At 46.2% G+C, this 71,746-nt stretch overlaps 2 protein-coding genes across 12 annotated transcripts; both read left to right on the top strand.

The window, feature by feature from the left end:
* Positions 1-24,946: 24,946 nt before the first annotated feature.
* On the top strand, positions 24,947-28,051 carry LOC144096062 (uncharacterized). The gene is made up of 2 exons (XM_077629374.1): positions 24,947-24,995; positions 26,082-28,051. The coding sequence occupies exon 2, from the start codon at positions 26,117-26,119 to the stop codon at positions 27,401-27,403; it is 1,287 nt and encodes a 428-aa protein (XP_077485500.1). The 5' UTR covers positions 24,947-24,995; positions 26,082-26,116; the 3' UTR covers positions 27,404-28,051.
* A 3,241-nt stretch (positions 28,052-31,292) lies between these two features.
* LOC144114850 (uncharacterized) lies at positions 31,293-61,376 on the top strand. Of its 11 annotated transcripts, none has more exons than XM_077648849.1 (6): positions 31,293-31,888; positions 33,140-33,416; positions 35,752-35,843; positions 39,866-40,114; positions 59,462-59,522; positions 61,053-61,352. In XM_077648849.1, the coding sequence occupies exons 3-6, from the start codon at positions 35,772-35,774 to the stop codon at positions 61,088-61,090; spliced, it is 420 nt and encodes a 139-aa protein (XP_077504975.1). In that variant the 5' UTR covers positions 31,293-31,888; positions 33,140-33,416; positions 35,752-35,771; the 3' UTR covers positions 61,091-61,352. The 11 variants fall into 11 exon arrangements, 2 of the variants coding, with proteins under 2 accessions (XP_077504975.1, XP_077504976.1); XR_013311142.1 differs by lacking the exon at positions 35,752-35,843 and adding an exon at positions 60,236-60,387 and having other exon boundaries at positions 31,301-31,888; positions 59,462-59,609; positions 61,053-61,344; XR_013311144.1 differs by lacking the exon at positions 35,752-35,843 and adding an exon at positions 60,268-60,387 and having other exon boundaries at positions 31,302-31,888; positions 59,462-59,609; positions 61,053-61,344.
* The last annotated feature ends 10,370 nt before the right edge of the window (positions 61,377-71,746 follow it).

Genomic DNA, 71,746 nt, shown 5'->3' with positions numbered 1-71,746 from the left:
CGTTATGTCCTGGTATACAGTGAAGGCACACTCTTTAACATGAGGTGCAATGAATAATCTTGAGGAACGGCCCTGAAAAGCGTCAGAAAGGACACAAAGGCTGTCATCAAGTATGACCTCCCTAACGTTGCAAGGAACCTCATGTACGGCCAAATGAATAGCTAGAAATTCAGCAGCCAATATATGCGCATAATCAGGGGCCCAAAAGGAATAACTCCAGTCAGGAGCCCGGGAATAAATGCCAACAGCTGCCATTTACTTTTGCTGAGAAGCATCTGTGAAAGTTGCAGTACGAGTTGGAAATGTACCCAGATAGTCTTCTATAAACACATTTAAACATTTGCAGGCAAATTCTGTGAATTTCTTGGGATGACGTAGTCACAGTGAATACTAGCATCGGCCGGCAGGTTGTGAACCTTTACCACAGAACTGATTATGACTGAAATTTTTTACAACAGAGAATTTGTGAACACAATCTGAGGAAGATTATACCTAGGCCAAATAATACAGGAGAACAGAGTCTAGGAGGTCGTAAATAGGGGGCTAGTGAATCCTGGAAAAGGATCTATATTTCTAAGGAAAGTTCGGACAGTGAGAAGTTGAAACTGTGAGTTTAAATCAGTTATTGGCGCCTTCAAGAGCAGCACAGCATTGGCGACAGTTTTTGATAGTCCAACGCAAGGACACAGAGCACGTCTCTCCGAAAGAATCAAAGGTTAAAGCTAGCACCTTAGACAACTAGAAAAAAGAACGCAGCCAAATTCAAGTAGTGGCCTTAGATAAGATTTATAAAGAGAGAGCAAAGTGTCACGGCGCATGCAGATTTTTTTTTGGCGTATTATCACCAACCGGCCAAGGGCGCGCTCGCCTTTAAACACATTTCTTTGAAGTTGTAGTCGCCAGTCTAACTTCGAATGGTAGGTAATACCTAGGTGTTTTACGGTATCAACTTGGGGGGTTGGGGTATTTCGACACAGCAAGGAGATGTAAAGAGCGAATTCCACGGGGAAAACAAACAGGACACTTTTATTAACATTCAAAACTAACCTTAGGCTGTCCAGCCAGGCTTCCAGAGCGTTGAAGTACGCTTGCAACATCTGGTAAAAAGTGTGGACATCCTTCGCAGAACCGAAGAGTACAATGTCGTGTGTGCTGACAACCGGGTGGACAGGAATATCTCTCACGATTATATTAAACAGTAATGGTAAGAGTACTGAACCTTGAGGCATGCCCCTCGACTGAGGGTATGTGTTGGGATTGTAATGGTGTATCAGTGCAAAAAAATGCCTATCGTTTAAGAACTCTTTTATCCATGCAAGGAGGTAGGGAGGAGGTTTCAGATCAACTAGTTTATCAAGCAGAATACTGAGCTCAACACTGTCGTATGCTGTTGCAATATCCCCACATAATAAGAACTGCCACCTCCTACTGCCCCACTGCAACCTTAATTCGGCTCTCCAAATCTATGTGTGCGGACCAAATCGAATACCCACGGCTAAAACCAACCTGAGCCTCACTGAGGGCACGTAGAATGGATACGTGATTCGTAAGGCGGCTACATACCACCTGTTCCACAGGTTCGATCAAATTTGAAGTGAAAGAACAGGGCCGGATATTGTCAACATCAAATCTTTTTCCCGGGTCTTTTAGCAATAAAAATATTTTCGCTCTTTTCCAATCTAATGGAATCCACGATTTTTCCAGAGGCCAATTCAAAATGTGTAGGATATCTTGGGTAAAGTTTTGAGCTAATATCTTCGGCATGCCAACTGTGACTCCGTCAACACCAGGGGCGGCAGACAGCAGACCATTGACTATAGGCATTAAGTATGATTGAAAGACTGCAATTAGGTCTGCACGCGGATGCGGTAAGATAAAAAAACCATGCTGCGTGCATGAAAACGCGCGGCGAGGCCCTGACCTATGCCATTCAGATTGCCTAATTCTTGTTGGAAGGGGGAGGGGGGGGATAGAACTGTAGCACATTGTCAGCATTTTTGCTAACAGCGCAACAAGAACGGGACACGAGACGAAAGACTAGCACAAACGAGAGCCTTGCTGAACATTGTCAGCAAGTGATGTGATGAATGAAAAAATAAAAAAAGGAAAAAAGGAAAAACCAGCAGAAAAACCAGTGCATCACCGCATACCATTCTGTTTTCTTTAAGCTCGTTTGTTTTCTTTATGTGCTTCTTGGAACTTCTTATTATCTGAAGATGATAAATACAAATAATATACCCTACTTTTGTTTGCGGTCACTGTTAAGCTGCGCGAAAAGTTAGACATCTTAGTTTAAGCATGAGTACGGCATCGGCATGAGGCAAAAAAAAAAATTAACCGCCCACTCCAAAGTAGCCATCGACAAATACAAACAGTTTATTCGAGTTTGTTCTCGAATTTACAGTTAGCGTCAAATTTACATTTTCAACAGTATGCGTCTTTTCATGGTACTAACTGTCCACGCTCGGCACTCACGCACTTTGTTTTTTCTGATAACCGTATTATTTGTTTTAATTTATGCAAGTGACGCGGGATTGTGGGCATGGGGTCATATCTAGGCCTGAGCTGAAGCGTCCAAAACACGTTTACTTGAAAGCTGGCCCCCGTGTAGGATGCTTTCTCGATTTTTGTCATATGTGTTTGGTCTGAGCACTTTTCTTGATGCATGCCAAAGCACTTACAGGTAAATGAAAATCCTTTTGGGCCTGTTAGGTACTGACTTTTCTTCAAACGCATTTTATAGGCATTTTTTCTAACCTTCAAGTGTGACAAGAAACGATATGGAAGTGACGAACGCCCAGACATCAAACGCAATTTTCCAAGTCGAAAACAGGGTGTACACAGCAACATTCGTGCACGAGCGAAATGGCAAGTGCAATTGTCGTCGCCCCTCCGAAGATTCCAGGAGTGCTACTAAACAGTCCCGCATGGGTCGGAATCGAACGCCGTAGGCTGTGCACAGCTTAAATCTGGGTAGCCACTTTCGTGGGAGCTAACACTGCAGATAAATAGACGGCACTGCTGGCTGTTCCTTGAAGAGGAGATTTCTGGAAGTGTCTTGAATCATGAACATCTGTTTTTTTTTTAAACTCACGTCTAGCACGCAAAAGGAGTGCGTAGACATAAGCCACAAGGCATTCGCCATTTTGTTTTCTGCGGAGCATTGCGAAGACCACTGGCATGCCTAAACGTATCACGCAGTGTTAGAAAATTGTCGGCGCGTATAGAGGGGCCCTAACTACCCCCCCCCCTTCCCTAATTTGTTCTTTCGCACTGATGAAACTACAGTGCTGCACTGTTGGAGCTACGGATTGGGCCAGAAAATGGTACTCACGACGAATTGAGCTGTTTCTAAAAGGACGCGCATTCCCTTCTAGAAGCGTTTCTATCCACGTGGGAGAAGTCGGTCGTACTTCCGTTTTCCATAGTTGCAGACTAAAAACTGCGTGCTGATTTTTTTTACGTTTTTTTTCGAAATTAATATTAGCATACTGTTTAACACGTCCTTTAGGCTGACCACGTAACTGCTATTAGCGCAAAATAAAAAAAATGTGTCGGCGAGGAGCTCTCGACGACGACAGCGACGAGCTCAAGCTGTTTTCCTAATGTATACGACACACTTTCAGCGACATCGAAACAAGCTTGCTGTTGAATAGTTTTCTGTGTGCAATTAGTTGACGGCTCGTTCAAATGCTGCTGAGAATGGCCTCCCGTATTCTGAAATCGGGAAACTTCGCAATGGCGATCACAATAAATGCGTTTTCATCAGTTTGCACATTTTTTTGCTGCAATAACTTTAGCGTAAATAAGACTTGTGGCAGCGCCTATCGGTCAGTCTACTTGTAGCAGGGACGGAAAGTGTACTGTTGAGATCCGAGGCCCCGACAGCGGGAACAGAAAGCCCGGCAGGCGCCATCGAACTATGTTTGACCAAAGGTGCTGTCGTCCTGAGAAGAGGATTAGGAACGGCGCCTGGCGACGGTGAGCTGTGACGAAAGGCCTCTCATCCCTTCGTCCGGAGTATGGAATGCGGCATTTCTCCCGAACTGCGCCCTCACGTGGACCGGCAGAAAGACCCGAACAAAGGCGCCGGACCCGCCTCGCTCGCTTGCACTTGCGCGGCCAGACAAAGCGGGGGAGGACACGGCTGATTCATCTTACCCTCTGGAATGCCCGGGGCCGTCAGGACGCATCTTTCCACGGAGGGGATCACCGCCTACAAAGCCAACGACCTTATGCACATGGTCAACCCGTCGGAAACCACATTCCAGGACGCCTCTTTCCCACGGAGGGGATCACCGCCTGCTAAGCCAACGACCTTACGCACCTGGTCAACCGGTCGGAAACAGCAAGGCGCCAGGATTCCTTATCGCCTGTGCACGTGTTTGTGGGGGCTTAGCGGTCACGGGGTTAGGGAAGAGACTATGAAGAGTGTGTCTGCCCATTGGACGCTTGATCAGCCACCGGTTTCCCTAGCTAGGTGCCTAGGGAATATCCACTGTATTTAAGCCGCGATTTGGCTGGTTTCACAGCACTTCATCTCTGACTTTTGGTCCCCCTGCTTCTCTTGTAAATATGTAAATAAACCTTCAAGTTTACCAACCCTCCTGAAGGCTTCCCTCCGTCGTCTGCAGAGTTCATCGTCATGGGGTGAAGACCTCGGTCCCGATACCCAAGCATATCAACTGGTTGGCAGCGGTGGGATGGTCTGCGCCTGGTCCTGACTCTGGTATGGTAAGTGCGCGGTCTTTCTCTTGGAGCATTGCCAGGTTTTACAACTTTGGAAAATTGTTAGCCTAGGTAATCGAAGGTTGGTATAAGAAGCAGCCGGGGCTCCTCTGACCACGTGAGTAGAGACTTGCCGTGGCTTAAATAGTCATGGACTGGAAGAAGCTGCGCAAACCAGACCTAGTTCTCGTATGCGGGGAATTGGGCATTGATTGTGGGTCGATCCGTAGAAAACCTGAATTGATTAGGGCAATTGAGGATTTCGGTGCGGACGAGGAGGAGATAGTAGAATGTTGGGAGCTAATTAAGGAGGAGTTGGAGAAGGAAAAGGAACAAAGGAAGCGCGAAGAGCAGGAAAGAGAGCATGAAAGAGAGATCGAGAAAAAACGGCTCGATCTACAGATAGCTCAGGCCGCACAGGCAGAACGCACTAGGCTAGAGGTGCCGAACACAGTGGCAAGCCAGGCAGCATCAAAAATAAAAATAAAGGACCTCTTGCAACCGTACAAACTTGGAGAGGACATAGGTCTCTTTCTCGTGAACTTTGAGCGGGCATGTGAAAGTTGCGAGTTCCCGACCGAGTCTTGGCCGCAGAAACTTCTGACCATTCTTCCATGTGAGGCGGCCCAAGTACTCGCTCGTCTGGCAAAAGAAGAGGCGGCAGACTACACTAAAGTAAAGGCAGCACTCCTAAAAAAGTATCGCCTGTCCGCAGAGGCCTTTCGGCGCCGCTTCAGGGAAGCCAGAAAACAGCCTAATCAGTCATTTCCGGATTTTGCGTATAACCTTAAGACAGACCTGAAGGAATGGCTAAAGGGAGAACAGGCTTACGGAACTCACGATAAAGTAATAGAGGTGATCTGCCTGCAGCAGTTTTTTGGCTCTTTGGGGGAAGAAATGCGCGTGTGGGTGCAGGACAGACCGGGAAATAAAACCCTAGAAAGTGCAGCAGAGCTGGCCGAAGAGTTCTATGCCAAGCGCATAGTAGAGGGTGCGCGTGCCCCCGTAAGCCCCAAAGTAGAAAAAAAATTTCCACGGATCCAGACAGCAGGGGCAGCAAGCCGCAACTGGGAGCGGAACGAGGGCCACAAAGCAGAATCAAGCAACCCCACAAAGGGGGCGACCGAAAAAGAGAGGGATAAGGCTTTTGAAGCCAGAAAGAAACCAGTGTGTTTCCGTTGTCACGAGCCCGGTCACTTCGCCCACGCGTGCAGGAAGCAGGAAACCGTTCTCTCCTTGGTGGAGGCGGGCGATAAGAACATGCGCCTGCTAGAGCCATACCTGAAAGACATGCAGGTTAATGAAAAAGCGTGCCGGGTTCGGAGGGACTCCGCGGCCACCATGGACGTAATCCACCCCACGTACGTGAACGCAGCTGATTTTACTGGGGAATGTGCAGGGATTAGGCAGGTGGCCGAAGAGAATAGCGCGTGCTTGCCGATCGCACGAGTTAGAATAGAGGGCCCGTTTGGCGTTCTGGAAACGGAGGCAGCGGTATCCCCGAATCTGCCGGAAAATTTTCTGTACCTTTTTCAAATCGGTCGGAGCAGATGCTCCAAGAAGAGGGTCGTAGTTTCGGCGATCGAACCGTCCAGGCGCTCACTCGTGCGAAGGCTCGCGAGATTGCAGTTGAAGTAAATCGCAGGAATAACGAAGGCTCTCCCACGACGGGTCAGGCAGGGGCAAACCCTGGAGGCGATGCTTCTGAGACGAGCGGAGAGGCTCGCGGCAGAAACAGATACAACGCCGAGTACAAGGACTCAAAGGGGGTCCAGTTCGATCAGCTCGTGGTGCCGCAGAAATACCGCGCAGGCATCCTTAAATTGTGCCATGGTGGGGTTGGTCTTGCCACCTTGGAGTGAAGAAAACTAAAGCTAGGCTTCTACAGGAGTTTCATTGGCCTGGCTGCTTCAGGGATGTCGAGCAGTTTGTAAAGTCCTGCGACACCTGTCAGCGTGTCGGAAAGCCAGGGGATTTAAGGAAGGCTCCGATGAAGCTTGTGCCCGTGATTAGCGAACCCTTCCGTCGTATGGTGGCGGACGTAGTCGGTCCTCTACCAGTGACTCAGTCGGGCTACCGCTACCGAAAAAGGCGGGAAAACGGGAATGCCGACGGTCTCAGTCGTAGCTTTCCTGCATAATCTGGCGTAAAATGCCCTAATGCCCGAGAAAAGCTACCGTATCATTTTCGGTTTTTGTTTTTTTTTTCTTGCTTCTCCGTACCTACCTAGTTGAGTTTCCTTTTCCGGTGGCGATGAGAGGAAAATACTTGATGATGAAATCCGGGTTTCTTGATGACCCGGTGGTTCTACTCGCAAATATTCACATTACTCAAGGAAAGGAGGAGGTTAACTATTTATTTACAACATAGGTAAAAAAACGAGAAGCAACAAAGCAAGGAAAAACTATTTACATGACTAAATCGTGGATCAGACGAATTCAGCCTCCGCTCAACCCAGAGCGCTTGATTTTAAACCCTCTGAGCAACCAATAAGATAACAAACGACCCATCTCGCCAATCAGTGGTCAGGGAAAGGAAAATAAGGATTTCCGCCAACTAATCACAGATTGGGGAAGGAGTGCTGATTAAACATTTGGGAAAAGAGAGGTTGCAATCAAATAGACAAACAGCACAAACGCGACCACCCTCTCCCACGGCACCCACGGCCCAGCCGTTACCAATTTCCTATCTCGTTCGCACACGCGACAAAACGATCCCTAAAGTGTTTACAGAATACACCGCACGAGACGAACACAGTCGTTACGGGAATAGTGGGTTTCCGGTCACTCGGCTAATACTCAGCCGTATCTCGTGCGCCCCCGAAACCTCGTCAACCCCTTAACAACCACATGTCGACAGCTGTACATGGTTAGCGTTTTTCCGGGCGGGTCATCCCCGTGACGGCGCGGCGTAAACGAGGACGTCCGCCGCACGAAGGGGAGGCAGGGACGGGACGGGCCCCTTTGTTGGGGACTTCCGACCCCACTGGAGCGGCCTTCCTTGCGAACACAAGACCAACGAGTTCGCGGAATGGTCAGCGAACTCCACATACCTCATTGCCAAAAAAAAAGTTTCTTACCAAATTTCAGACGCATGTCTTTTGCGAAAAAAGGAAAAACAAAGAGGAACTAGTTTTGGTTCAGCAGACTTCCGGGCGTGAGCTGTTGGCGAGGGTTAAGTCATCCAAAATTTGCAGCCATATTGCTCTGTATTAAAGACCTGGCAATTTTCTGAGGCTGGCCGCGTGCTGCCTAGCCGGAGGTAGGGGCTGAGCTCAGATCTGATCGCTAATGCTCCGTTGAGGACACTTGCCAGCTGTGCAGGTCAAGTGGACTGACTACTACGAGGCCGACTGGGACTCTGACGCCCATTCGTGGTGCACCGACAAGCTGCAACCACTTCGTGGCGTCTTCTTGGCGGCGGACGGATTGCTGTGATCGGAGGCCCCGACAGCGGGAACAGACGAGCCCGGCAGGCGCCATCGAACTGTGTTTGACCAAAGGTGCTGTCGTCCTGAGAAGAGGATTAGGAACGGCTCCTGGCTGCGGTGAGCTGTGACGAAAGGCCTCTCATCCCTTCGTCCGGAGTATGGAATGCGGCATTTCTCCCGAACTGCGCCCTCACGTGGACCGGCAGAAAGACCCGAACAAAGGCGCCGGACCCGCCTCGCTCGCTTGCACTTGCGCGGCCAGACAAAGCGGGGGCGGACACGGCTGATTCATCTTACCCTCTGGAATGCCCGGGACCGTCAGGACGCATCTTTCCACGGAGGGGATCACCGCCTACAAAGCCAACGACCTTACGCACATGGTCAACCCGTCGGAAACCACATTCCAGGACGCCTCTTTCCCCCGGAGGGGATCACCGCCTGCTAAGCCAACGACCTTATGCACCTGGTCAACCGGTCGGAAACAGCATTCCAGGACCTCAAGGCACCAGGATTCCTTATCGCCTGTGCACGTGTTTTTGGGGGCGGAGCGGTAACGGGGTTAAGGAAGAGACTATGAAGAGTGTGTCTGCCTATTGGACGCTTGATCAGCCACCGGTTTCCCTAGCTAGGTGCCTAGGGAATACCCACCGTATTTAAGCCGCGATTTGGCTGGTTTCACAGCACTTCATCTCTGACTTTTGATCTCCCTGCTTCTCTTGTAAATATGTAAATAAACCTTCAAATTTACCAACCCTCCTGAAGGCTTCCCTCCGTCGTCTGCAGAGTTCATCGTCATGCGGTGAAGACCTCGGTCCCGATACCCAAGCATATCAGTACGCTCTCCGAAGACGACGCTAAAGACATATGCCATTATTCTTTTTATTATTCACACTATTGTTGTGGTTGTCATCAAGAGGATAATGCTCCTCGAACGCGCTCGCCCAGACGACCCTGTAAACATAAAAATTAAAACGAAAGACTCTAAACAAAAAATAATATGCGCGAAAGGTGACACCGCAACGGAAAAACGCATGCGTGCCATTAAACTGTCTGCCGTACGTGGTACTCGGCGGCGGCTAAAAACCTAATTACGGCAGCGAGCTGTAATCCTGCTCAGACTAAAGTCAATTCGAAACATGCCGATGTGCTTGTTCTGAGACTGTAGAGGTAAAAAGTAATGTGCGCGAAAGAGTTGATGCAGCTAATATAGCAATAGAAAAACACATTTGTAAACCATTACGCCAGCCGCCTTAACGCCGGCTAAGAACTCAACGACAGCGACGAATTTCAATTAATAAAATGGAGCACTAAGAGCTGGCATCGTCAGAATATAAACAGACCATGTAAACAGACCTACCGCGTCCGATGCTGTAGCAAATCTCTCAACTGCACGATTCTCTCCTGCGTGAATCACTGCTAGAAAACGCACGTCTACGAAGACTGCTTAATTAACCACTAGTTTGCGTACCAATTAACTTAAAGGAATAGCCCACACTTGAAGGACGGTGCCTATCCATACCCGACTACAGTCCGACGCCCGCAAAGAGCACGACTCGCTCCGCGTACGTCAGCTCCTCCAGCTTTAGACAGGAAGTTAGCCTGCATCGATGTTGACTTCGGCGAAGCAATCATCTTGGACTGACTGCTTCTTGAGAAACGGAACGCGTCCAAAGATGGCGGCTGTCCGGCTAGACGTCTAAAGCCCCAACTCGATGGACACATCCTACGCGTACCAGCGGAGCGCCTACGCGCACGGGCGTACGCTGGATCCTGTCTGCGCATGCGCAAAGCGCGACGCGCGCGCAGGCGCGAGCAGGGGCAGATATCTGTCCATGTCAGATATCCGCGCCTGAGCGCGCGCGCTTGCGCGCGCGTCGGAAGCGGGGTCCGGTTTACAACAATAGGAGGACAGCGGGGGCTCTCGGGGACTCTTTTCTTTATGGCTTGAACCTATCCCAGGTTCCTGGAACGTTTCTTCGCGGTTTAAGTTGTCCTCTCAGCGCCCCCCAAATCCTCTTACTTCACGCTTGAAATTCCTTCGGTCGGCTCGAGAGGGAGAACGCCCCAGCAGAGGGAGCATGGAGGTGTATGACTTTTTTCGACGCTTGGCACGGCGCGGCGCTGGGCGCGTAGGCGCTCCGCCGTACGCCTAGGATGTGTGCATCGAGTTGGGGCTTAAGCCTCCCTCACCTACCCACGTTGCGCAGTGTCCTTGCCTTGCGAGGGGTCCGCGACCTTGTCGACAATGCCGACTACCCGGGAAGGGGGCTCCTTGCATACTTTCTCGGAACGTCGCGCCTCCTTTTCTTCTCGGAACACAGTGTAGGCCCCTCAGCCTTGCAGCCCCTCCCCCCCCCCCCCCCTTCCTGTTTTTCCAGAAAGCCTGCCGTGCCCTCAGGTCTCTCACCGCAGCCCTGCCTGGTGTGGAGATATTCACACGCCACTCACACGGGTATGCGAGCTCCTCGCAGTGCGAGAAGCAACACCGCAAAAATTGACAAGGAGCGGGCAGGCGCGGTGGCGAGACCCGAGGCATTCATCTCTCCCTGCGCAGGTGCGCGACTTTGGCTGGCTGCGAGGCTGGCGGGTTTTACCCACGGCTGACCCCATCGCAGCATGGGGCGTGGCACCCTCATCCCGTTGCCCGCAGTGCGGTCTAGTCGAAACATTAGAGTATGCAATGTTCAAATGCGTAGTAGCCAGAATCCTCTGGCGGCTCATGTCACGCATGTTTGGGGCTCATCTCGGCTCCAACACAAGATCGCGTGAGCCATTCGTCCGCATGCTACCTTGCGTCGGCGCATTTGTACTATGGCGGCAGAGAGGAGCTGCGGCCTTGCGCGGCCGACCACAAAGGGCCATGTACCCCCTACTGCAGCGTGTACGTGCACGCATGCTAGAGCAAGCATGCGAAGACCTTGTGACGCTGGAGGAACACAAATTCCTTCGGCGGTGGTCCACCCGCTTTATCGGTGTGCGTCGCGGCCGTGTGTCTGTGCTGACTCTGCCGTTCTAGCCACCGGCAGAATTGTGTGCGCGTGGTTCTGCTGTGTGCCGTGGACTACAAGTGATACAAGTGCGCGGCAAACTTCACGACGTGAAATTCTGCTACATCGCTCAAGAACTTTTTCAGTGCACTCTTGTCATGTGCATTCTTGTCATATGCGTTTTTTTGTCATGTGCATTTTTGTCATGTGCATTTTTGTCATGCGCGGTTTATTTGTACCACCGAGGACTTAGGTCATTTATGCATCACTGTTTGTTTGAGGGACGAGAGTCCCTGCTTGTTCTCAGTCCAATAAATTTCTCTTGAATCCTCGAGACCACCTGTACCACCAAGGGCGCTCTAAGCATAATGAGGCGGAGAGCTACCGACTGCAGAACTACAACTTTTGGCCAAAAATATTTATTATGCATTAAAAATTTATTATGCATTAAAAATATACTAAAATACACAATTACTACGTTAAAGATATACTAAAAATACACATTTAATACATTAAAAATATACTAAAAGTATACAATTAATACATTGAATATGCTAAAAATATGCATTAAATACATTAAAAGTATACCTAAAACCATATATTAAATACATTACACTACATTAAAAATACACAAATAATACAGTACAAGTACATTCACTTCGGCTCGGCTTGCGAAAGGTGGGCTAGTTGGATTCACCGGAAAATGCTGATCAGTGTTGTCAACAGCAGAAGTAATGACTGACCTGAATATAAGCATCAGGAGACAGACCATCCCATTTAAAACGCGTTGTAATCAAGAGGTTTGTGCCAATGCAAGGTCACGTGACGGGACCTGAATGTGAAAGATGTCACAACGTAGGAAATGCCGATGGAAAGTGACGTCTGCAAACACGAACTCCTCCGACAAGCCTAACACTTGGCTCCCCTCGTGAGGGGACACATTATCCAGACCGGTGAGGCGGTTTTCGCGCAAAGACTGACGGTCCCCAAATTGTCGCACAAGCATCAGAGTGGAACGTTCGAATCAGCGGTCTATCTAGAACCGAACTGTTAGTCGTAACTTGCGTCCAGCATTGGTCACGTCAGGAGTCGAACTGTCAACCAACAAATACATGAGCGTCTATGGCAGCTGGTCGGCCTTGCCAGTCGGGGTCCTTTTCGGTGACATGCTCGGGCCCGGAGGTGCGCATGGCGCCCTTGTCGGTACAGTGCTTTAACGCTGTCCGCACGTAATTTAAATAAGTGGTGATTGCCTTTCTGCTGGAAGTTCACATCAACGAATGGACGAAAAGGGAGGGTTCACTGCTCCCGGAAGCGTGATTTCGAGCACTAGGTTGTTCCACGGCAGCTTGAAGTGTGCTGCAAATATTCTGACGCGGAGTACCCATTTGTTAGAGTGGAAGTATACCACGCACGAATTAATTTCATATTTACGAAAGTACAGTTTAAATGCATTTCCAACATTCATTTCCAGAAATGACATTACGAGCGCTAACTGTTCAACGGCAGCTTGAAGTGTGCTGAAAATACGTTTACGCGGAGAGCTCATTCGCTAGAAATTAAGTGTGCTTTGGAGGAATTAATGCTGTATTTGCGAAAGTACACTTTCAATACAATGCAAACATGCAAAGGCCATTTCGCACAACGGCAGCTAAAAGTGTGCTTCAAATATGTTTAAAAGGACTGCCCGTTTGTTAAAACTGAAGCATACTTGCGACGAATTAATTTCGTATTTACGAAAGTACACATTTAATATATGGGATGCTAAGACCGCAAACATGTTTGTTCACATGTTTGAAACGTGCTCGAAACACGCTTTAAGTGACGTGTACTTCGAATGCATTAATTTCATATTTACGGAAATACACATTTAATATCTTGACAAGATGCTATAACCACATTCATATTTTTCACATATTTGAAATGTGCTCGAAACATTATTTAGTGACGTATTTTTGGAAAATTTTAAGAATATATTTCGAATACTAAGCATAAAATTTCAGGAACCTATTTCCGGAACATTTTTAGTGCATTCATTAATACAAAATATATTTAAAATACATTATAAATATCCCGAAGTATATTCCAAACGTATTAGTTTTCGCTAAAAGAGCTGGCTCATATATCTCGGTGGCCACCCGAAACGCGCCGTAAGGGAAGGAAAATGAGAATTGGTTTTAAGGGAAAGGAAGTGGCGCCTGTCTCACATATAACTCGGTGGACACCCGCTCCGACAGGCGGTGCCAACTATACTACTACTACGACGCCGACGGGTTTTCGACCGAAGGTGCTGTAAGGCTGTCGCGTAAAAAGCAAAAAGAAACACAAAATTGCAGGAAAAAAGAAAAATGGAGGGAGAAAGCGGACACGGAAATTCTTTCGCATTTCCGCTCATAAGCAGACTTAAGTGGAATCCTGTAATTTTTGGTCAGCGCTAATGCCTGCAGCCCATATCTTTGTCACCACCACGACGTACCTGAAAGCGCGACTGAGGCCTTCACTGTCCCAGGGAGCCAGGTATGCGCCTTCCGTTCCTCAAAATCATCCAAGTCTAGAACGTTGTCGACGCTAACGCCAATGAACACAAAGAACGCCGACGGTCTATGGCTTCAGTGCCGCGTTTCTGCTACAACGTTGTGAATGCCAAACTACTTGAACTGGGCGGGGTTCTGTGGAGCAACGAAGTGGCCCACTCTCCTGCTCGAGCGTACGTCAACCGAACAGGGCACGCCGTAGACCGGAGTAGCGCTAGGGACCGGCTCGTCACCTATCATGAAATAACCCTCCATTACAGGGAGCAAAGACTCGTCTATCCCCCACCACACATCTCCCTCTCGAAATAACAACTACCTGGAGACAGCTCCAGGCTCGCACATCCCCTTCACCGGCTTTGTTAGCCCTTATCCACCCAGGCCAATACAGACCCGAATGCTCTCTTTGTGGGGCTCTGAGAGCCAACTTTGACCACATTTTATATCTATGCCGAGAATTCCAACCGCCACCTCGCTGGAACCTCACGGACAAAGAGGGTTGGGAGATCGCGGTCTCCAGCTCCGAACCGGCCTCACAAAGGCGGCTGGTAGAGTGGGCTGGACAGGTCGCCGCACGTCATGGACTGTTAGCCACCACCCGATATCAAGAGCCAGACAAACCCCGTAGGCAGTAACTCATCCATAAGGCTCATCAATGAACTTTTCACATACGTATACCTTGTCAATGCCAAAGCATGCAGCGGACATCTGTCGCTATGGCCACGTAAACCTTAAAGCGAAACTGAGGTGTGCACTGTCTTAGGGGGGCAGTTATGCGCCTTTACTTTGCTTTCGAAGAAAATTGAAGACTGATTTTTAAAACTAGTTTTGAGGAACGGAAATGGCTCAGTACCTGTCTCACATATTACGGTGGGCACCCGAACCGGTTTTGAGGAAAGGAAATGGCGCAGTAAATGTCTTACTTATATCGGTGGACCTCCGAACCGCGCTGTAAGGAAGAGATAAACGTGGTTGGGCTGAAGGTCGGCTGAAGGTCAAACACCGGCGTACGCGAAACGCGTCGCAGCTAGCCCAGTGAAGCTCTCGCATCAAAAACATGCAAAAGCTATCGCGCTACGGCAGAGCTATATCAGGATCTCAAGATACGCTTCTCAGAGAAAAAATCCCCTTTCCTCCGAGGCCCTGTCCCCGACGGTGCTTTGCGCATTCAGTGGGCGAGAGATATACGCCAGCAGCTATCACGTGGTAGTTTATGTATTTCGCAGGCTTTTTTTAAGACCGGTAAATAAAGCTGCGTAAATGGTACCGTGATTATTAATAATAATAATTGGTTTTGGGGGAAAGGAAATGGCGCAGTATCTGTCTCATATATTGTTGGACACCTGAACCGCGCCGTAAGGGAAGGGTAGAGGAGGGAGTGAAAGAAGAAAGGAAGAGAGAGGTGCCGTAGTGGAGTGCTCCGGAATAATTTCGACCACCTGGGGATCTTTAACGTGCACTGACATCGCACAGCACACGGGCGCCTTCAGCCAGCTGTTTTCAAAATGATCTACAACTGAAATGACACTTTATTCTTGAAACCAATGTTTAAAATTTGGCTAATTAGTATTTACTAGTTTATTCCCTTTGGGGAAAGAAAACTGTGCTGCAGATCAGGCCACGCGACTTACAACATTACTCGGTTGGTTTCACTTGGCTAGAGCACCCCGCCTTTTTTTACAACTTTTCCTACTTTCAGCTCGCGCACCCAGCATATTTCTGCATTGGCGTATTTGTTGTATATATTTCTCTGCCATGGCCTTTATTTTTTGAGAGTGAGTCACGTGTCTTATTAATGCGATCGCATCTAGGTTGTCGTCATCCTGTTTCCGATTTCTCCGTAACAAAATTCCTTGTTTGGTCGAGAGAAGTCACGTACCTTGTGACGTCATAACAACCTGCCCTCATGGCCCATCTTTATTTGAACATCAGTGTAAATTCAAAACTATAGGAACTGCTCCATTCGACCAGTAGGGTTGGATGCTTTCGGAACTCGTGCGCCCCATGGAGCGGCATCGCATGAAACACGTGGCGGAAGCCTGTCGAACATTCGGTTTCTTGATATGACCATTTGCGAGCTTGTCGACTGCCACATTGGAAATGGGCGTGAATTGACGCCTTGAGCTTTGCGAGAAACGCAGTGCTGACTCGGAGATATTCGGATTTTGCGCTAACGAATGCTATGGCCTAGACCGGAAAACTTCACCCGTCGACGGCGGCGAGAATGGCATATCAAGGAATGTGCTGCGAGTCACGTGGTCTGCAAGAACACGGGCGTGAGGCCTCAGCTTATGGCGGGGCGGGGCTTGGTGTGCCGGTGACCAGTGTGGCGTGATACTTTTATTTGTCGACCTTGCCCAGGGGGAAGGGAGAGGTGTGAAGTCATCACAATCTGCCCTGATGGGCCAGCCTGATTGGTCGAGAGAGGCCACGTGACTTTGTGACGTCATCTATACTAGCCGCCATTGCAAGTAGACCCCCAAAATTTGGAAGTTGGCCCACCCCCGAAATCTTGGAAATAAGTCCACCCCAGAAAATAGATTAAGGTGGATTAATGGGTCGTATTAGTAAAGTCCCATATGATAATCCAATAAAAAGGTACTCGAACATTCTCGAAGCTGATGACTCATGCATGTCATATAAGGGCAATAAAACTGGTCGTGCCCGGAGTTTAGGCGGGAAATCACAAGAACATTACACTCATTGCAGACAGCATAGAAGGTTACCTAAAGGCTATCACATTTTCTTCTCCAAGAAAGTGGTTAAGAAGGCTCACAAGTATTTATTAATTTTGCTTTATGCGCTGCGTATGCCGACTCCTTGAAAATATTTTCCCCGAACCCTGCTAGTGTGATTAGCTGGTACGCAAGTGTCTATGCAAAATGATTATTATGTGAAACTGTCTCAGGGGCAAGAGCCGTCGTCTTTCTATTTTCTACGGCGATGGTTCGAATCCCACCCTTGGAGGAAGTTTTTCCTAAAGATGTTTTTTTTTCTGCTAGGATAAGGTTTTTCTTGAAGGTGAAGTTTTGTTCTGCTGGATACCTTTGTCATGGCGACGATACGACGCTCTAGTTGGCTTCCATCTGGCCGCTATGGGAGAAATTGGCGCTAACATCTGTATTCGCTGGGCAGTGGCGTATATTGAAGTTTTCTACCCCTGGATGGGCGCCTCGTGCCGAACAAGAATGCAAGAAATGGGTACGATATTAAAACTAGCAATTTTAATGTGGCAGGTATCCCAGCGCATGTATATCAAGTGTCATCTGATGTCGACGCAGATTGAATCGCGTGTCCGTTCTCTATGCCTGAGATGCTGGCTGCAATAGATGATGCGTAACGGAAAACAGCGACCGGCCCGGACAATATTCAGTACGAGGTGCACAAGAACCTGAGTAGCGCTGCACTCCCTCAACTACTAGACACCGTAAACAAAGCATGGCTGGATGGCGTTGAGCCCGAGAGCTGGAAATCCGCTGTCGTGATCCCTATTCCGAAACCGGGAAAGCCTCCGACGGACCTTGCAAACTTACGACCTATCTCCTTAAATCCAACGCTGTGCGATCTGGCGGAGAAAATGCTAACCACACTATTGTTGTGGTGTCTAGAGCATGCAGCACGGTTTTTACCCCCCCGCTCAAATTGTATTATGTCGTCCATATATTGGTACAGAGGGCGAGCTCCATATCGCTGTCTTGGCATCTGCAGCTTTGACATCAACCCGCCGCCATGTGCGTACCGTTATAGCAATGGAGGTTGAAAGACTCTAGATTGATAATGAATTAGTTTTGCAGCTTAGAATCCCATGTGATGCTATTTTGTAGGGATGTGCAAAAATTCTTTACAAAACGTCGTAATTGATTAAAATAGAAAAATCGAAATGCCAACAGTTGTCCCGTAAACACCCGAAGGATAACGGAATCAATTTCCGTTTCAGAGCTGTACAGTACACTCGAAATTGTGAAAAAGAATTACTTCTATTACGGGTGGCAAAATCTGCCTGCACAATAATGGCAGCCAGCATGATACCTCGCTCACTGTTTCGAGAAACATTATTTACTGCGTTTGCTATAGGGAGTACAAAAACGTCTCATTTGCGACAAGAAGGTTCTTAAATAGACCTGAAACAGTGAAATCACTGAAAGGTGCCACAATCACTGCGAAAAAGCTGTGAATTCGCTGTGTGTACAGTTGTGTGCAAAGCGCCTTGAAGGGCTAGAGTCACTCCATGCGGAATACTTCTTTTCCTTCGGTAGACGCCCTTGACTTAACGCCATCGTGGCTGAATTTCACCTCCAATGGCTGCAGAAACAAAAATGCCGCCACCGTCTGGAAGACGAAGTAACAAGCGTTAGCTGTTTGGTTTAGTAGAACTGATATGAACGAGATTAAAGTGAGGTACACTATTGGAAATACGAATTTTTACGTTTATGGATTTTTAAGTGACGTCCCCAATAAATCACCAATTGGGTTGCTATTGATGTCCTATTGCGGCCGCCATCTTGAATTTTTCGGTTACGTCATCAATTGTCGGCTATCTTCGATATATCAGCGACGTCACCGATCAATCAAAAATTTGATATACTAATGACGTCACCAATCAATCACCAATTGAGTTGCTGTATCGATTTACTATGGGGGCCGCCATTTTGAATTTTATCTGACTGAAAATTTCACGCCGAAGGGTGGGTGTAGCAGACCCCAAGAAATCGAGAAACGTGATGAATAAGAGCTAACGCTCTTAAAAGGAACATGGCACGAACTTAAAGGTAAAGTGTTTTGGAAGCCCATACCGAGCTTAAAATTATAAGCGTTTGAAATTTAAAAAAAAATTGGTAGGGTTTTAGCGTAGCCAAGCGGAGTAGACGGGCGAAAGCATGTGTTTAGCCTGGTTGGCTTCTGGTTTTCTAATGTACGACCGCTAAACCGCACACTTGGGAATTGTCTAGTGCTCGAGTCGTATAATTGATGTCGAAGCAACAAACTTCACTGCGATTCGGTGTACTCGATAATAAACGATCAGTTTCGCTGCCGTCTCAGTGAAAACCTGTTTCCCAATATTTGCCCGGTGTTTGAGAGTGGAAGCAATAGCGAAAAAATAAAAGCAGGCCAATATCCGGGCCAATTTCATTTCTTAGATGGCCAGACTGCTGGCATAATGCGAAAAAACAACATTAAATCCAAGCAAACGACGGCTGCATAACCCTTAGTTCTGCCACGCTCACTCTTCAAGCAACGCCATACCTTACGGGGCTGGTAAGTCGCAACGCTCTTGTTTTTTTCGTGTGCTGTTTTTGGCGGTGTGCGATTTGTCGCGCGCTGTTTTGTCACCTTACCGTTTGTTCACTGAGCTGTTTAGTGACTGTGCTGTTTTGACGCATTTACACGCCTTGTTCCTGCTTGCTATTTCATCGCTCTCCTATATTTATTTGTTGACATGATATCATCACAACTTGTATGGTCATTGAGTATCAGATGTTAATGTGAACTCTCTTTGAAGTAAAAATACACTTCCATTAAGCTAGAAGAGCTTCTTGTTACTATGCAGCTTCCAGTAGGCAGTATCCGGTTAAACTGTTCCCACCTTTTTCCTACTCTCGAACGAATCTATGGGGAAGCGCTCGGGAACGACAACCATTATTAAAAAAACACGACAGTTTTCGCCAGGAAATACGGAGCACTGCTTACTTTAACAACGTTCTTATCTTGGTTCCATATAGGAGGAGGAGGAAAAACATTTATTCAGAGCCCAAAAACTGGGTGGTTTCAGTACGAGAACCCATAGACTTTTTCGTTCCAGATAAGGACTAGTTAAGACCTCTGTTCCACACATTTTCTCTGCAGAGAGGCTCATTTCAGCTATTTTATGTGAAACACAAGCATTTACAGATTGCTTTATGTCTTCTTAAGTTGAATTTAAGTAGAACGCATTGGTATTCCTGTGACAGCCGGCTCGTCGTTCTTCCTCGGTGCGGGCGTTTGGTAAAGGGTACCAGTTTCCTCATGAAGTGTTCCAGGTAGAAATATGTCACTGCTCGCGAGAGAAAAAGGACTCCAGTGAAGTGGGTCCTTTTTTTTCTTCTGCCGTTGGTCACATGGACAGTGTACACCTGACATCTGGATTCGAATGAACTAAAAGTCGGTTGAATTTGAAATTCCCCCAGCGGGGCCAGTGCAAGAAGGCGCGTCTGCACGATGTTGTTTCTCACGCGTGCACTTCGTGAAGTTACCATTTTATGCTGGTCGATAGCAGTGTTGCGATACAGCGACGGTTGTGTCGGATGAAAGAGTGCTCTGTGCGTATTCGCAAGCTGCGTGGTTCTGGTTTTCGGCGAGGAGCTGCTGAGAAACTAGCGGCGGAACGACGCTTAACCACTGTACCGAAGCGAACACAAGGCGGTTGAAACGAGTTCATTGGCAGCTCCTAAGGGGTGTGACCACAGTGTGCGTACACGTCATTTGCACAGTTGTTTCTCTTTAGTTGACCACCAGCGCTGCGTATTGTGAGCCGTCGATGAACTAAAGGAGCGTATATGGTGTATCGTAGCGCGAGGATAGACTCCATGCTTTACACGGTACGTGCGTCACTGAGCTTATGGTGCACTTGGCTCTTCCTTCAACGAAAGGGTGGTTCAGATAAACACGCGTCGTTTTTGCTCCCTTTAGTGAGAGACGATGTTTTTTAAATAGTTTATGTCGAAAGCTGCACTTATGTGCGTGCTATGAAAACTGAGGAGACTGTTACTGTCCTAAGCTGTAGATAGACATTCGCTTACAAAGACGAACTCTGCGACGGAGGAGCTGTTTTACGCTGTTTTCAAGTTCGACGCTTCATTCTTGCAAGGTTGGTCGGGTCGCGTTGAACATCGAAGGAAATAAAATTGAATATCCTTAAGAGTTTATGAAATGAGACACGCGTTTCTGGCACGGTAATTTCCTTCAACGACCAACATCGTAAAAAATGCTTTACCATCTTCTTGACAGAACAAAATGGACAAGCGCCTGTTTTATGAAAATTGCTGTTTCTAACTAACAATAGGAAAGTTCTGCCATAGCTGTGTCTCTAAGTTCTCGCTATTATTAGGACAAATATCAGGAATCTGGGGCAATCCGCGTCGTTAAGCCAAGCGGTCTATAGCACTTCAATGGGAAGTGCCAGATTTTTCCAACAACTAATCGTAGAAACAACGGCCTGGATTTTCTCAGGCGGATTTTGTTTTTTAGCGATCTTCCATAGCAGCTGAAGGCACCAAAGTCCCGCTATCTTATGGAGCTTTTGTTCCCACGCCTTCAAAATTTTCCACAATGGGAGTATATGGAAACAGCCAATATTCGAAGCTGTTCAGAGAGACGAAAACACGATTCGTCAAGAATATATTGCAGCGATCGCTTTTTGCCATCGACGACAGATATAACAGGAATTCAAGTTTTTATTGTTGAAGGCTTTGTTTTTCAGAAGAACGAAGAAAAATGTCCAAAATTCGCATCTTCACAACACGCTGATCCTTGAGCTCTCAGTTCATGTTAGTAGAATTTCGAGACTGAAAACGGCGCGAAAAACGGGACAAGATAAAGAGAAGAAACACACACAGCACCGAAATTGCAACTGAGTGTATTTCATGCGAGAGCGCAATAAATGCAGGAAGTAGACATAAAAAACTAAAAGAACACCATGATATAAGATTGATACTATTGCAGGTCAATATCCAAAAAGGCTATCTCTTTTCTCGATAAGCGAAGAGACGGCACGCTCAAGCACTTGTCACCTCTCGTGTGGATGACGAAAGCTTCGCATTGTTCTCGTTTTTGTTTGCTTGCGTACGTGCGCAACACTTTGCTTTTGTTGAACTGGGGAGTGCATTTGCATGTTGCCACATGCTTGGCGAGTGTGATCGCTCTGCCTATACTGACATCATTAGCGTGCTTTCTTAATCTGTCATTTAAGCAGCGGCCAGTCTGGCCAACATAAGTGGCACCGCATGACAGAGGGATTTCATAGATCAGCTTGCTTTGGCAGTCAACATATTGCGTCATGTGCTTAGTGCTGCAGATTTCTCGCTTTTTCTCTGCCCCGTTTAATTTCCTGCACAACCTGCGCAATTTGTTGGGTGCCGAAAACACTACACGTACACCTCCTCGTCCCGCAATATTTTTCAGCCGATGGCTGACGCCGTGGACATAAGTGATGGCCGCTGTCTTGACCAAACTTCGCTCACGCTGCTTGGAGTCGACAGGTCTACGCAGTTCATTCAAAAGATGGTGGACAATGCTGTTGATAATGGCCTTCGGATAATCAGCAGCACTCAGTCTTCGAGCTTGCGCCTCTACACTTTCGAAAATGCGGTGGTGACAGGACCTATTGAGGGCATTCCTTAGAGCACTCACATCTATTCCAAGCTTCACCACTTTGGAGTGCGCCGAAGAATAGGGTAGAAAGCTCTTCTGCGTACGTGGAGCGTACTTCCAACCGAGGTGCCTGTCTTCCAAAATGAGCCTTGTATCGAGGAACTGCAGCTGGTTCTCCTCAGGCACTTCTTTGGGGACTTCAAAGATATTGACCTGCAATAGTATCAATCTTATATCATGGTGTTCTTTTAGTTTTTTTATCTGTACTTCCTGTATTTATTGCGCTCTCACATGAAATACACTCAGTTGTAAGTTCGGTGCTGTGTGTGTTGCTTCTCTTTATCTTGTCCCGTTTTTTGCGCCGTTTTCAGTCTCGAATCATGAACCAATTGGCCCAACAATCCTCCCTTTTGTAGCAGAATTTAATTTCATTGCATTAAATATCATGCATAAACAAGCTTGCGCTGAGGCCGAGTGGTCTAAGGCCACTGCTATCGGATGGACTGAAAGTACATCGCCAAGATATGGGATCGAATCTGAGCTCTTAACACGAATTTATTTTATGCCATAGCATAGCAGAGTCACCGGAGCCAAAGGCCAGCCATGACCGTCCGGCGTTGTGCAGAGAATTCTGATTGGCTGGCAGTGACATTGTCTGTGACGTTTCCAGAAGAGAGAGATCTCATTGGCTGGGAGGGGACGTGACCAGACCAATGCTCATTGGCTGAAGGGAAGTGACGTCACCAGAACAGGTTAGTATGTGTGAAGCTTCCACCTGGTAACTGTACGTGGGCATGCCAGTCACTTCCAGTAATGTCATTAAAGTCTTCGAACGCTGTGCCAACAGATTTTAGAATTAGGTCCCCCCGTGTTTGAGATTCCTTTTCAAGAATTAGTTCCGTCAGTGTCCTGAAGGCATGATTTATTCTTTTCCGTGAGCTTGGGTTCAGCTCCAGTTTCACTTATGCTCGCTTAATAATAATAATAACTGGTTTTTGTGGAAAGGAAATGGCGCAGTATCTGTCTCATACATCGGCGGGCCCCTGAACCGCGCCGTAAGGGACGAGATAAAGGAGGGAGTGAAAGAAGAAAGGAAGAAAGAGGTGCCGTAGTGGAGGGCTCTGGAATAATTTAGACCACCTGGGGATCTTTAACGTGCACTGACATCGCACAGCACACGGGCGCCTTAGCGTTTTGCCTCCATAAAAACGCAGCCGCCGCAGTTGGGTTCGAACCCGGGAACTCCGGAGGATGGAAGTAGAAAAAAAAGATCTATACAAAAAATTCAGGCCTAAGTCCATTAGTTCTTCCTCGAGTTTTCTCCATGCTCGGTGCTACTGGTCTCTGCGCCTTCATAAAATGCACCTGCATCGGATGACGTATATTAATTATATACACGCATGACAAAACGAGTAAATAAATCAATATGAAAAATAGTTTAGTGCGAGAAGCTTGGCAGTTATTCGGCCGCTCTGAGCAGGAAGCTAATTTCGACAAAGCAACTAACTAGAATGGCTGCGGAGCGCTCCTATTGATTCACTGTTCCTGAAAATGCGACTACATGGGAACACAATTCGTACTCCTCGACTTGCAATAGCACTTAGGCTGCAGAAGTTGCGAGTATGTTAAAAATTGCTCAAAAGATGGATGCGCATTATGATATACGTTGCGATGAGATGGTGTTCGCAAATCTCACGCGTAACCGTGGAGTAAAGTTTACAGGGAGCGCATGCAGCACAGCTCTCGTGGAACTTGGGGCATTACTTGGGAAAGCGCGAACGATGCGCAATTTTTTACGCTTGCATTATTAAACCGAGAAAGTCCTGTCTGCACGGCACTTGCCCTTGCCTGCGTATTTTATTTGGCTCCAAAAACATTCAGAGAGCAGCCTCGCCGCCTCCACTGAACTGCACGCACTCGTAGCAGGACTAGGCTGGCCGGCGACTAGATATGATGTCCAATACAGCCTGTTTCTCGCATAGGCCACCAGGAGAAACGCCTGCTTTTGCATCGCCGACCATGCTGCCGTGAATAGACGCAACAGGGACGAAGAACGAGGTCATTCAATTTTCTGTATTGAACGTATTCTCGAGATTCGACGGATCGCAGCACGCCATGAAATCGTGGACATTCTCCTTGCACTCTTGCAGGTGATAATAATCATAATTGGTTTTGGGGAGAAAGGAAATGGCGCAGTATCTGTCTCATATATCGTTGCACACCTGAACCGCGCCGTAAGGGAAGGATAAAGGAGGGGTGAAAGAAGAAAGGAAGAAAGAGGGGCCGTAGTGGAGGGCTCCGGAATAATTTCGACCACCTGGGGATCTTTAACGTGCACTGACATCGCACAGCACACGGGCGCCTTAGCGTTTTTCCTCTTGCAGGTGAAGGAAGCGTTCCTGTGGCGTTTGCGTTCGCATCATGCGTGATGGGTCTGGTCGTATACCCGCCGCGGTGGCTCAGTGGCTAAGGCGCTCGTCTGCCGAGTCAGAGTACCCGGGTCCGAACACGACCGCGGCGGCCGCGTTTCGGTGGAGGCGTAACGAAAAAGGCGCCCGTCTGCTGTGCGATGTCAGTGAGCGTTAAATATCCCCAGGTGGCTGAAATTATTCCGAAGACCGACACTGCGGCATCTGCAGCTTTCTTCTTTCACTTCCCCCTTTATCTTCTCTTACGGCGCGGTTGCGGTGTCCACCGAAATATGGGACACAGTTATTGCGTCATTTCCTTTCATCAAAACCAATTTTCATTTTTTCTTCGTATTTTTTTATTCACGCATAATTCTGCCATATTAATCGATGCTTCCTCACGAAAGTAAATTAAATTGCTTCAAATAATGATGTTCTCACAAAATACTTTTTTATCTTTTAATCTGCGTAGCGGGCTACTGCGCCACCTAGCATCGCTGGTCCGATTTCCGGTAATTCACGGCGACCACACTGGTGACGCAGTAGTACGGCACTTCTTCGCAAGGTAAGCTGATGCTCGACGTGCTATGCTTTAGGCTGTTCTCGCTTTTTATAAGCGTTCGAATTGCTCTTGTACTGCTTTTGTTGCTCGACACGTGCTTGTAGCTGCTTAGTAGCCTAAAAAAATTCTAGCAATGAGTTTAGCACCTCGTTTTCTCGCCTCTCGTTGTTCGCTGTTCGCGTTCCACAGTCGATCTCCAGCAGGACGCAATTAATCGTGCCCTGCTTGTGCGACCGAAAATCATGGAGAGACCCAGGCCTTCAAAACTGAACACGGTGCGGTTCGTGTTCCGAACTCATGCACCCGTACGTGATATTTTTCCTTGGTAAATCCAGGGTCCCGGTTAGGCCTAGCACGTTTGCGTTCGAGATGGACCAGGGGGAAGACATGGTGGCGCTTGCGGCCATTTCGAGCCCATATCGGTAAAGAAAAAGGTTAAAGAAACAGAGAGAGCTCGGTGGAAAACAGGGATGCTGGCGAAATCGGCACTGGGAACATACAAGATCGTCAAGCAGGAAATTGCCAAAGAAAATATCTATGATAACTGTAGGGGAACCTCTTTGTTGTTGGAGGCCAGGACGGGAGTTTTGCGGACTAAGACATACAGTCAGGTACCACGAGATAGACACTTTGTGCGTTGCGTGCGGAGAGGAGGAGGAAACGGCTGAACACTTGATGCTTTTCTGTAAAGGGCTTCACCCTACAATGAAATGCAGCGGGGATGATTTATCCAAGGAATTGGGGTTTTAAAGACAGTGAAGGGAAAGTAGATTTTATTCCGGAGCCCTCCACTCCGGTACCACTTCCTTTTTTTTCACTCCCTCCTTTATTCCTTCCCCTACGGCGCGCTTCATGTGTTCAACGATATGGATACTGCGCCATTTCCTTTCCCCCAATGCCAATTATTGTTATTGTTAAGATGCTTGCTCTGCTCGTTCTGCCGTGCACCATGGCGCTGTGGTCAGTATGGAAGCACTCCGCGCAGATTCCTTGCAGAACTCTCAGAGTGGCCATGCTATATAGTTAGCGTAATTCTCGCGAAGCGCAGTATATAATCTTTGCTCGTAATAATTAGTAAATTGCTTTCAGTTGACGCAGGTGACCGAGAAGTGTCCTACCTAGCAATGTCGATGGTGATGCGAAAGTGGGATTACTTTTCGAAAAATCGGCATCAGTTCTTCTCTACCTTTGTCACCAGCGACGATGCAGCCAGGCTGGATGTGAAGGATGAGACCTATGTGCCCTTCATCACTGACAACTTCGGTGACTGGACGGATGACATTGCCGTTGCACTGGGCAGCGACGTGCTTCGCCGCTGCATCGGGTATCCGGCGGAAAGAGTTCGTCTTCGCCTCTATAAGACATGGCTGGCCAACTTTGCTGCGCAAGAGTGGCCTGACACATTCGACCGGGATTTGCTGGAATCCATCGTAGCCACACCGTCCCCCTCAGACCCGACAAAACCACTCTTTGGTGACTTGTTTCGACAAGCGGCTGTACGTCCGCGCCCCGAAGGGACTTACCTGGACACCAGTGCCTTGAGCCCCCTTTTCAAGAGACCCGCAGTGCTTGATGCAGACTTCAAGACGGCTAAAGGCATCGTGGCCTACTTGGACGGTTTGCTCTCTGTTGGCGACCGGGAGGCCTTGCACGAAGCAGGGCTTATTATCGGCTTTTTGAGCCTGCTGCTGAGCTCGGTATCAGCTGTTAGCGTCAACCGCCTCATTGGCATCTTTCGGAACCTCGAGAAATTCGGGCTAGCAACGGTGTTGCCCACGACGTTCTCGGGAGAATTCCCCTGCCCCACCAGTGCCAATCTAGAGAATCTCCGCGACAAGTGTGGCTGGGGCCAAAGCGCCCTCAGACCGTACATCCCTGCCCTTGCCGTCGCACAGTACACGCTCTTCATGAGGGCGATCGATGAGGCACCGAAGGAGGACGTTTTATTTTTAGGGCAATCATTTATGGTCCATACAAAATACTCGGGGCTCGACTGTGTTGATCTGTTGGAAATGTTCGCCAAAAGAACTCGCTTCCCCATGGACTACCTGAACCTACTGTTGGGCGGTAACGCCAGTGCCTGGACAAGGAAACTGATGGAGTTCTACTTGAGCAACGTGGCCTCTCCAGGGAACACGCAGAACTCGGCTCCTTGGTGTCGGGTCGTAGACCCAACTTTCTTCAGGGGGCTCGAGGTAGGAGACGGGCGGAGCTATGCGCTCAAGATGATGTGCTTCCTGACTCGCAGCCAACGGGGCCTGCTGTACAGGAAATGGAGCCGATTGGCGAACGAAACCATGTCCGAATCTGAAGTCGAAGATGCGCGCGTCTGGGCCGATAACTTCCGCACACTTCTTGCAAAGGGAAAGCTGCGTCCTGTCGAAGCCAGCACGGCAAGTGCCACCAACTAAGAGGACGTGGTTACGCTCGGCAAGTTGCGCAACGGCTTGAGGGTGCCGTATGTTTTTTTTTTCTTGCAATGAAATGTCCTCGTTTTCCTTCATTGCATTATTAACTAAATAACTGTCATTGTCTTGAGGTGACTCTGTGCTTTGTTATTTTTTTCATTGTTTTCTGTTTGTGAATGGTTTAGTGCATTAATGGCTAAATGACGGTCATTGTCTTGAGATTGCACTGTGCTTTGTGATTTTTCATTGTTTTCTGTTTGTGAATGGCTTAGTGCATTATTGCCTAAATAACGGCCATTAATTGGCTTTAGTTTGCACTGCGCTTTTTTTTGGTGTGCTTTTTTCATTGTTTTCAGTTTGGGAATGGCCTAGTGCTTTGTTTCCTGAATTACTGTCATTAATCGGCTTGAGATGACATTGTGCTTTCTTATGCTTTTTCCATTGTTTTCTGTTTGTGAATGACTTAGTGCTTTATTGGGCATTAATTGGCTTGAGATCGCACTGTGCTTCTTATTTTGCTTTTGCCATTGTTTTGTGTTTGTAAATTGCTTAGTGCAATATTGTCTAAATAATTGGCTTGACATCGCAGTGTGCTTTTTTTCAATTGTGTTCCGTTTGTGAGTGGCAAATAAAAGGCCGATTTCCTCTTAATGGGTGTATTTACTCTAGACCTTATTTACACGGCCGGTTCAGTGCGCTCGTGTTTTCAAATGAACTTAAATGATGGAATGCACGGTCATTTATGCCTGCTTGTTGCCATACACAGCAGAATTTGCGGCGGGAGCTACGTTTGGCAGTGCTCGCCGGTTCGCTTTCTTCCATGTCATGCATGACTGCCTCAGCTCCATTTGATGCCACTGTGGCCATTCTGCGCAACGTTACTATAACCAGCTTTAGTTTGTAAACGGGGCGTTGCCGCTGCCTGGTGCGGCAACCGAACCAGGCTTTGGCGCGTTGCCGGCGGCTGCCGGTGTATCAGTGGCGCACAATGCAGCGTTCTTCACCATCGCATCAGCGTCTTGCCTACCGCAGGGGACCAAACACATGAACGCGTCTCCAGACGGGGGTGCTTAAACATCGTGAACAAAACCCCTCAATTATTCTCTTTCCGTCGCTAATTGTGCTAGTCATCGGCGACGGGAACCTACTGGGGGGGGGGGGGGGGGGGGGGATTGCGTGGAGACCTCCTGTCTTCGCAGAAGCGGCACGTGCATTTCGGTATAATCTGAAGATCGCTGCCAATGGCTTATGGCGGTTTAACATCCCAAAGCGATTCAGGCTATGAGGCACGCCGCAGCGAAGGGCTCCGGAAATTTTGACCACCTGGGGTTCGTTAACTGACATACCATAGTACACGGGCCTCTAGAATTTCGCCTCCATCGAAATTCGACCGCCGCGGCCGGGATCCAACCCGCGTCGTTCGGGCCAGAAGCCGAGCGCCATAACCACTGAGCCACCGCGGAGATCGCTGCCAATGCGCGGCTAGTCATTGGTCCCCAGCAATCCCCGCTTACAAGGTGTTTCCGGCGCCGACGCTAAGATCTCACCTCACCAAATATCTGCGTCTCCCCGCGTCGCCTCGCTACAAGTGCCGGAATTTGGCCTCCCGCGACTCCTGCAGGCGAGCGCTGGCGAGCGCTGTGTGTGTGCGTGTCTCCTTTCTCGTGTCCCGTGTAAGCGCGCTGTTTTTCGGTGAGAATAAATGCTGCGTAGTGGCCGGACGGAAGCCAGCGAACTCTGGGGCTCCGTCTTTCTGCTCGTGTGAGCGTCGGTGAAGCAGCATGCCAACATGCTGCCTACCCTGCTGCACAAGTAGACATAAGGGAAACAAAGGGAAAAAAAGACTTCTTGGCTCCACTAGGGTGGCTAGATTGGGAAGGTGTGAAAACCGGCCGGGGAAACATGGCCCCACAGCGCGCCGATGCCCTGTGGCGGCGCTGACGGCAGGGGCGCGGTAAGGCGCGCAGCCAAAATGAGCGCATCGCGTAGGCTAAATTTAACCACTGAAGCGAAAATGAGCCCGATTTGCTTATCGCGCGTTTTCTACTAGTGTCAAAGAATGGATCTTTATCATGAATTAGTGTTTCGTCAACTCGCATCATTATTCCCTTGAAATATGCTGCTTCACAAGCCGAGTTTGCATTGCATAGCTGAAGTGATGCGCTTTTTGTGCGTGCACATTTCGAGACACTGCCCAGGATGTGAGGGACGCTGTTAATGCCGCAGCGGAAGGCTTCGGAATAATTTAAACGACCTGGGTTTCAACGTGCACTGACTCTCTGCGTTGCGCCGCCACCGAAACGCAGCCACTACACGTACGTAAGGCGAGAAGAGCAGGTTGTAATGCGTGCCGTATGACCGCAAAACTGCAGTCGCATTGGCTGAAGGCGAAAATTAAAACTCGTTTTTAGGGAAAGGAAATATCCCAGTATCTGTCTCACATATATCGGTGGACACCTGAACCGCGCCGTAAGGGAAAGAATTATAAAGGAGGGACTAAGAGAAGAAATGAAGAAAGAGTGGCCGCAGTGGAGGGCTCCGAAATAATTTCGACCACCTGGGTATCTTTAACGTGCACTGACATCGCGCAGCACCTGGGCACCTTAGCGTTTCGCCTCCATCGAAACGCTGCCGCCGCGGTCGGGTTCGAACCCGCGGGTACCGGATAAGTAGCTGAGCACCCTAACCATTAGTAGCCACCGAGGCTATAGATGAAGGCGCCCAAAAGCACAAACCAAGCGCCCCAACGCACAAATCGGTTTTTGATGCCGCTTGCGAACCTGTAGCATGTATGTCATCTTGACGCTCATGTAAGCAATGAAGCAGCACATCTGGCCATGAAATCGTTTATTTACAAGTGAGGGCGAAAATTTTTCAGAATTTGATCTACAACACGCAAAGCTTCAGTGGTTTCCGTTTCTTCTCACTATCCTCCTGATTTGTACCCTTAAGGAAAAAAAAAATTCTTGTGAGGCAATAAAAACGTACAACTGATGCTGTCAGCGCAACAGAATGCTAAAAACGACTAATTTTTGGCGCATATCACTAATTGACTGTAGAATACCTCTTCCGCAGCTTCGACATGCAAGCGCGTTCGGCTGAACGCATGTGCAAGTTCGTTTTCAAGGATGGTGACAAGGCTGTAAAATGATACTGACGGCCTTGGCACTTGGGATCGCTCGAGCCCGCTTGGCAAACATTCCATGGGAGACAGGGGCTCGGAACAGAAAGTGTTTTTTTTTTTTTTGTATCCCGTGCCACACCCAGGCGCAAAGCACCAACGCTCCGTCTTCTTCTTTGTTGTTGAAGGCATCTCGCTCTCGGACGAGAAAACGCTGCTACAGACACTCCAATACAGGCGACGAAACGAACTGAACTGACTAACTGCTACGGGGTGCGCAAGGCCGACGCGGCTGAGCTTACCGCGCCGCTACTAGCAGCGTCACATTCCTCCTGGCGGCATCGGTGCGCAGAGAGGTCACGCTCGGCCGACGGAAAGCGCCGCGCTCTTCCAACGCCTCCTAACTCTTCACACCTTTCCAGTCTAGCCACCTTAGCTCCACGTTATCCAAGCCCGGCGTGGAATCGCGTTAATCCTCTGCTAGACAGGAGGCTTTCGGGTAATTCACCCGTGAGTGGTATCCATCCACTTTCATGCACAGGACGCCCTGAAGACATGTACTCACGCCAATGGGCAGAATGACGGTCACAGTATGGGCTAATAAGTGACGTTGGCAAAATGACGAAACAGAGTGCGGAACAAAGAAATCAATAAACCGATATGTAGGACAATATGTGGTAACTTTTAAATGAAAAAAAAAAATGATTATACATTTCAGCTCTGATGTCTCTTCGAAGTGTTTTTGTGCTCTATTGTATCTTTGACGGGGAGGCTAATTACCTCTTTCAAATTAAGCACCCCTCAACGCGTTCTGTTCACGTATGAATGTGGTTTGGTTAGCGAAATATTTTTTAGATACCGAAACTGAAACTGAATTTATGCCGCCAGAGGGCCAGCAGTACTTTTGATACGACACTTTCGACAGTTCAACGTTCGTCATTTCGATTCCGCGCTTCTGTCTTCGGTGGCTGTCCATGCAGCTGTCCACGTTATGTCTGCGTGTATCAACGGCTGTTTCAAATTGCTTTTTCGAATGCGTTTGCGAAGTGTCGTGGTGAAGCGTATTGTTTTTCGTATGCATATATGACCACAGGAGTACGCAGGTTCGCTAACTGTTGTCAGCGCGCCGCTTCTGCCTGCAAATGTTCTGCTGAGCGTGCGTTGTTCTAGGGCGGGAAAAAGGCCGCCGCCTTCTCAAATTTTAAATTGTTAAAAATAGGAAGCATGGTCAAAGTTATTGCGTGCGCGTGATCATACATTGGGATGCATTCTTAGTGCAGCAGTCTTCGTGTGAAAGTCGGAGTCATTGAAAACCCGGTGCTGTGATGTGGAGGCGTTGAGGCGCAACTACGCACCTGCCTGGAAAGGTAGTGCACGTTTCAAGGCATGCGTTGCGAAAAGAGCGGCCTGTCGGTTTGCATTACGCCTAGTTGGCCAGAAAAATTGCTACAAACGATTGCTCAGGGCTTTACCCCCAAGTGTAGGACAGTAAAAAGCTGACGCGGAATCATTCCACTTGCTGCTGTTATGTTTATCATGAAAGTAATGTTACAAATAATCGTGCATATGCTGCGCGAGCCACAAAATGAACGCTAATTTTTAAGCTTTCTTGTTTTCTAGTTTTTTCGCACATGATTTATGCGGCCATGCGCTGTGGGAGCATGGGCAGCAGTGTAATCAAAGTCTGCAGAGACATTTTAGACTGCTTACTCATGTGAGAGGGCACAAGCCCGGCCGCTGACTTTGTGAATGCAGTCTCCGCGCGCTGGGTCATGATGCAACCTGATGCCACTAAGCTGGCAATTCTACCTCCGCAAGGCTCGACGTATCCGCTGCACCCCTTCTCATCTGCGCGCTAACATCGTGAAGGTAGTGCTGCTGTACCGCGGCCCTACTCCGCCATTAAAGATATGATGCGATAGCTAACGGATTAATGCCCATGTATGCAGAATTCGACTTTCTCTATTTGTAGAGGAGAAAAAAAATTGCTCATACAGACTGATCATGATAACATCTGTTACATATGGGCTTGTAATGCACACTATTAAAACAGCTACAAATATTGATATAGAAAAATAGAATACTGGCCAAACTGCAAAATGGTTTTAGGCAGAGCAGACATTTGGAGAACAATCTGTTGGTAGTAACGCAGTGTATTGAAATAGCTATGACACAAAACAGGCTGCTATAATTGGCTCTTTTTTTACATGAAAGATGCACATGACAGTGAAAGCCGGAAATTGCTGTGGGACCTTCTAACGGAAGTAGGGCTCGATGCTGATGCACGGATATTAGAATGCAATAAAAAAGTGTGAAGGGTTAAATGCATATTTTTTGGCTCTTACAGTTTTACGGTAAAAAAATTGCATTCATTGCTGATAAAGTAAGGCATTCCAATAAGGGCAATGTTTACGACAAGGAGTAGGAACCTGAGGTTGAAATTTCTCACTATTAATCCGTTCTTTTAATATATCCGTTCAAAATTTATACATCTGGATTGGGCCAGTAATTCTTAATTGGTCATTGAAATCGTCTAAAATTTGAAAAAGGCAAATTGATGAGGATGATTCAGGAATGGACACATCGGCACAACGCTCATCATACTCCTCGTATTACAGCTGGCCCTGACTTTCTGGACCACTGTTGCGGCTTCCCGGTTCATCAACACGTGCCAACGATTGCCGAAGCAACTTGCTGGCTTCTGCCTACCTCATCATAGCGGGCCCAGTGGCTGCTGCATCGCCGCACGTGCATATGTTCCAGCTCTCCGGCTGTAGCACACTGATGCGGTGGGGCTTATAAAAGCTGACCTTCTGGCCCTGGCCGAACCATTGCTGAGGACAATTCAGGCACGGACACATCGGCACAACGCTCATTGTACTTCTTGTATTACAGGTGTGTAAGACTGTTTACTTGTATTTCTTTAAATGCACAGTTTGTGCCTGGGTCATCCTACGGCAATTGGTGATGATATCTCAAGAAGCCTGAACAATAGGGCCATGGTGTCTGTAGCCTTTGCATTCTCATGCTGCTCCGCAAGAGGTTTACTAACAAAACTAAATTTGTAGACTTATTTTGCTTCTTTTGTTTTGTTAATACATGTTTGTGCTGCATGGAATGGTACTTACTGGACTGGATTTTCTATCCTATACCTTGGGTGGATTTTGATCGTGAGCCACGTGAAACAAATCTGCACTCTATGTAAATGCACACAAAAACTTGGGAGTCTTCTTAACCACATTCTTAAAGAAGAAAATTTGATAGTATTTAGGTTGCCTCCTACAGTCTTTACATAGATTTCCCGCCAAAACTATGGTTGGAACCAGATCCGTTGCCCTTAAATCACCTTCTAGAATGTCAGAGTACCTTCCATTTGATTATCATATGGGATTATACTAATCTGGCCCACTAATCCACCTTAATTCATTTTCTGGGGTAGCCCTACTTCCGAAATTTTGGGGGTCCTTTAGAAATTTTGGGGCTGGCCCATCATTCAAATTTTTGCCAACTTCAAAAAATTGGGCAATGCCCTTTTATTGGTCCACTGCTGGTCACATAGAGTTGATGACATCATGACCTTCTCAGTCGCATTCATAGATCGCAGGGAGTCTTCATGCCACTACTGGTGCAGTGGCTAAGCGACGTGCCACGGTCCCAGCATGTGGCTGTTTCAAACACAGCCACCAGTGGGCCTTGTGAGACCCGGGTTGCTCTTCCTAAGCTCCTGTAAGGCTCATGCGCAGTGCCACGGTGGGGAGGTGGCAATTGCATTGAATTTATTTTAGTTAAATTCATTGCCACTGCCACGGGGAGCAGGTAGTTCAAAACCCAGTTGCCAGGTTGTGATGGCGTCGCAAGGCCACATGGCTTCTCTCGACCAGTTATTAATTTATCTGCCATGGTGGGCAAGTTATGATGATGTCACAAGGCCATGTGACTTTTCTTGACCAGTCGAGGAATTTCATGACAGAGAAGCTGGAAATTTTTGTGAGACGACAGTCTAAATGCTGTTGCATTATTAAAAGAAAGGTCTGCTCTGGACTGCTTAGCATATTTTCAACAACGGGCTTGTCTCCTATGACTTTAGTCACTTGTCCCGCAGAGCCACTACACTGTTTAATGAATGGATGTTTGAAATGTGTGCATGTCAGGGAAGAAAGGAGCATATGGGCAAATGAAATGCAATTTTATTATCCGGGTCTGCTGTGTACCTTTTTATCAGACTGATTGTACTGTTCACGAGAGATAAATTAGTGTTGGAAGGAATTTGAATATTTATCTTTGAAAAACAACTGTGCGCTTAAGAGACGAAGATGGAGGGAGAACAAACACGACACACCAGCATCAACTTCCAACTATAACTGAATACAGGCGTGCTTTTATAAGTATCGAGAATCGCGATATCTTGGACCATTGGTGTGGGAAGATAATCTGTGCCTAAGCGCTTCTTTTGTTTTTGCTACTCTGCTTCTCACTTTAGCCAGTTTTATAGCTTGTTAAAGTCGTCTAGACACCTCTCTTTTTTTCTCACCCTTTTGGTATGTTGTTTTTCAAAGATCATGAACCAACTATCAAAAAGTGCTCATCAAAATGTGTTACTCGAATATTTAGCTTTTCACAATGTGGGAGCAAGACTCAGCAAGCTTCGGATAGATTGAAATAATCATTACGATCTGTCGCGGCTCTTTCAGTCGATGTCCAAGTGGCAGTACAGGAAAACAAAAGATGTTTCATTTTAGTTCAGCAACACATACATGCTTACTCACCACGAATATTGGCAATTAATTTTGCTTGCTAATAATTAATGCATTTGTTTTTCCCAGTTTCATTATCACTGCTTTCCACAAGCCTGCATCAGCGTCAGTCAATCACATGTGTGTGATACCACTTCTTCAACACACTTAATATCTGTACTTCGTGTAAACAAGGGAAAATGCTCCAAGTGGTAAACAAGCCAGAAAGATTGCTGGTGGGGTAAACACATGCTGGCATCATTCTGCAGCAATAAGAGGTAGCGTACTAAAATTGGCTTCTTGTCTTAGCAAGTCTCTGTACACTAGCCTGCATCAAGCGCTTGGCGCGTATGGACAAGATATCATTCCTGCAAACTGATATGCTCGGTACGCATCCACTCATGCAGTATGATTCTACATGGCTTCACCACAAAAGTAACTGCGTTGGACATACTAGAACAGAGAATCATGCACGTGCATTTTGGCCATAATTGCAGTGACAACGGAGAGCCACGCTATGGCTGTGGTGACTGGCCCGCCTGAAGTTCCAAATTCTCTTCCTAAGGAGACCTCAGTGGTGCCGCTACAGGTGATGCAGACACTGTATAGTGATACGTGTAAAAAAACTTTTTCTTTCATTTTAAGGGCTTTTTATGGCTTTATATTGCTTTCCCCCGAAGTCATCATTTCATTGGTCATGTAGACTCTGCAGAGTATTCACAGATGTCACAGCGGCCACCATTTCGTTATCTGTGAAGCACTGCGATAGGCCCTGCACGTGTCTAATGAAATTATTGCCTCCTGCTACTACTGAAGCTGCACCCTGGACCACAAAATGATGCCCGTGACATCACATGAATACCCCCTATACCTGCATGTGTTGCCTCTACACATAGAAAGGCCTCTCTTATCCCTTGTTTTTACTTGGTGCTAGATTGGAAACAGTGAGTGCAAGCTGTGATTAATAGCATCTGTGCTTTCTACACTCTAGTAGCATACAACTTTAAAAAATAGCCGCTGACCGGTTACAACAATAAATGAAATCAGCTGTTTAATGTTTGACTACAGTTGTGCCTCGTTAATATGACGCCCCGTTAATACGGACGTCTCAAATTGCGGACAATTTTTTGGGGAACAAACTTTTTCAATGCATATATGCCTCACTAATATGGAAACTCTCTGTCCGGACAGTGTTCAGGGCGAAAATGCACAAAGCCCATTGGGGTCCGTGTATTTTTGTTGCATTAATAACGACTGCGAGAAAACCAAATCTACCTGCCCCGACCAGATGTTTCCTTTCCTGTATTTTGAAAGCAAGACAGCAGCGAACGGTAGCATGAAAGTGCATGACGGTCTTATTATTTGTTAATTTTTTTTTGTGCTTTCATGTTTCACGAATTGATGTGAAGAGAAGCCGCTTTGAACAGCTGCCAGCGACTAATATGAGTGGTTTATGGGATGCGAAGAGTTCTAGAAGATATACCATTGCTCCATGTAACGCCATCATGTATGTGCATGGCACTGGGGTCTTCAAACTGCGGCGAAATATTTAAAAGGTAATGGCGACCAGAACAATGCTCTTCGAACTCCTGAAGTTTCGCCTAATATCCACTTCACTGACTACCACTGTGCAGAGAAACAGAGCTTCATTATGTACTGATTATTTTTATTTCTGATCATTTATTTCTATGATTCGTTATGGGCGACACACTTTATAGCAGTTTTGCTGAGGAACCAAAGTGTCAATCTTTATTAACGAGGTACAGCTGCATATCAAATAAGCCAGAGGCATTGGTGACGATGCAGTATTTGAACACAAGACTGACAGGGAAGAAACACAGCTTCCTGTCATGTTGTTTCTTCCCTGTAGTCTATCGTGCAACATAATGGATAAAATTAATCTTTTTTAGGTTAAGTGTGTTATGACACCAGCAACTAAAAATGGAGAACTGACTTTTTGATGGTTGTACCAAGATCTTTCAATACTCCAAATGCTCATGAAACTCCCACTGAAATTTGGTTTGTGGACAAAAGTGGCCGCTAGGGGCGCCGTCGTCGATCGAGGAGCCATGAGCAGTGGCGCTGGTGCCCTATGGTGGGGTTGCACCAGAAAAACTTAGTTTTGTGCCTGGGCTGTTAATTCATCTTTAATATTTTATGCAGAATTGATGCGGTGATCCTGTATCTGTTAGAGTTCCGTAATCTTATCCCGCTTGAGGTTTGTATGGAGAAACAATGCTGCTGGCAGTGCCATGGCTCGCTGTTCAGCTGTGATCGTCTGGCTGCTGCTTAGACTTGTCATGCCTAACGGGACATCGAAACATTGCTTAAATGTGCTGTGCACTTATTAACTTACAATATACACATGACTGCAATGCAGTGTGTGATAAGTCAAAGGCCAATGTTCTTGGACAAGGTCAGTTTCGCAGTTCCGCACAGGGGGTTGCTGAAGCGGTGGTCATGGGAACCAGTGGCACTGTAGTTGAGCTTTTCTACATTGTCTGCCAGCGCAGCAGTTTCCTTCACTGTAGTAATGACAGGCTAGTCAGTTTTTGCTTGAATGGTGCTGTAGTAATGACAGGCTTGTCAGTTTTTGCTTGAATGGTGCTCTTTGTGATTGCAAAAACTTTTTTGGTGGAATCTGAGCACTTGATGACTTCAAGCGAGTGTTACACATTCCATCCTGCTTTGCACCTGGCTGCATAAGTGGCAAAATAAGCCACCGATCATCATTTTTTCACGGCACCTTGCAATGACAGCCAGATTAAAAGGTGGGAGCAGATATAGTAGTCGGCCTCTAGAACAGCTCTGTTGCAGGTATGAGGTATGTGAGCGTCATTTTGGAGGATGACAATATTATTAAGGATTACAAGCACGTTGTAAATGGGCAATGGACAATGTAATTCCTCCCAGGAGCGTACTGCACGCTACCCGATTTCATCCGTGGATCCTCTTTCCCTGCCTTCCGGAGCGTATCTGTGCAATGCAGGCTTATAAGTCTGGAAATCCTTGCCTAAACCTTGTGTATGTTGTCTTCAAGTGAGCCGTTATTGCGTATGTTGTCTTAAAGTGATCACTCATTCCGTTTCAGTTGATGCCATTTTCCTGCTCGGCTGAGACCAGTACTATGTCTGCCGTGATGCTTGGTAACCCAGTGACTGTGACGGTATTTTCTACGGACTGGCGACATCAACCTATATGCACAATGAAATAACCGGGAATGTGTGCGGAGTTTTCTACTGCAGAAAACTAGCAACGAATCGTCTAATAATGGCAAAGGCTTATGTCAATATGTTAGCTGTGTCATGAATGGCTAGAGCAAGCTGCACAAGCAGCCGTTCAAAACTGCAGCCTCTGTCACCAACCTTGAAAGAATCCTTATGGAAGCAGATGGCTTAAATATTAATGCAGTTGTAATTACAAAATTGACCTACAGGCGATAAGTCGGAAATTGCTCATCAGAGACAACTGCTATGTGGGAGAAAAAAGTGCAAGGTCTTTGCACTGAAGGCAGCACTCTCAGAAGTTACTAACCAAGAATCTGTAAGAGCACTGGTTGATTTCCCAACTTTGCAGTACCTGGCATTCATGCCATCGACATATGGCATGCTAGGCCGTTCAGAACACAGCTCAACTCTTGTGCAATGAAACAGTTTTGTCATAACATCTGATTGGTGTGCAGTGTTAGTACCGCCAATAAGAGCTTACTGCCTGGAAAACTAAAGTGCTCAAAAGGCATGACGCATACGCAACATGCAAGAAGGTGAAGCGTGTCTTGTCTAGTACCGCATCTTTCGTTCCAACCTTAGTGCCTTTGCCCTTGTGCCTGCCAAGCAGTATATATTTTTCACCATGTACCATCACCAGCTAGGCCACATTATTGTTTTGTTTATGCCGGGAAAAAAAAATTTACCTGCAGGTATGTGTGCGGTGCTGCCTTTCTTTCCGCAGGCGTAGCGCACCATGCCTGAGACATGTATAAAAGCGTGACTGCTGCGCCGTTAGTTCCAGCGATGTCCGCAGAAGGCATGATAGCTAGCAGCTGGCTAAGGGAAGCTGCGAAATTGATTGGTCTAAGAATGTTGACAGAGTCTGTGTTAGCAGACAGCTGAATTTGTGTCACTTGCCTGGGTTCAGTGGACCTGACTACTGGTTTAACTGTATGTTGTGCATACTGCAGTGCGCTTATCACTATATGACATGCGTTTTTAATGAAGAGCTTAAAGCATGGCTAATCCTCTGGAAGAAGCTGATGAATGCGTCAAGATGTCGCGCTGTCTGTTGCTGTGCTTGGCACCACAGCATTCAACTTTCGGAAGCACAGTACATTCGATTCTGCTCCCGATGCTAATGCAGCAGAGGGTATTTTCACTTGTTCATCTTTTGAGCTTATAAATGGCCCATTTTGGCAGGCGCAGCTCTGCCATTTTGCCAGCAGGGTACCGCTATTTCTAAGATGGCAGTGCTACGCCTAGGCACAGCGAACTGCCCCGAACCCTATCGAATAAGGCCATTCTGAACGGTGACGTGCTCAAGTATGCATTACAGCTCTGAATTGTGGGGCACGGCACTATGACCGCCGTGGAGATCTTACTGCTGCGGATTTTGCAGGCCCCGCTCCTATGTGGCTGCTGCTGTTTCCCGGGTTCTGCTATATCTTCGCCATCCGGCGCTGCTGCGCGATCATCGTTCCCGCCTGCTTCTTGGCCATGCCTGGCCGACACCAGTTTTTACACCTGGCAACGTGGATCTTCTGCTAGCTCCGATATCGGCGACGCATATAAGAGCAAGCCTGGAACCACCCATCTCGGGCACAGCACCGTGACCGCCATGGAAATCTTACCGCTGCGGATTTTGCAGGTTAGTGATTTGGAAGGCGCCACCTGTGTGAAGAGCAGCGATTATTGTCTGTTTGCGGTGTCGTGCCCTGGAGAGTGTATTGATGCACTGAAGCGTTTACTTACTTTTTTATGGTATGCTACTCGAATTATCGGGTGACACTGAAAGCAATTCTGGGCCTATGAATGCAACTGAAAGGCAAACTCTGGAAACTCTTTTGCTGACCGTCCAAAGAATTGTAGCTGGCCAAGCTACAATACCTAATGAAATCAAAGAAAGGCAGGATGCTACCGAAAATGAAGTCAAACATTAGCTGATGCTGAGACTTGCAGCAGTTGAAACACCAACAGCCTCACCCAATAAGCCTGAGTCTTTTTTGGCTGACAATGCCTTTCGAAACATTTCTTCCCAGCTTTCCAACATTTACTCAAGATGTGATGATGCTGAAAACAGGTTGTGTTAAAATAACTTGCTTTTCTTTGGCTTTGACGAAGTGGAAGATGCAAACTGGGCAGATTCTGAAGAGCAAATTATCGCGGTTTGTTCAGAGCACCTAGGCTTATCTTTGTCTCCTTCACAATTTGATAGAGTTCATAGACTTGGCAAAATCAAATCTGATAGGCACAGACTGAATATAGCCAAAATAACGTTCTTTAAAGACAAGCAGAACATCCTTTCAAATGGGCACAAATTGAAAGATACTAGTTATGCTATCCGTGAGGATTTTTCTGCTACAACTCGTGAAGCTAGAAGCAAGTTGACAAAGTTTGCTAAATCACAATCCATGCCTTATAAACTGACATTTGACAAACTTCGAATGGACAAAAAAAAATTGTGTATGACTGCACCAGTGATTCGGTCACATTAGTCTTGCCATAGCTAGGCAATGCAACCAGCTTGCGCGAGCATCCCCAACCCATGTCATCCACCTCCACCCTGAAGCTGCCCCTTTCATTTTCTAATATCAGAAGCTTAATGCCTAAACGCGATCAGCTCTGTCCCTTTCTTAAAGATAGCGAATCTGATATACTAGTTGCTTTAACAGAGACTTGGTTGCATGCCGGTATCGAAGACGGTGAAATCTTTCCCGACGCCCATGCTTACAATATCTACAGACATGACCGTATAAACAAAAGAGGGGGCGGGGTTCTCCTTGCAATCAAAAGAATGTTACCTTCCATCCCTATCACATCCAATTCTGAGCTAGAAGTAGCTTGGGCCACCTGCAAAGCTGTTTCTTCAAATCTACTTATTGGGGTGTGCTACCGCCCACCTGACTGGGGGATTTCTTTCGTTCACAATCTGCGGTCTAGTGTTTCTGCCGCTGCTGGTCACTGTGGGCCCAGTAACATTTGCTTGCTCGGTGATTTTAATTTTCCTCAAATAGGTTGGGTTAATTTGTCTTCATCTAATACTGTTGCGAAAGAATTCATTAACCTAACTCTAGATTTCAACTTATTTCAAGTCATTAGCCAGATTACCCGTGGTTCTAACATACTAGATTTATCGTTAGCCACCACTCCTGACACCATAGGGCCAGTCATGTACCTTGTTGGATTTAGCGACCATAAGATGCTTCAGTTTGAAATTGTAGTTCCTAGTTTGTTTTCAGGTAAAACAATAAAAAGGATTAGAGATTATAGTAAAGCAAGATATGATGAGATTAATACGGAACTTACCAAATTTTTCAATGAAGTATTTTTGCCCCTAAGTAACCAACGACCTACCAAAGACAGCTGGTTGCTTTTCAAACACAAACTCTCTGCGCTGATAGACAAGCATGTTCTGATAATTTCAGTTACGAATGGCAAAACTAATCCGTGGTTCAACAAGGCCCTCTGTCGATTACAAAATAAAAAGAAGCGCTTGTACCGAAAAGATAAATCTGCTCCCTCTCCGTCCTCGTTGGATAGCTACAAACAGTGCCTGAAGACATGCTGTTCTGCTATTACTGCTGCCAAAAACAAATATTTCACTCATGATCTCCCCTCACTTTTGTAGAGTAATCCTAAGTTCTGGCAAACTATATCTCCCGAATGTAAACAAGACTTCATACAACTACACAATAGTGATGGATTGCCGCTAGATGACACTGAATGTCCGACTGCGTTTAATAGATTTTTTACTTCAGTATTTACTAAGGAAGACCATTCCAGTATGCCTATTGTTCCCGACTCTGACTACCGATTCATGGAGTCTATCAGCATTTGTGCCGAGGGTATTGCATCACTGATTAAAAACTTTAAGTTATCTTCATCTGCCGGAGTGGACGACATAAACTCCAAGATTCTTAAAAACATCATTTCAATTTCCAGCCAGATTTTGTGCCGTATATTTCAGCAGCCTTTATCATCCGGAGAACTGCCTACTGACTGGAAAATTGTCAAAGTCGTCCCTGTCTTCAAAACCGGTATCAAAAGCTCACCTGATAGCTATCGCCCAATCTCGTTAACATACATATGCTGTAAATTACTTGAATATATTATCGCTTCCCACTTTTACAACCATCTAGGACGTAATCACTTTTTCTTTTCTAATCAGCATGGTTTTAGGAAAGGCTGCTGGTGCGATACCAAGTTATTTGAATTTACTACTGACTTGCATTTTAACATGGACGATAACCAGCAAACAGATTGCATTTTTTGAGATTTCTCAAAAGCATTTGACATAGCTGCACACGGCCCAGCTATTTACTAAATTACCTGCCCTTTCCCTTGATTCTCTCACATTGTCTTGACTTCGTAACTTTCTCTCATTTCGTCAACAATTCACTGTTGTCAACGGATCTTCCTCACCACTATGTGATGTAACCTCTGCCGTACCACAGGGAAGCTTACTTGGACCCTTGCTTTTCCTAAGTTACATTAATGACCTTCCTAATAACATTTCGTCCCGTTTACGACTTTTCGCAGATGACTGTGTTGTTTACCGCATGATCACTTCAGAGACTGACCACCTGACCTTTCAGGATGATCTTAACTTTATTGTTGATTGGTGTAAAAACAGTCGCACGATCCTAAACCCTACTACCAAATGTAAGTCTATGACATTTAGCAGAAAACATGATATGTCTAACTTCAACTACTCTATTAACAACACCTTCCTATCCCAAGTTATATCTTACATTTAAATATCTTGGAATTGAGCTCACTCCAGATCTGTCATGGTTTTGTCACATTTCAGCTGTCTGCAACAAAGCGTCGAGGACACTGGGTTTCATACGCCATAACCTGTGCAACTCTCCTAGCTCCGTTCGTAAGCTTGCATACCTAACTTTTGTACAACCCCAGTTGGAATTCATGCCATCTACATGGTCCCCCCATCAAAAATATCTCATTAAAAAGCTTGAGACAGTTCAAAACAGAGCTGCCTGGTACATTGTTAGCAATTATAGTCCCCTCGCCTGAGTCTCCCAGCTTAAAACACTTAATGGTTTACAGATAATTGAAATTCATCGTTCACTTTCACTTCTCTGTTTATTTCATAAATATGTTTACACCGGCCCCTTGTTTCTGCCTCTAGAATCACCTTTCTCCTCCTTAGCACGCTTGAATAATCATTTCAGTTTCAATCGTATATATGGCAAAACTCAATCATTTAATTTGTCTGCATTACTTAAAGCAATCAGGCTCTCCTGTCCTGATCCTATAGAGTTTAAAACGGCCCTATGTATGCATTTATCCCTTTTGTATTGTTTCAAATGCTTTTCTAGTTTCAGTTGCTGTTATATTGTTCTCTGATGTACCACTGTTTTTGTTTGCACCTGACTACCAGTAACCTCTTTGCATATTCGCATTTTGCAGTTTTTTCGTATTTTCTCTTGTTTTGTTCAGATGTTATTTTTGCTCCATTTTAAATAATCTGTCTTCGTGTATTTTTACCTTGTACCGCGTCCATTGTACTGTTATTGTTGTTTATTATTTCGGTATATTCCTTTTCCTTGATTCCCCACTCACTCAATGCTCTTCGGGCCGTGTGAGGTATCAATAAATAATAATAATAAAGCAAAATATTTTCGCAACTAAGCCGTGGTCGTCTCCGCCAGTGTACATGCACTAAATGAACAAGTGAACGTCTTGTACAGAATGGACAATTTATTCACATATACTTCGTAGAGCAAAAAAAGAAGCGTCAACATAGCAGTTTTTAGTCGCTTGACTTTTTGCCCCCACAGACTGGACATTTTGTATATACAATTGCGAAGCTGCGATACATATAAGTAAGTGTGCACCTTGGGGTTGTACGACAGCTTTATATTTTGCCAGGCTAAACCCAGACTGGAATGTGTACTTTCTACAGCTGAAAAAAGAAAGAAAGGTGTCATTCCAGCCAGCACCTTGTTTAGCATTTCAAGCTATGACACATTGGCACCAGCGAGCTATCTGTCTTGACACTGGTGCTCACCATCATTAGCTGCATCAGCAGCGTCATATATGGTCGAGTAGTTCGAGTGAGTGAGTGAGTGAAAAAACCTTTTTGTCCAACAGAATGAGACCACCTCATCCAGACCTCCCCTGTCCCATACCCTCAGTTGAGGGAGGAGGATCAGGAGAGATCCGCCCGCATGGGGTAGTCGCGTCAGATGCTGGCCAGGATCTCTTGTATCCCGGCGGCCTCTTCAGCCAGTCGGACGGCGGTGAGCTGGAGCTCAGGGTCCGTGCTCCGGAGCAAGGTCTCCCAGGCGTCTCTACTATTAATGTTCTTTGCCCTGCCTGGGGATTGGCTACACTCCCATATTACGTGGTCGAGGGTCCCTCTCGCCCCGCACTTCTTGCATTTATCGTCCTCTATTTTTGGAATGATATGTTTGCTTAGAATTGGGTGTGGGTAAACATCTGTTTGTAGACGCCTCCACGCCACCGCCTGTTGATTTTTGAGTGCTTTGCTAGGTGGGGGAAAGTACCTGCGATGTTGTCTATAATATTCTGTAACTTCCTGACAGGAGATTAGTCTCCCTTCTCTCCCGTGATCTGCGAACGGTGGCCAGTCTTGTGCAGCTCGGTGGTAGAGATCTCGAGCTACCTCGTAGGCCGCCTCATTGCCACGGACAGATTCGTGCGCGGGGGTCCAGATTATATTGATTTTTCTATCCAATGTCGCTTGTCTTAAAATTTTGGCGGCGAGGGGAGAGACTCTCCCTCTACTAAAATTTTGGTCTGCAGCTTTGCTGTCGCTTATGACGTATTTAGCTTTGGAACCGACGCAAGCTAGTGCTATTGCGACCTTCTCCGCCGTCTCGGTGTTTGTCCCTAGGATAGCTGCGACCGTGATGGGGCTTCCCGCTCTGTTCACTACCGGGACGGTCGTGTACTGACTATGTCTATCGCCCGCTGCGTCTACGTAGGTGACCTCCTCCTGAGGCTTGTCACTGTAGATGCGTTCTATCACCTCTGCCCGCTTTTGTCTTCTTTCCTTGTTTATTTCTGGGTGCATGTTCTTGGGTAAGGGGGGAATCCTGAGATTGCTCCTAATCTCCATGTCGATATCCTCCCTCTGTCTAGCTCCCCTGTCTGTTTGGAGTCCGACTTTGGCTAGTGTGGCTCTTCCCGCATGTGTTGTGCTGAGTCTCTCTAGCTGTGATGTCTGGACTGCTTCTGCGAGCCCTGTAAGCGTGTTGTGTATGCCCAGTGCTAGGAGTTTTTCTGAGGATGTGCACATGGGCCGGCCTAGAGCTTTTTTGACGCACTTCCTTATGAGAGCGTCGATTTTGTTCCTCTCTGCTGCTTTGAGATTTAGGTACGGCGTGGCGTAGCTGATTCTACTTATTATGAAAGCGTGTATGAGCCTAAGTAGGTTTTTTTCTTTAAGACCGCCTCTTTTGCTCGAGACACGTTTGATGAGATTGAGGGTCTGCATCAAGTGGCTCTCAAGCTTTTTGATGGTTATCGTGTTTCTCCCATTCGACTGCATATGAAGGCCCAGGATTCTGATTGTGTCCACTTTGGATACCTCCTTTCATCCTACAGAAATCTGAATTTGGACGGTGGTTTGTTCCTCAGAGCCTTATCGTTATATATGAATATTTCAGATTTTTCGGGCGAGCATTCTAAGCCCCGTTCTTCTGCATACGTTGAAATTATATTGGCAGCTGCCTGTAGGGTTTGATTAATCTCTGCATCACTTCCTCGGTTGATCCATAGATTAATGTCGTCCGCATACAGGCTATATTCTAAGTTTGGGTTGCCAATTTTTTCATGTTCGCCCGGGAGCTCTCTCATGGCCATGTTAAAGAGAATGGGTGATAGCACCGACCCTTGAGGGGTTCCCTTGCTTCCTAGCTTTATTTCCCCGGATTTAATCTCCTGGAAGCTTATGCTCGCAGTTCTATCTGTGAGGAAGTCTCTTATGTAGCGATAGGTTTTGTAGCCTACTCCGGCGTGGCTGAGCCCTTTCAATATTGCCTCATGTTTAACATTATCAAATGCCTTTTTGAGATCGAGACATAGGATAACCTTTCCGTCCCTGGTTCCGGAGTCAATGATATCCTGTTTTAGTCGCAGCATGACGTCTTGTGTGCTGAGATGGGGTCGGAACCCATAAATCTCATCTGGCCACTTCCTATTCTTTTCCATGTAGTTCGATATTTTGGTCTGGACGACATGCTCCATTAGTTTCCCTACGCACGATGTGAGGGATATAGGTCGAAGGTTCCCTATCTGCGGCTGCTTCCCGGGCTTAGGTATTAGGACCACGGTGGCCGTTTTCCATTGCGGGGGAATCTCGCCCTTCTCCCAGCACTCCTGCATGTAATCTGTGAGGGCCTTTATGGAGTTGTCGTCGAGGTTCCTTAACATTGTGTTCGTAATCCCGTCTGGGCCAGGAGCCGATCTGGTTTTCAGTCTGACTATTTCCGCCCTTACCTCGGCTACTGTAATGGGCACGTCCAGGGCTTCGTTCGGGCCTCCTTCATAATCGGGAAGCCGACTTTTGTCTGTGTCTCCTATGTAGGTTTCAGCTAGTTTGCGCATGAAGCTTTCGTCATCGTATTCCCCACACGCGTGTCTAACTTTGGTCATTGTAACTTTCGCTTGCATTTTGGATTTTTGTGGGTCTATGAGATGCCTAAGAATGTTCCACGTCTGGGGGAGATTCATGCTCCTCTCCATTTCGTCGCATTTGCTATTCCAATTTTGTTCGCACAGTTTAAAGGCGTAATCCTCTATTTCTTTATTATGCCGTGCCAATCTTCTTTTGAGATTGCGGTTGTTCCTGCCCTGTTTCTTTAGTCGGCGTTCCATGCCTTGTTTGGCTTCCCACATGTGTAGGAGTCGGCTGTCCGCTATCTCGGGAGCTTTCTCCCCATCTAGCGTTTTGCTTACCTTTCTGGCATCCTTCTTAACTGCTTTGCACCACTCTCCGATGGTATTTATGACTGTCTCGTCTCTGTTTCCTCTGAGCTCCCTAAAGTGGTCCCACTCTGTGATCTTCGTAGGGGTTTGTTTGTTGCCTATTTGTTTGTTTTTGGTTCTTATCTCTGTTGCTATGGCAGAGTGATCGCTGCCTAAGTTCTGTTCCGTGTTAAACCATTTCGCCGTTCCTACGTTTCTGACGAGGGTTAAATCCAATGAAGTGCCCATGCTGACGCTATTTCCAGCTCGTGTGGGCTGCTCCGGATCTGTTAGTATCGTGAGTCCCAGGTTGTGTATATCCTCCCATAATTGTCTCCCTTTTGGGTCTTCTTTCGGGCACCCCCATTCCAGGTGATGGGCGTTGAAGTCGCCTACTATGACTAAGGCTTGGTTTTCTGCTATTTTAAGTGCTTTGTTAATTACCGCCCTAAACCTAACCTTCCTCTGTTTGGGTGGGTTGTATATGTTTAAGAGAAAAATGTTTGATTCTCCCTTCTTTCCTGTTAAAATTTCCACGAAAACGTTGTCAATTACCTTTTCTTCTAGATCGTGCTCTATTGTTGCTAAGTTTCTCTTCACTAATGTTGATACCCTTGATTTGTCTCCCCTGCTGCTATGGAAAACCTGATAACCCTGCAGTTTAGCCGGACCGCCGGTCTCTTGCAGCACAACTGCTAGCGGGGCTGCCTCGAGCATCGACAAGGCGCTTTGTAGCACTCGCCGCTTGTATCGGTAGCCGCGACAGTTCCACTGCCAAATTTGGGTACTACTGGGCGACCTGTCCATTGCTAAGCTTGGTGATGCTCTCCTCAACTGTAGCGAGCCGTGCATGTATGACGGCATTTTTCCCCTTCAGCTGCTGAAGTGCCTCAGTTATTAAACGGAAATCGTTCTGCATTTGGTTTTGGATTTGGTGAACAAAATCCTCTAGTTTGCTATCCCTTTCCTTTGCAAAAGTTTTTAAATTTCTGTCCATTTTGGCTCCTAGTTTGTTTGGCTTTTCATCCGCAGTCAGGTCTGAGTTGCTCTCTTCCCTGATTCTGCGCTTGGATGGGGGCGGGACGGCATCCTCGACCACCATGTCACTTTTGCTCTCCTGGCTGTTATTTAGTGCGGTTTGTGCTTTAGGTGCTACCAGGGATGGTGTACCTGTTTGGGGAGTGCTGACAACTGCCGTCGGATTAGCCTTTGCCGTAGTTAGGGCCGTTTTTAGATTTTGTACCTCCCTCTTAAGACTAGAGATCCTATCACTCATGTTTTTAACGATATTCGTTAGTTTTTCTATTTCCTCATCTTTCTCATCTTTCTTATTATTGTTGCCATCGCTCTGGGAGACCCTGCTCGCGAAACTCACCCTTTTGCTTTCGCCGCCCCAGGCCGTTGATCCTCCCCGGGTCCGGCTGGAGGTCCGGTCTCTCGAGCTCGAACGTCCCCTGGATCTGCTTCTTCCTCTGGAGGCACTCCGTCCCTGGGAAGTTTGTCGTTGTTTTCCTCCCAGCCTCGGAAAGAAGTTGTCTCGAGCTGTATAGCCGCTCCCCTCGCTGCCTGGTTTAGTGCGCGGGCGGCTCTGGTGCACCCGTGACTGTTGCGATCGGTCACTGGCTCCTGCCGTGGCCTCCTCTTCTCTCATTTTCTTCTCCCAGTATCTTTTCTTGGCTTCATACGGTGTACGGTGTATTAGCTTGCATTTGCTGTCTCCGAGTATGTGGTCTCTGCCGCAGAGTTGGCATTTCGCCGTGCAGGAGTGGTTTACGGGAGGGTTCTCCTGCCCGCAGCCACGGCATTTGATGTTTTTTGGGTCTGGACATACGTCAATCCTGTGACCGAGTCGGCCACAGCCCATGCAGACTTCATATTTCTTCCGGTATAGGTAGCATCTGCGTGAGTCCCATCCTAGGATGACCGTCCTTGGTACTCTGCTTTCTTTGAAAAGAATTAGTATTGACGTGGAGTCCTTTCCTAATCTTCTGGCCCCGATGATTTCGGGCTTCGCCTTGTGTCTTAGCATTCTCATGATGTCTTCTTGCGTGAATTCTCCATCGACGCCATGTACCACCCCCTTGCCGCAGTCATCTGGCGTGGCCACATAGGCGAAAACCGCGATTTCTTCTTCTCCAAGTTTGATTCGGCTCATGCTGGCATATTTCAGTTTTCTCTCTCCGCTCGTGGTGGCGATGAGGATTGAATGTTGTTTCGTGTTGGGAATGACGTCTTCCTCGCCTACTTCGTTAGTATTTATACCCGCTGACGCTATGATGACTTTGGTCATGTATTCGGTTCCGCGTTTGAGGAGCTTGTCGAGTCCTCCGCTAGGGCTGATGATGATCTTGTCAGCTCCCTCTGGTATTCTAGTCTCTTGTTTTTCGACCGACATGGCCGCCAATCTTCTCCCGGCTTGCTTGAGGCTGTATTGCTCGGTCTCAATTTCTTTCTTGCTCTTCTCTAGTGGAACATATTTCTTTCCCTTGCATTGGAACCATTGGCCTGGTACGGTGAACTCCTGCGGGTGCACTGCGCAGCCCTCGACCACTTACTTGCATGGTTGCGTAGATTCAAATTTTCGCGGGCGGGTGACGCGCCGACCGCGCTTGCTGCTCTTCCCACTAGGGGTGCCGCTGCGTCGCGCAGCTGCACCTTTCCGCCACGGGTGTCGCTGCTGCTCCCGCGCCGCACCTGCCGGAGCCTCGCGCCCGAGTTGGCGCCCGGGTTAGGCTTAGCTCTGGCCTCGAAGTAAATGCGTGATTTCTAGGAAATGTGGACTCACTTTTCGGAAAACATGGTATCCTCGTGGGCCTGGTGACTTCCGACGTTCGATTATCCAAACAATCTCTTGTAGCTGGGCGAGATTTCTTCGGATATCAGCATCTAAACACGGAGCCGTGCGGAGACACGTCTGACCAGGCGGGCGCTCGCAGCGCCTCCCGAGTAGTTCGAGAACGAATTATTCAAAGCGTTTGCTGCTGTAGAGGCATTGATGCTATACAGTGTCGCTTTTATAATGATCAGGAACGTGGATTGTGCTTGGTTAAATATCATGGGAGCCTTTCGAACAAACTGGGCAGAGCGCCAGGCTTCAGCTTGAGCAGCTTTCATCGCAGCAACACGACATCCCCATTCACTACAAACTCGTGCCCATTGATGTTCGTGGGATTGCATTGTTTCTCAAAAACACACACGTTTCGCAAATCAAGATAGAAGTTGAAACTGCCAATTTCTTTTTTGAGGGATGGCGCATCTCCACGTCTCTCTCAGTTCGGCATCAGAGGAGAAACATTTTGTCGCCATTGCTCCTGTAGCCGGAGCGGCAGCCAGTCACAGAAGGTAAAGGCATCATTCACAGACAGCATTCGATGGTCCACAAAAGATGTGCATTCAAGTACTTCGACACTGTAAATGCCTCAACAAGAAAATAACACACCAAAAATCGTCACTTTCTACTCAGCTAGGTAGCCACCCGCTCTGCTGCTTACCAAAACATGCTCCTCGATCGACATTAGCGCTGCTGTGCTGCCACTTTGGGCAGTGCACCAAGCTGTTCCATTAGATTTATGGAGAAGTTTCATGACCATAAAGCGCTATTGAAGGACTCTGGCTCTACTGAGGCAGTTTTAAAAATCCATGCAAGCATTCTCCTTCGTAATCAAATCTAACCAATATTCACCACATGCTACATTGCTGAACTAGAAAAGCTTGGTACTAAATTGAATTACAAAACAGTGGCGGAGTGCTACACCTAGTGCTTAGGTGCACTTTGATAGTTTAGCTGATAACCTGTTTAGTGTTCTTGTCAATGCAGTTACCAATTGTGCTGAAAGCTGAAGGAATGATTTTTCACTCTCTGCTGAGGTATGCCAAACTGTGTTTGTCACAGCTCTTGTGTTGCTTTGGGACATTAAACTGTACAGTTTACAAAGGGCGACTTTGAGGGGTTTTCGAGATTCATGTATTCTGATGCTTTTAGTGTAGGTATTCCTCTGCATCCTGATCATTTGTGCCAAGCTTGGCAGCTGTGTGGGAATTCATTCCTGTGCAGATCGATTTTAGAGTTTTCTATTTCCATGGCCTCAGTTCAGGTGATTTCTGCGAATAACAGTGCATTTGCAATGTCGCGAACATAAATCACATGTTACTGCCCACTCCACATCAAGATCAAACTTTTAGGCTAGTATAAGGTTGTCTGAAGAATTTTATGAATGCTGTCATCATTTCAGCCATTCAACGTTTTTCCAATAATGTCTTTGAGGTCACCGCTGTGTCAAGTGGAGGATTGTCCCTGGCCATGAACCTAAGTTTTGCTTTTGGTTTGCTGTTTATTTCTTTTAAAATAGTTCTAATTGGTATTTCGATAACAGTGCATTTGCAATGTCGCGAACGTAAATCACATGTTACTGCCCACTCCACATCAAGATCAAACTTTTAGGCTAGTATAAGGTTGTCTGAAGAATTTTATGAATGCTGTCATCATTTCAGCCATTCAACGTTTTTCCAATAATGTCTTTGAGGTCACCGCTGTGTCAAGTGGAGGATTGTCCCTGGCCATGAACCTAAGTTTTGCTTTTGGTTTGCTGTTTATTTCTTTTAAAATAGTTCTAATTGGTATTTCGATAACAGTGCATTTGCAATGTCGCGAACGTAAATCACATGTTACTGCCCACTCCACATCAAGATCAAACTTTTAGGCTAGTATAAGGTTGTCTGAAGAATTTTATGAATGCTGTCATCATTTCAGCCATTCAACGTTTTTCCAATAATGTCTTTGAGGTCACCGCTGTGTCAAGTGGAGGATTGTCCCTGGCCATGAACCTAAGTTTTGCTTTTGGTTTGCTGTTTATTTCTTTTAAAATAGTTCTAATTGGTATTTCGAAATTCGGTTTCTTATGCCAAAGAGGTAGCCTTTAGGAATGTGTTTTGATAAGTAACTCAAAGCATTGAAAAAACCTCCAGAGTTGCCCTGTAAACATGCTTAGTGTGCTTTCATGAGAATCCGCTTTTGCTCGAACCCTTGCCTTCTGTACATACAACTGGAAGGCTCTAAGCGCATTTTTATGCACAAACATGCCCCCTCTTTTATATGAGTGATAGGTTTGTTTGGGCTCGTAAGCTTTTATCGGGTGCCAGAGACATTTCTTCTGATTTAATTGGTCATCTTTCCAATTTGGCAAATATCTTATGAGTGTGTAATGGCATCCATTTTTAATTTGTTTGTATATAATGTAGGGAAACGGCTGTTAATATTTTGTAAATTACCTATTACATTTTCTGGTAATAAAATTAGCATATCTACAGCAATTTGTTTCTACATTCACTCCAAGCAGCCACTTAGCTTGAGCATAAGCTGAAGTTCAATGAAGGGTCCTTGAAAAGCAGTTCAGAAAGTGACTGTGAAATGCATGCATTGTGTAAAGTAAATGTCACTTAGTGTGCATGCCGCCTACAAGTCCTCAGAAGTGAGCCAATAATTTGCGCTTTTTTTTTTTCAAATTCCCGCTTTTGCGCCTAAGAGCTACCTGCAGTGCCAGGCTTTCACGTGAATCCCTGCACGCTACATGATGCAGCGCACGTGACATCAGGAATAATGAGCTGTCATTGGCTTGCATAAACACTCAGCACGGAAGGCGAGGTGAATGGCCAGCTAGAAATTGTGGTATCTCCCTTTCCATACCCTGCTGTATTGTACAGACATGGCAGGAGAGTGAGCGGCAAAAAAAAAAAAAGTCAAGTAAACAACTGAGGCTGTTCGCCTGTGTAACGGTTTCATAAACAGAGTGGGGTGCTAAACTGTATCTTTATTTTTTCTCGCTCTGTTTGCTGTATGAGTTGAGAGGGAAAATGCGAAGGCTGTTTTTAATCATAGTTATCTCTGGTGCTTGATGCGCTGGGCTAAAAATTTTTGTGCGAAGGTGATAGGTGATGCAATACCTATCGGTATTTTTTTTTTATCTTAGTACTTGGTAGACACTGTTTAATTTTCCCTTTGACGTGTAAAGAACACATTAGCTAGATGCATAAGAATAAGCCTGAAAAATTTCCTGCTCTAGCAGGTTCTCGCATAACGTGAATGAATATGCATTGAAATTGGTGCATGAGCCGTCTTGACACCAAACACTCTTCATTAAGTATTCCAGTAGTACCAAACTTCTTGAAAGGAGCCTGCACATGTGTGCTAGAACCATCAGAGACCCTTTGCTGCTGGCATCTACTTCTTGTCATATTGCAGTGAGTATATTTGGTAGAACGGGAAGAATATTAATGATACCGTCAGAGTGCTCAGTGTGTCATGGTTGTACATCTGCATAAGGTGATTTTCCTTTTTATGCCTGGCTGTAATTTTTAGCACTGAGTAGGTTGGGCTCCTTTGAAGATTTGCTCAGGTACTGTCACATAAAAGCCACCTTTCTGCTTGTGATAAAGCAGTACAATGAAGCATTTAAAACTTGCTTTGGAATGTATTTAGGAAAGTGAAAGTTTTGTACCTGTTGATGAAACATGGGAAAAACATAACACAGACAGACAGACTGAGAACAAGATGGGATAAGTCAAGTGCTCAAAACTGAATGCTTGTTGGAAACATCCTTCTCAGGGAATGACTGCACATGCCGAGAAGCTTCCTTGAGAGCAAGAATGTGATATGATTGATACCTACGTATCACACAGCACATTTCACAAGTAAACAGATAACCTACTGAAAAACTCAACAATAGTCCCTATTCATCATAAGAAAAGCTCAAAATAACTTGAAGCAGCAGAAATTGCCAGCACTTGAGAAGCATAATCTTTTTTCTTTTGCATGAAACGCAGCAGTGGGTGGGCAGGTAAACTCTAAAGGTTAAAATCAGAGGAATGTTTCTTGAGGCTTGTAGGTGGGGTCCTCATTGCAGGGCTCCACTGGCTTGAGCTGTCAGGTGGACCTGTTTTATGAGGGCTCTTTGGTCCTCGGTACGATCGCTCGTCAGCATCACCTCCCAACGCTCAAATGACGTGTACTGCGTCTGTGAGTGGTTCGGTTTCGCCCCGCATCTCCACAAAATGTGGAAGAGTGTTGGGCGCGCCTGGCACCATGGCCATGTGTCAGGGTATAGGGTTGGGTGCATGAGGTGAAGTTTGTGGAAATTAGGGGCAGTGTTCCTTTGGATCTGATGCCAGGAGATAGCGTCCTGGGTGTCTAATTTTGTGTGAGTAGGAGGGTATTATACACTGATATACATGCGGCTTCCTGGCTTCTGCATTATTGATGTATCAAGAATTTTGCCGGCAAACTTTAGCTTGTCCAGTGACTGCAATACTTTTCTGCTGTGGACAACAATCATACATTTTGCTGCATGGTGTCTTACACTGGTTTTAGAGGCAATGACTGGTTTTTCTTGTGTAAACACATCAAGAGTTCAGGGATTGTGATTTATGGCTTTTGTGCAGACAACATGCAAATGTGTTTCATTCTATGCAAAAACAGCTAGGACTGTGGTGTATTGTGTGGTGTACACTGGTATTGCAGAGCACAGTGGCATTTTTCTTTTTTACGTCCATTGGAATGCAGCCAGCACGCATGGAATTTGATCCCATGGTCTTGGGTTTTAACAGCTGAAATCTAAAGCCACTGCAATGTATCATAGACATGTTTCATATCTTCCTCATTTGTAACCTGCACAGAGGCTGAAGTGCTTGCAGGGTGTCTAAAACTGAAATTTCATCCCATACTGTTTAGCAGCTGTGGTACTGGTGGGTTTCGATCAGGTGCCGGGACAGTATCTTTGACAGGCCGTGCCCAGTTTCTGCGAGCAGCTATACAGGGAAACGTCCCAGCTGAAAAAGTCCATTGGTTCCAATTGGAATTCCAGCTAATATTTAGTGGAACCAATTGGAGTTACTGGGTTCCACTTGGCTGCAGCTTGTCCAACTTTATAAATCCAATTGGTTCATGAGATTTCAATTGGACATTGCAATGGGCTGCACCGGTTTCAGGTGGCCGGTGTCACAGCTACATGGTGCATATTATTGACATACAGCAGTGAACTAAAGAGGTTTTTGCTGAAAAGATATTAGCAGCTTTACCTGCTGAATTGTTTTCATCATTTCCACTACCACCGCGGGTGTGAGTAAATGAAATAATTTCGCTCAATGGACAAGCGTCACTGGCTCCACCAGGAGGAAGCAAAAGTGTGTTCTGTGGATATATACTGAGCTTATGTTGCTTGTGTGCAATGCTTTTGTGATGGTTGTTTAGCTTCACTTCCCTAACAGTGTGCAATTCTCATAATATCAGTTTCCCTGTAAAATGTTGGCACAAGGTAGAATGTTCCCCAATGGTCCTGGGAGAAAATTTAATTGGTTTCAGTTGGAACCAATTGTTTTTTGATGCCACTGAAACCAGTTGGAACCAATTGGAAGCACGTCCAATTGGTGTCCGAAAACCTAGCTGTTCCCAAATGGAAAAATTCCAGTTGGAACCAATGAACTTATTCAGCTGTGGTGTGCTTGTGCAATTCTCAAGAAAGCAAGTTTCCTTGTATTAGTGCTCATGGTGGTTCTAGAGTGCCTGTTAAAGGAGCACAGATTATGCTCATTGTTACCAGTGCATTGAAAAAAATAAAGAAAAGTTATGGTTTTCCTTATGCCCACTGACTCTCTCCCCATTAATTATGGTGGCAGAAAAGCCTGGATCAGCACATCGTTTTCAGGGCGCCCTGCAAGCTGTGTAGCCCGAGTGCCTTTACACTTGAAATACAGCGGCGAAACCTTTTTACAATGTAAAGAATGTTCTGTGTGCATTGGCTGTGGTTGCTTTGCGGGTTGCGTTGCCAAATTTGAGCCATAGAACACATTAAAAGTGCCAAGGAGAAGTTGGCCGGGGAAATTTTTGAGCTGGCACTAATGCAGCAGGTAAGAGGTGACATAGGCATGAATGCTGTATCTGCTGCCCTTTAGAAAACTCAACTCATAATTTTTATTGCTTTGCATCAGTTTTTTGGAAGTCGGGTTTCCTTCACATTATTTCAAATTTTCCTCAACATAAAGTGAATTTTTTCGTTGTCTTTTTTGCTTTGATGTCCTAATCATATGTTCCACTAGACCTTTAGCTTTTGTTACTGTGGCTTTTCTGCTGCTATAGAAGCTTCTGGCAGGTCAGCCAATATTACAAACTGTGTGGGTGCAACCGTGCAATATTGTAAGTTTACGATGTATTTTGTTGCTGTGCTCCACTGAATAAAGTTTAAATGCCCATTTCTTGTGTGCTGTTTTGAAGGAACCTTAATAAAATTAATGGAAGCCTGGCATAGTCCATCGGCGTTCTGTAGAAAAACTTCGTGTCAGGCAAGAGGTCATGACGTCACACGTGGTGGTGTGGAATTGAAATTGATTGAAACATTAAATACAGTGTCATTCAAGCATTGCCACATGTCTCAAATGCCATTATAGCATGTAAGTCTACAAAGGAGCGTAATTGGGCTGAAAACAAAATTGGAATAATTAGTTGGGAATCGAACCCCTGACCGACAGGTTGAGAGTCAGATACGCTACCCCTAGGCCATGAATTCACATTTGTACTGCTTGGTTAAAGGAGGCCTTTACATGTATGTAGTGTGGTCTTTCACATAATGCGGAAACAAGTTGCACGTCTCCATGGGCAAGAGGAACCATTGACACGACCCATTAACTTGCTGGAAGCATTTTGTAAGCGGTTTGAAAGCACGCACTACATCTACAACAAACATGCCGGGGACACCTGCTTCCAGCAAGCAAACGCCAACTAGCCCAGATTAATGTTTTAACGAGTTTGACCCATTAATGGTTCACATCATGTCCTTCAAGGCGGAAGAAAGCGAAGCGTGACTACTGCAAAACAGCCTTTTATCCTGGGCCTCGCACTAACAACACGGTGCCTTAATTACCTTTAGCAACATGCCATACATCAAACCAATGCTTGATGCCTGGCTTCTCCACCCGGCAGAAAAGCCTGACACTGGGATGTCTGTATGAAAATGGACAACAATAACAAGCAAGGCACTGCAATTGCTGAGAAAAATATTTGTCTGCAGAAGCAGCACAACAACAGGACTTATGCATATCCCGGTCAGAGTGCCATTTTGAAACCCCCTTAACTGATGGTCTATCAACCCAAAGGCCTATTTGACGCTGCTACATGGGCAGCTGTAATGGCCACTGAATAAACAGAGGAGCGGAGAACTATGGTGATATTTGAAAGGCCTTTGAGCAGTGGCGGGAAGCCACAGCCAGGCTCAAATGAATGAATTCATAGTATTAAAAGCAGTGAAATTTTACTGCAGTTAAAAAATACAGCTTATTTTGCAGAGAAAAAAATTGGGCACCCACAAAACACTGCAGCTAACATAAGGTCATTGTTTCCAGGCATATAAAAACATCCAAATTGGCTTGCTCGAAATTGCATAAATACTACTACAGCTCGCTGAAAGCAGTTCTCATCTTTGGAAAAATTCTTGCTGTAACATTAAAAATTTCAGTTTCAGCCTTTTCAAGGTAAAAAATTTCCAGGCTGATTGTTTGCAAGCCAACAAATATTGGTGGTGACAGTGGTGCTACAGCAGCTTTGTGGGGAAAAATGGAACCTTGCAGCAGTGTTCGAGCTTGTGTGGCAGCGGTACAATTTTTTACAGCTCAGTGGCTGTAAAGTGGCTGTGGTGACAGGCTCTGGGCGAGAACTGATTGACTTCGTGCAGGGCCTCTAGTGCATCATCCCACCAGCTATGGCAAGCAGACAAGCTGCTTCACAGATGACACTGGCGATCATCGACTGTGCAACTGCAATATTCCACACCCAGCATGGCTTGCTGGTTTCTGCGCAGCTTCGTCACTGCCATGTGGCCATCGCGTCTGAACTCATTGGCCAGTTAGAAGTGCCCATGTGACAGGGGTATTAGCAAAACATGACACATCGCCTTTTCATGCCTTAGCAATGTACAGAACCCGGGAGTGTTACCTGTGGTCAGAGAACATACGGTGACACCTGCATTCTCAAGGGTCTCCAGGCACTTTCTGAGCCCTTCCTTTTCCATCTCCACACTGTTTGGCACTGCACGTGACTGTGAAAGAAACAAAAAATTAAAACATGCTGATTCATTGAGCAGCTTCTTTCATTCCTTACAATTATCAGCTCAGCTGTGTCCATTACTTCCAACTAACCCTGTCCAGTGCCAGCTGCGGCTTGCGAATTTCCCCATGTCACCTGCTTCTTTGACTCTGTTTCACCCTGCTGTGTTTGTCTCCTCTTGGAATCCTGTTCGTTATGCTAAGGGACTGTCAGTTATCTGTTCTCTACCATTTCCTCCTCTTCATCTCGGCTTCATTTGTGGAATATTAGTAAGGTGCGGTTTTACTTGAGGGGTCTTTCAAGTGCCCTATAGTTATATAACTTCCATGGTGGCTTCCTTCTTGTGTGCCTGGTGAATAGTTGCTACTTAACCAAGACAGATGTATTTTCTACTTCTGATACCTCGCTACTTACTTTAAACTGTCTTTCCCTTTCGCTTTCAGTCGTACCATTGCCCTTGACATGTTCACGTCCTCTGTTGCGCACTGCAGTACCTCCCCTGAATTACGTACAGAGCACTGTCATTAGCAAATCAAAGGTTGCCAGGGTGCTGTTCATTAGCTTTTATAACAAGTTTTCATTCCTCATGTAAACATGCAGTGAGCAGTGCAAGAATTTTGTCAGCGTGTATGTTTCTGATTACTATTTGAACTTTTCGTGTAAAGGAGCATGATTACTGTGCAGTCTGTAGGCCTCTTCTGAAACCTTTACATATGCCTCTTTTATTTCCTGGTTATGCATAGCTTGCATGACTGCTGATATTTTAACTGAATGGAATGCATTTTTCTAATGTAGCCCAAATTCTTCTTTGCGGTGGCAGTGGAATTTAAACCAAGGGCCTTTTACAAACAAGCCAGGTGATCAATCTTTGTGTCAACATTGTGACATGATTGCATTGCTCTTTGCTCGCAGGTATGAAAACTCGCCTCTTTAACCACAACTTGTTCCGTGCAGACAATTTTGTTGACTTTCACGGCGAGCAGGCTGTACGTCAGGTATTTGGCGCTGCACCCTGGTGAGTCACAGCGACCGTCACCAGCCAGTTCAAGTTGTACGCTTTGCAGTTCTTCTGCCAGCGTTGCCTGCTGCTCCTGAAAAAACTGTAAGCAATACAACACATACTTTTCATTTCGTTCCTCAATCAATAAACAGCTCACTTGTGGGACATACATGAGCCCCATATTTCAGTACATGATATAGACTCCATATTTAAGAGTTTCACAGTCATGGCTGAAGCCCCTGGTTTGTTGCAGTTCCATGAAAAATCACAGACTTGTGCATTTTTGTAGAATTTGTTAGCAGCCACATTCTCTGTTTAGTGCTATTGTTTTGACAGTAGACCAGCGGGAATGACAGTATGATAAAAAAAAATCACATCACTGATTTATCTTATTAAGGCGATAGCCTTTAATGGTTCATACTCGCGTTCGCCCGTTACATTTTATGTCACGTGACCTTGTGGTGTCACGGCTGGCCAACCATAGCCGAGAGCCCCCAAAAAATGCTGATGGCACGCTACTAAAGAGGTGATTCTTAGGATTCGCATGCCACAATAGAGGGAAGTGAAGCCTGCAATACATTTAAGACATGCAGCCGCCGCTGATGCGGCAGCAGTGGACATCACTGCCTTGCTGCCGCTACTCGGTTTTGAAAGCTGCCCACTCTGGCGACTGTTTGCCCTTTCTTCTCCTACTCTGCTCAACTCATTTAGTGCCTTCTCTTTCGCAGCGACCCACACTACCTTCTTTCTTCATCCATAGCCGCCTTTTCTGCACTTGCGCATGGTCCATTGCCCCAAGGCCGGCAAGAAGCTCCTCTCAAGCCTCATGACGAAGGTCACTTTAGCTACCATGAAAAGCTTGAAAACAACTCGCACTGTAGTATGTATTCTGCAGCATTATTTGATACTTCCCGCACAAAATCACAATTCTTTGTTCTCAGTTAGCAGAATTTTTAATTTGCTACCGGAGAAAGTTAGGGGCCTTAGTCATGGCTATATGCTGGTAAATAATGCTTGAAAAGGCAGCTGTAAGGAGCGATAAATACGATATTTTTTCTAAATTCCGTGCCAAATTGTGAATCATTAAATCATGCAAAGAAAACATGTTTTCGCATTGATGAAACAATAAAAGCAGGACGTTTCTAATCTCAAAACATTGTACAGCGTCAGAATCTGACAGCCACAAGCCAAGGTTCATAGTGCCAGCTCCAACGCTTATTTTGATTTGAAAAATGGTCTGCCATACTAACTTTAAAAGATAAATAGCACCTGCCCATGTGAAGCTTCACTTGCAGCTATACACAGTCATGCATCCTTAGAACTGTACGATACTACTTGCATCGAATTCCTTCCAGAAAACAAATTAACTAGGCCTGCATCATTACTGACTGATTTATTGCTTTTGTATGTTTTCTTTCTCTGATGAAACTGGTGCTTGTGCCGGGCTATGAAGTTGCAGACAGCTTGGTACAGCATGCAGCCGTTACCTTCTTTACAGCGGGCAGCAAGTAGGCCCGCTGATAATTGTAGAATTTTCTCTCGCAGATGGTCTGCACATTAATGGACCTCAAACAATGCAGTGATGCAGCCACCGGGCATCTGGAGAACAATATCGCCGCAGCCAGTAGAAGGATGCCGGCTGCCGTATCACCCACATGTGGCTGGCTCTCCCAGGTGTAACTATGGCCTAGTGCACACACAGCCTGCACTGTGAGCAGTGTGCCCTCCACAGTGAAGTGACTGCGGCAGGGATGGCATCAGGTGCCCACTAGCTCTCACAGGCACCTTTCAAATACAATGGTCTTTCACTCACCTTGAACAGGTGCATCTGCATGTGAACTGAAAATAAATAGCATTCCACTGCATTCCAGTTGCCATGCACTCATGCATTTTTTTCATTGCAATACAAAAGATTGGACCTTTCACTGAGCTGCCCTTGTCCGAGGTTTTCAAAAGTGCACTCCTACAATGCGAAATGAATGTTGTCAAAGTAAACACTCCTGGTGGCTTCCACGTTTCATAGGCCCGTTTGGTGCTAACGCTGATGTTAAGACTTCAATACCTATTGAAGTAATTGATATGCCACCCTACCTTCAAACACTGCATATACCTTATTTCATAGTGCACTTCAGCACACGCACACTTAAATTAGCTATGAGCAAAAAGGAAAGCACAGTTCGTGTATCACTTTGAATGGTTACCTTCCATGCTGTATGAGCGAAGGAGTTAAAACGCGAAAGAAAAAGGCACCATAGTTGAGGGCTTTGAATTATTGCACTGAAATGGAGCTCTTAAATATGCTCTCCCATCATTCGGCATGTGGATGCCTTCTGCATTTTGCATGCATCATTTCGTTAAGGGAAGAATTAATCACACATTATCAGGCTGAGCTACCGAACAGTGACCATAACGTTGCTGTGACAGGAGCAGATTCTGGTGTAGGTGTTACAGTATTAATCATACACTTCACATACCTGCCGACACTTGTATCAAATGATGGCATGTATGTGGTGTCGAGCTCTGCAGCTGGCTGTTCACCTCCATCACAATCAAAACTGTCCACTGTCTCCGACACCACACTCGCTGCCTCTTGTTTCTGTGGCGTTGACGCACCCTGCTCTCTGAAGCTGGGTGGTATGGGCGACAGCAGGACAGGCAGCATTGCAGGTGGCTCGGTCTGTGTCCTGGCCGCAACAAGAGGTTTGATGCTGAAGTTTACCTGTGTAGCTGCAGCAATTTTCTGCACCTATTACCTGACTAGTAGTGGTTTCCAGCCTTTTTAGGCGAGAAGCCCCTACCATGTTGCGGAGTGCATCCTACTTACCAGAAGACCGTCGCAGCAATGTGCTGGGCACGTCAGGCCACTGCTCTGTGGTCTGTGCTCCCACCGTATACCTTATTGCAGAGCACGTGCAGTTATGAAGTGGCTCCTAAATATAGACAGATGGAATTATCTGAGAGTAGTGAACTTATGGCATGTTCACTAGACTGGTGTGTATAGCAGTACTCCTACCATTTTCTTATGCATGCTGATGCTCTTGCAGAGCAAAGGAAGGCCTCTCTTTAGCTGTAATTCTTAACAGCCTCAAAGAAGCAGTGCTGTGAGTTGTACATCTAACCTTTGTGAACATCATCTGCTCGGTATATGCCGTTGTCAGCCATGTGTAGGAAGCAAAAGACCACAATCGCGAACAGAGTCAGAATGGTGTGGTTTAGGGGCGTCGTATCAATGGGACTACACTAATTTCCCTTATGCCATGAAATGAATTTCCACAGCACAGCAGCATTGAAATGTTTACATTGGTTGTGTGTAAGGCACGTGTTATGTCATAATAATGCTAATAAGCTGAGCTGTTGCACAGTAACTGATAACAGTTCCTAGCTTATAAAAGAACTAAGACAAGTGTCATGCAACAGACAACTTGGGCTACAATTTACTGCAGTTCTTAGCTGGCTGGTAGATGCTCCAGTGGCTTCACTGTTTTCTACCACAGCCTGTGTTGGAACTTGACGCTGAAACCAAATTGGGGGTCTTGCAGCATCATAAGGAAGCACAATTTTTAATATGTATGATGTGTATATTAAACAAGGCTGAGCTACCTCATTTTTCTTATGTAGGAAACAAATTGCAGGGCATGATAAAACTATCAAAAACAGTCAAGGTGAACCAGCACTCAAATGCAATAAGAAATTTTCCTTTTGATGCAGTGTTGTTCATTTTGTTTATATTATGAAGAATACGCAAATTTACTTGTTCCTTAAGTAAATAACTTGCGCTATTTTGCACAGTGCTATATAAAGAAGCCTTTTCTGTTCACTGAATACTGAAAACGAAGTTATAAATTAGTGCCAGAAAGAGAAGTCTATTTCATTAGAAAGTTTATTCGGTGAACTTATAATTAAAAAGTAAACAAACGCAAAAATAGTAGGCCCAGCTGTTTTCAATATCTGCTTAATTGTTATAGCGCTTTTGAGTGGGGACCTCTCTTTATAACATTACTTTTCTTGACTTCCTTACAATGGCCGGCATGTCTTTGCACTCATGAAATTTTTGCGGACAGAAAAATTCTCCCATAACTGGCAGGCTATACGCGCATTTTCCTTCGAAACAAAATGCATGGTGACGAAGGCTTTGAAAGGCACTATTGCATTTTTCTTGCGGTACTCCTACTTTCTTGGGAATGACTGAAATGTTTTTGCTGTCGTGAGGACTGCGGCCAAACCACGCATGTTCGTACGGCACAGTTGATCCTGCACAGAAATCGCACGATGCTGAATATATATATATATATATATATATATATATATATATATATATATATATATATATATATATATATATATATATATATATATATATATATATATATATATATATACACACACATACACAGTACGTGCTGGTGTTGGGACTTAATTATTAGTGTCACACTGCAGTTTTTCACACAGGGATACTTACTTTCGTCGTTGGAAGAAATAACGTCGACAGAGCTCTCGGCTTAAGCCTCAGCTTCTTCACATTCACACCTGTTTTCCGCACGAACTCAGGGTTGTAGCAGTAGTCTTCAGGCGAGAAATGCCAACCATGCACAAACACCGGGGCTCTTGCGCTTGTCCGACTGGGAGAGTCCGATGCGCTGGAGCCAGACAGCTCGCGTGCCTTTATCTTTCGGCAGAGCGTGTGGAATGGTAACACTTTGCCGATCCCTAGCTTTACAACCGACAACACAGCATGGCCCATCCATTCTGGTCGCGCATGCGACGGAGGTCGCGACCATATCGCTGGAACATGAGCACGAGCACCGTTTCTAAAATTCCGAATTCTACTACGTTTGTTAGCGAGCGTACTTTTCGTGTCTATATTAGTTGATCGTTGTGCGTGCCCTTCTAACAAGTTGGAAAGACGTTGGGTATAGTTCCCGATTCAACAGCGGCGCCGGCGGAGTGGCACAAGTGCTACGAGCAGACGACAATATTGAAAACCGGAACTGGAGCGCTAATTTTTGATGCCGCACACACAATAACGGCGTAAACAAGCATATAAACGACTACGTACCTTAGATTAGAAACGTTTCCGAAAGAAGCAAAATTTTTAGTATCTAGCGTTTTTATTTCGGTAATTACGGGTCTGGCGTTTGGTCACGTTGGCATGATGAACCAATGGGAACCCCCGGCTTCTGACGTCATTTGCAAAATGTGACGTCGTCTGCCAGATTTCGCTCGAAAGCCCGCCACCGTTGGTCGCCGCGAAGTGCGAAAGCGGGGATTTTTTAAATTGTATTGAAATTATCCGCTCGCTTCTGACGCCTCGTACGTGGCATGAACGCTCAGTGGTCTGTACTCTGCTTAATGAAACCATTTCATAGCCAACCTCAGACACCCCTTTCAGAGTCCCTTTAACACACGTTTTTTCCCTCACTCTGCCCGCTTCTGGTATCTTAACGTTACACCCATAATTTTTATTTCGTAGCTCGCTGCGTTGTCCTTAACTTAAGCCTTTTCGACAGCCTCCGCATTTCTGCCCCATAGGTGAGTACTGGTAAGATACAGCTGCTGTATACTTTTCTTTTGAGGGGTATTGGTAAACTGCCATTCACGATTTTCTGCGAAACAGATTAACACAGCGCAACGGAACGAGGACAAGACAGAAGAAACACGTAACACAGGACTGGCGCTGTCCTGCATAACACATCTGAGGCAGTCCTGGTACAACCTTACTTGTCGCCACTCGCCAGTACTCAGACTTCAGGACCTTGCCGACGCGTCGCGCGTGGCCCCATGGAGGGCGCCAGTCCACCAAACAAGGCCTGAGCCTCTTGCGAGATGATTCTTCTCTTGAGGTATAGTATATGAAACCCCTCTCGACTGGCAGGTGGTGACAGCAACTAGGTTGACTAGGGCTATAGCGGAATCGTGCTTAGATCATGGACAGAAAAAAGAGCCCAATGTGGGAGAAATACGATGAATGAGGATTCTGGTGTGGGCTAGTTGGTTGGTCGGTCGGTCGGTCGGTCGGTCGGACGGACGGACGGAATCGTGCTTAGATCGTGGACAGAAAAAAGAGCCCAATGTGGGAGAAATACGATGAATGAGGATTCTGGTGTGGGCTAGTTGGTTGGTTGGTTGGTTGGTTGGTTGGTTGGTTGGTTGGTTGGTTGGTTGGTTGGTTGGTTGGTTGGTTGGTTGGTTGGTTCGTTGGTTGGACGGACGGACGGACGGACGGACGGACGGATGGATGGGTGGACGGACGGACGGACGGACGGATGGATGGATGGATACGGCTGAACCTTTTAAATCGGGCGGTGGCACAAGCCACCTAGCCAGGACTTCTAAGACACTAGCAGCGCCATCTACTTCATGAGTTTTGCACTACTAGTGCGATTTACAGCAACCTTTGCTATGTCCAGTATATTTCCTGGTTATATAAGTTGCAAAATTTTATAAACGTGTGCATCACAAACGGACGAATCATTTGACACCATCCGGAACCCACTGCGACAAACGGTTCGGCCGTAATGGCCGTCTGAATGTCCTCGAAATGCACAGTTTGGGGGCGGAAAGTAGTCGTTGTGAGTCGTATGCATATTTTGGGCTTCATCTCAATGAGTCACTCTATCCTCAGGAACGTTCCAAGTCATCTGACACTACTTCGAACATTGTGCGTCAAACGGGTGGCCCGCAAATTTTATGCAAATGGTGGTCCGAGGAGAGGGGGGGGGGGGCACTTCAATAGCCGCTATACTGGTAAATACAGATATAACGGATCGAAAATATAGGTATCAACTGAGGCGCTACGCGCCCACTGTTGCTACGACACATAGTGTTGTGGTCACGAGGTTATTGTTTTAATCAATGACCTTCGTTGCCGACAGACGCGTCCTTGACAGATGCAAGTAGCAAGAGCTAACGCTATTAAAAGATTGGTTTGCTCGCCCATTGCTTACCATGAGCAGTCTTTCAGTAACTATAATTTAGCCTCACCTGGAATACGTTACTACGTACTTGAACTGTGCAAATTCTCGAAGTTCAGCTTGTGCAAGAAATGCGGTGCATAATGCACGTACTGCACGTTGTATCATGCGTGTGCAACATGCTAGTCCAACTACAAAAGTCTATTCAGTCCGTTTATTTTTTTAAAGTGGTACAAAGATAGTTTTGAATGGTCCTTGGACTAAAAGTTCCATTCACCGACTTGACGGCCCAGGGTGCACTAATCTCTGTATGCATTATATTATATGTCATAAGCAGTGAGTCATCTGCATGCGTAATTGAGAATGGCGGCAAGCCATACGGTGAGTCTTCTCCAGCATTCCCAAAGCATGACGACTAAACAGGGGAGTTCTCATCTTTTTTCAGGGCTTGCATCGGAGATCATAAAGCCATTCATTTCTAAGGGAATTTTTGCGCTATGTCTAAAACAAACCGGACCCTGTCGGTGCGTTTTTCGGTCGTAAAATGTTTGTCAATGGAAAGTTTCATCCCTAAAATTTATGAAAGAGAACAGTGCTGCTAGCTCCACAAAAGACTGTTCATGTTCGTGACAAAAATTGCATACTTATCATCGTCCCAGTTTCTTAAAGTATGGTGCGCCATTGGCGGAGGAGGTGCCCTCAAAAAGAAAAGCATTGCATTAACCACCTGTATACACTTACACATTATGCTTAATGTTGTTTACTTGAAGTACAGATTTAGTACTGATTTAGATATTTATAGTTCATTTTTCGCACGGGTGGATTTATGGATCAGTCGGGGAGGAGGCGGTTGAAGAGGGACGATCCCATTTAAACCATGTATTTTTGGTTAAAAAAATGGAGTCCAGCACAGTTTTCTCGTGTGAAATTCTTTGCTTCAGGAAGATGGGGGAGGGAGGAGATCCCTCTCCCTCTCTTATAAATCCGCCCCTGATCATTGGCTGTGAACGGCACAAGAGATTTCCACGCCTTTACTACCGTGAGCATCCTATTTCTTCAGGGGAAAAACGAGGGTCTGAAATATCTTTATTTGACATAGTACCATTATAGAAATAAATGTGATTCACGAGCGTACAAAAAGCAAAAAAATGCAAATAAGTGGCCATCCGGTTGTTTCCAATCTTCTTTAAACAAAACATTTTCTCCTTAAATAATGTTGAGCTTCACACCCCATTTCTCGCGCAACAGCGATGGCCGGCTGGCACTGAGGGCAGACCAGTCACAGTAAGTCAGCGACGAACGCATCGGCCGAACGCGAAACGCACTGGCGCAACGGAAGCTTGGAGAATATCGCCGCAAGCTATACATCTGGTCTACATTAGCTTCACTACACAAGTAGGCGGCAGGGTTCCCGAAAGACCTTCTGCGGAGCTTAGCCGAAAAACTTGTGCAAGATATTCATGAAATAACCGGGGAAAAACATTAGGACATTGACCGCTCACGCTCAGCCGTCGTCGCCTGCGTGCATGGTGTGTCTCACAGGACGAAAAAGGTTGCAGCAAAGGTTGGAGTACGCGTTATATTTTGGGCTCCAAAAAAACTTGCTGCAAGCCTGTGCAAACGGGTTAACAGTGATGACTGTCAACATTTATAATTCGGGAAAAAAAAACGTCAGAACCCATTTATAGAATGCAAGAAACGCGTTTTCTATGAAATTCCGCTTTCGTGCGGCAAGTCCTATATAGGGCAGGCAGGAAAGTGCATTAACGATAGGTTGCGCGAGCACGCCAATGCGACAACCGGCTCCAACTTAGTAATCCACCGCGCTAAAACAGCAAAGATTGCTTCCCCGTCCTTGATCAAGCCCGCGTTATTAGGAGTTATCTTAGCAAGAAGGCCAAAGAAATCTGGAAAGCCTTTGTCACCAAAAACAAAGACCAGAGCTGTGTCAGTGCGCCACCCATCACGCTGCTTCCTAAACAAATAGCATTTCTTGATCATCATATATCCATGACACGCGCCAAGCCGACAAGTTGAGCGTTCCTTAATCTAGTTTCGTTGTTGTTAACATTTACATTTGCCTGAAGTAACCTGTTTACACTTGTTGGATGGTTGTTACCGTTTATGCTTGCTTTTGTTTTCCTGGATTTTTGAGCAAATGCACAGTCACATTGTTTCATCTCGTCATAACGAGGCACGTGCCTATCGTTTCACCACTCAGCATTCTACGCATTGAATCAGTTTGTGTTATTGTTTGCGGCGATGCGGTACATATACGAGCCGTTCAGAAATAAAACTACCAGTTGTCAGTCAGCGCTTTTGTCGTGTTTTTTTTTTTTGTCGTCCCATTCTCGTGCTGTTACCAACATGATGCCCGGAGGAGCAGACAATTTATGGATTTAAAAGGCTGAGATATATTGCGGTGTCAAGGTGATCTCAACGGCGAGAGCTGAGAGAAATTAGTTTCGAAAGTTCGACAAAAGCTTTCGTCGCAAGCAAAATGAAGTTTACTATGAAGGCTTTTCACTTGGGCTCCTTGACTCCAATTTTATAGTTTGCACTCTACGCAGAGCTGCGATTAAGTTCTCAATGTATGTAGTTTCGTCAATGCTAGTTATCTGAAGCCGCGAAATTTGTACAAGAATTTGGTTGCCATAGACGAAATGCGTGAACTTCACCGAGTGCACGGCAGTGGTTATCCTACCGGAAGCGGTCGGGGAGCACCTAGTCCTTGCCCGGAGGACCTCCTCTAGGAGCTGCTTTCTTCAAAACAGCGCGTGGGATAGTGTGGCATAATCGCCAATCCCACGTTGCATGGGCTAAGAAGCGAACGCAACAGGACGTGGTCCTTAGTAAATGTTGTAGGGCGCTTTTAACTGTCTCACTGTTCTAATTATCAACCAGCCCAGCTTTCCGATTTAAACACACGTGGGCATCGCTCTCTCAGACGATATAAGTCGTGTTCGCAGTCCTGCGTAATCGTTCGGGGCATCCATACAAGCCGTTGCACATCGTTTATTTGCAAAATGTTTAAATCACACACAGGTAGATCAGGAGATAAATAGCCTTTAGCTCCTCCCTCCGATACAAAATCGAACGCCGATAATAATATTTTGGTGCATTTGCCCTGCGCGAAGAGGTTCGCTGCTATGGTATAGCTGGTTGCTGAGCCTACGCTAATCCAAACCTTCCTTCTTCCTTTCTGCACTTGAGGAGCTCTGTGCTTCTTTTAGATTGCTTTATGACATCTGCACAGGCGTAGCGCACAGCAGCTCGGCCATTTCGATGTGCACTACATATGCACCATGACGATGGACGAGGGACGCGACAACACGCTGAAGGTTCAAGTAAGACAAGGCAGGGGGCGCGGTGCGTTGTCAGGGCGGCGTGCACACATTCAGGGCACAGAGTACACGCTAACCGCGACACGCGAATGGAAGACGCTCACTATTTGCATCAGACCTCGACCACCCATTTCGCAGTAAGATGAACCCAACCAGTGAGAACAAACGAAGCTCGCCGTGGCTTGCTGAAAGCAATACTTTTTGGCGCGTTCCCCAGCCTGCGCCTTGCTCACCGGCTGCTGCGTTCAGCGCATGCATCTAGACCTGGTATTTCCCCGCTGCCCCGATCACGGCGGTCAGGTATACTGCAAAGCATGATAAAATACAGCTGCAGTTCACTCGCGAGCCATCTTTTGTTTCTGTGCTGAACTACATGGTTCACATTATAGCCTACTATAGTCCACATGCCTGTGTCGCATTTCTCCTTGTGCTATACATTCAACATGGCGGAGTTTTTGTTTCTTTTTTTTTCAGGCGCATTGGTTGATCTGTTAGTTGGTGCACATCTATTTGTGAAAATTGTACTTGGAAGTTCGTGATGTGCAATAAAAAAATCAATGGAGAAAAATTCTTACTTCCTGGTTAACTTTAAGACCGCTTAGGGTCTCAACCATTGGGAGCATTTGCGGGCGCTGCATAGTTACGACCGACACACTAACGGCTATGTCTGAGATACTTAACGTTGTCTCAACCGTGTGCTCCGTAAGCTCTGTGGTAAACAGGGTTTCTTACTATCAACTAGAGGGAAAGCTGGCGTCCCGCCTATAGGAGTTTGCATGGAGCTTCCTCGAGACCACCTTTACCACCATGGGCGCTCTAAGCATCATGAGGCGGAGAGCTACCGACTGCAGAGCCACAAATTTTGGCCGAAATATAAAAAAAACATTGTTCAATAATTAAGAATGTCCTATCATTCACTATCCTGTCTGTAAATCGTAACAAAGGAGCAGAAAAGCATGTAAATGCAAATTTTGCTCAAAATAAGCAACAGCTTGCTCTCCTATTGGCCAAGCATTGCAGACCACAAAAGCCAATGTTTCGTGCTTATCAGGCGCACTTTAAAAAAAAAAAATATGTTTTTGAAAAAAATGTCGCTACAACATTTTAAAAAGTTTTTCCACAGCATTTCAGAAAACAAAAACCTTTTATTGGCGTCGTGTGCTGTTGCGTTTTCGCTACTATGGTTTTTTTACACAACTTTTACGCCGGACTCGAAGTCCTCTGAGCGCGGAGCACGCCGTGGATACGGAATGGGACATCTCAGTAACGCCACTCTGTGTTCCTGAAAAAAAAAAAACTTACTGTCCCACATCAAGTAGCTCATCGCCCCATGATGCTTTGCGCGCCCATGGAGGTTCAGGTGCGGCGCCGCCAGCTTTCCCTTTAGTTAATAGCCAGAAACTTTATGGTGGTCAAGACAAATCGTCTCACCACTTCCACTGAATGCAGTTCAAAACAAAGTAATCAAAGCTTTTAGCACGAGCAGTCAGCATCGGTCCATCAGCCACCGTGCCGTCGGTGGAGCCGCTTGCCCATCGTGGCGCCATGAGCAAAGTGCGTCTGAAGGCAAAAAATAGACACATTTTTCAATTCAATTTAGCTTTAGCATAGTTTCTCGAAATTCTTTATAGCGCTACAAAAAAAAAAAAACAAGGACACAGGAAGAAGTACACAGGATGGGCGCTGACTCCAACTAACTTTAGTGAGGCTTCCACAACCTGCATTTATACAAAACGAAGGACCAGAGCGCATGCGGGTGAAATATTTCTGGTAGATTAGGGAGCGCAGACTGCATACTATCGTCTAATAATCTGTATTCGCTCGAGGGGATGCTTGTAGCGCGACAAAAAACACAAGGGACAGAGACGAACGGGACAACGACACAAACCCTTGTCCCGTTCGTCTCTGTCCCTTGTGTTTTTTGTCGCGCTACAAGCATCCCCTCGAGCAAAATGAACCAACTCGCCCAGCAAAATGTTTTCTT

This window comes from Amblyomma americanum, chromosome 1 (assembly GCF_052857255.1).
Source record: "Amblyomma americanum isolate KBUSLIRL-KWMA chromosome 1, ASM5285725v1, whole genome shotgun sequence".
Classification (NCBI taxonomy): domain Eukaryota; kingdom Metazoa; phylum Arthropoda; class Arachnida; order Ixodida; family Ixodidae; genus Amblyomma; species Amblyomma americanum.
This window is presented reverse-complemented; position numbering and strand designations above follow the sequence as displayed.

Bases quoted from the DNA above. Each gene is read 5' to 3' on its own strand.
- LOC144096062 (XM_077629374.1), top strand. From the start codon at position 26,117: ATGTCGATGGTGATGCGAAAGTGGGATTACTTTTCGAAAAATCGGCAT.
- LOC144114850 (XM_077648849.1), top strand. From the start codon at position 35,772: ATGGCTGTGGTGACTGGCCCGCCTGAAGTTCCAAATTCTCTTCCTAAG. The intron at 35,844-39,865 runs GTGATGCAGACA...CGGATTTTGCAG, and splicing joins CCTCAGTGGTGCCGCTACAG to GCCCCGCTCCTATGTGGCTG. The intron at 40,115-59,461 runs GTTAGTGATTTG...TGTTCCGTGCAG, and splicing joins TACCGCTGCGGATTTTGCAG to ACAATTTTGTTGACTTTCAC.